The 52019-nt window shown below is 49.1% G+C and overlaps 2 protein-coding genes across 3 annotated transcripts; one reads left to right on the top strand and one right to left on the bottom strand.

The window, feature by feature from the left end:
* Nucleotides 1-3836: 3836 nt before the first annotated feature.
* LOC105471197 (transient receptor potential cation channel subfamily V member 6) lies at nt 3837-19145 on the top strand. The gene is made up of 15 exons (XM_071094344.1): nt 3837-4286; nt 12262-12359; nt 12515-12637; nt 13010-13147; nt 13453-13551; nt 13707-13882; nt 14388-14534; nt 14920-15132; nt 15434-15520; nt 15620-15696; nt 15944-16109; nt 16456-16522; nt 16878-17146; nt 18248-18354; nt 18734-19145. The coding sequence occupies exons 1-15, from the start codon at nt 3871-3873 to the stop codon at nt 19014-19016; spliced, it is 2466 nt and encodes an 821-aa protein (XP_070950445.1). The 5' UTR covers nt 3837-3870; the 3' UTR covers nt 19017-19145.
* Nucleotides 19146-19635: 490 nt separating this feature from the next.
* Nucleotides 19636-39809, bottom strand: LOC105471199 (EPH receptor B6). Of its 2 annotated transcripts, XM_011723571.3 has the most exons (16): nt 30900-31136; nt 30532-30596; nt 29493-30261; nt 28610-28765; nt 27920-28276; nt 27631-27755; nt 27089-27251; nt 23006-23120; nt 22679-22731; nt 22369-22488; nt 21991-22238; nt 21584-21757; nt 20775-20924; nt 20341-20534; nt 20066-20221; nt 19636-19954 (listed from the first exon to the last, which is right to left on the bottom strand). In XM_011723571.3, the coding sequence occupies exons 1-16, from the start codon at nt 30997-30999 to the stop codon at nt 19846-19848; spliced, it is 3054 nt and encodes a 1017-aa protein (XP_011721873.1). In that variant the 5' UTR covers nt 31000-31136; the 3' UTR covers nt 19636-19845. The 2 variants fall into 2 exon arrangements, with proteins under 2 accessions (XP_011721873.1, XP_070950431.1); XM_071094330.1 differs by lacking the exons at nt 19636-19954; nt 20066-20221; nt 20341-20534 and adding exons at nt 32073-32189; nt 33017-33159; nt 38806-39809 and having other exon boundaries at nt 20793-20924; nt 21584-22238; nt 30900-31460.
* Between the last annotated feature and the right edge of the window lie 12210 nt (nt 39810-52019).

Below are 52019 nucleotides of genomic sequence, written 5' to 3' on the forward strand. Positions count from 1 at the left end.
AGAGAGGAAAAACTGAGCAAAACACAGAAAGATATAGGACAAATAAAAAGAGACAAAGCCAGAAAAAGACTATATATATATATATATACTCTTCTGGCTCTAAATCAGTGGTTCTCAATGGAGAATGATTTTGCCAATGTCAGGAGACACTGGGCAGCGTGTAAAGACACTCCTTGGTGGTCACAATGGAGGGGAGGGACATGCTACTGTCACCCAGTGAGTGGAGGCTCGGATGCTGCTAAACTTCCTACAATGGCTAGGACAGCTCCTGCAGAAAAGAATTATTTGTTCCGAAATATCAATAGTGCCAGGGTCGAGAAATTGTGCCCCAAATGCGGAAACGTCGGGGGCACAGGAGCTTCAAACAGCTCGTATGCCCCCAGCTCAGGGCTGTGTACCTGTAATCTCTCTGCCCCTCTCAGGCGCCCTCAGAGGAGGCTCTGACACTCTGCCCTGGGGCCCCCAGGGAAGCCTGAGGACCTCACTTTCACTTAGCATTTGAGGCTCAGTCCCAGGCAGGACTGGTTTAACCACCTGGTCCACGGGTTGCCTGTTCCAGTTGTGTCCTCCCTCCCTCTTGGCTCCTGACCTCTTGAGTTCTCTCCAGGGCTTGGTCAGAAGCCACCATGAGGGCAGACAAGAGTTCAGTCCATGCACTCATCATTATGGATGAAACCATTGAGAGGGAGAACGACTCACTCGGAGTCACAAAAGTCTTACTATTTTTGGAGTCTGGGCAAGGGAACCGGGAGAGGCCAGCCCTGTGAGTGCTCTCCCAGGAGCTCCAGTCTCCCCCTCACCTCCTTCATCCCAAAATCCACAGCCTCCTGGGCATACCCACTCCTTGACTGTGAGTTACAGAACCGATTCCTCCCATGTCAGGAGGTGCTGCCCTGGGGTGGAGTGGCACAGGGAGGGCTGTGCGAGTCTTAAGGGAGAAGGAGGTCCAGGGTGTCCTTCCTGCCCCTGGAAACCAGCAATGTGGGATGCAGGTTTAAGATGCAAGACTGAGGCTGGGCGTGGTGGCTCACGTCTGTAATCCCAGCACTTTGGGAGGCCGAGACAGGCAGATCAGGAGATCGAGACCATCCTGGCTAACACGGTGAAACCCTGTCTCTACTAAAAAGACAAAAAATTAGCTGGGCATGGTGACGGGCACCTGTAGTCCCAGCTACGTGGGAGGCTGAGGCAGGAGAATGGCGTGAACCCAGTAGGCGTAGCTTGCAGTGAGCCGAGATGGCGCCACTGCATTCCAGCCTGGGCGACAGAGCAAGACTCTGTCTCCAAAAAAAAAAAAAAAAAAAAAAAAAAAAGATGCGAGACTGAAAGTGATTGGTGGGGGTGCTTTCAGGAGCTTCTGGGGGTAGTGCCACCTACCCTAGGGCCACCTTCCCTTACTGATACGATGTTAGGTCCAAAGACCAAGAGAATATTGCAGCCAGAAGCTTATATCCTGCAAATTCGTCCTCCCCTCCCATCCGGACACCCCTATTTTGAGTCTGTTGGCTGATTCATGCACAGCACCAGGTGGAGGAGGCTGAGGAAGAGGAAGAGCATTGGAAAACGACTTTGTCCTCCTCCTATCCTCCTCCCTTCCCAAGCCTCCCTCTCCCAACCTCCCTCCCCAGCATAACGAAGGCCTCATTGCTTTATCCCCTTCCCCACCAGACACTAAACTGGGGTCTTTGAAGCTAAGTAGGTCTTTGAAGCTAAATGGATGAACAAGTGACAAACCACTGGCTTAATGGGCACAAAGGTCTTGGGTTCAAGGTTTGGGTTCTAGCACCTTCCCCCAACCCGGCCCGAACCCACTGACCTGGGTGGGTGGGGATGAAGATAATCCAAATGAACTGTTTGCTCAGGACTGTGTGGCCTGGCCTCTGCCCAGCGGCAGGAACACAAATAGTTTTCCACTTGAAGGGGTCCTTCTCTCCCCTGCCCTACTTCAGCATCCACCTCCCTCCACACACAGACTCCCCCAACACACAGCACATATGACACGTGCCCAATGACATACATACACACAAAACACACCACACACACCATACATACACACATACCAAACCCACCATACACTACACAAACCATGCATACTATACACCAACACACACACACACACACACACATATAGCACGTACATGCACACACACCTTATATGTTACCATATACATCACCTACTACACACCATACACACAACACACATGCAACAATATTTCCACGATACACATATACACAACACACACGTCACACATACCATCACAGATACCACATCCACACACTCTACAGGCCATACCTACACATACCACATATGTCATACACACACAGACACATACCAAACGCACCACAGGCACATCATATACATACAGCATACCACACACAAAACACACCACCAATGCACCTCATGAACACACGCACACACACCACACACAAATGCACATGGGCACACACGCCATACGCACGCCACACACACACTCCCCTTGCTGGGTCTTCCAACTCTGAGTCAGAGAAAGTGAGGACAAAACAGACTCTGAAGCTGGGAAGTGATCCACACACCTGTGACTCTGAACACCCAGGCACCTGCCCCTAGGCTATTGGCACCTGGCTGGCACCAGGAGGTTGGATAAGCCGGGGTTTCTGCCTCTTTCCAGTGGAAAAGTTGAACTAAATGACCTTTCCGACAGCTTCCAGCAAGCTCATGATGGAGCTCTTTGTTGTGGGAAGACGATGGGCCGTGCTTAATGCCATCATTCTTCTGTATGACTGTGCGAGTCACTTGACATCTCTGAAGCTGTGTCGGCCAGTTAGAATGAGGGGGTGTGCTAGGGAGAAAGAAGTGGGCTTGGAATGAGGGATGGGTGTGAATCTTGCCTCTGCCACCTCTATGGCCTTGGGAGACTTCCTTCGCCACGGTGAGCTTTGGTTTCTCCCATCAGTACCATGTGGATAATAATACCTGCCTTGCAGGTTTGTTACGCGTTTACCTGGGAACGCTCAGTTAAAAGGCCTAGCACACGGTAGCAGCTGAATAAATGTCACCTCCATGGGAAGGCTGCCAGATAGAATACTTGCAAAACGTGGGGTATATTTATACTAAAAAATTCTTTGTTGTTTATCTAAAATTGAAATTTGACCACATATCCTGTATTTTACTGGGCACCCACCCCATGCATGGGCACTGTGGACAGTCTGTGGAGCTCCCGAGCAGGGGGTCTACCCAGAGCTAGATTTTGTGCCCTGGCTGGTGAGTGAAGAATGCATTTAAATCTTTGGGGGTTGTTAGAAAACAACCACCATAGCAAAACCAAAGAATAATGTACATTAAAGAGTGTACATAGCTTGCAAAACCTAACATCTTTACATTTCCTATCAGCCCTTCCAGAAAAAGTTTGCTGACCCAAAGGTGATGGGGACTGAGAGGAAAGTCTGGGAGAACTGAGAATCTTCACAATTTATATACCTATTTTGGGCCTGGCAAGAATGAAACGGGAAGAGTCCAGAAAATGGAATTCTCCAGGACATAAGTAGGGGGAGGCAGAGAGTGAGGCAGGTGGCCGGCAGAAGAGGCACTGTGGGAAAGTGGGGCACTCCCTCCTGGGAGCCCTCAACCCTGGGAATGGGCCTGCCCTGACTCCTCCCCTCCTTTCTCACTGCCTAGAGTCTCTCAGGGTAGGCCACTGGGTATTCTGACGTCCAAGGGAGGCCTCACCAGCCTCTCTGAAGGCCTCCCCGGTTGTGACTGGCCTGGGGGCAGGGAGAGAGCCCTGGGTGGAGAAAGAATTGGAGTTCGCACAAGGCCCCCTTGGTAGGTAGGTCTGTGGCTGGCCTGTCTCTTTAAATCTCAGGTAATTTGGGAGGAGGGAGGGAGTGTCCATGCAGCTTTGGCTCCTCCTGCTCACTCCCAGTAGGAGCTCCCGACAGGCCAGCCCTGCAGAGTCCTGGCTGGCTCTGCCAAGTGTAACAAACTCACAGCCCTCTGCAGACTGGCTGGGGCAGCTGGGAGACTCCCAAGGAACTCATCAGGAAGGCAGGAGACAGGAGACGGGACCTCTACAGGGAGAGGGCGGGCCGGCCCTTGGGGGGGCTGATGTGGCCCCAAGGCTGAGTCCCGTCAGGGTCTGGCCTCGGCCTCAGGCCCCCAAGGAGCCGGCCCTACACCCCATGGGGTTGTCCCTGCCCAAGGAGAAAGGGCTAATTCTCTGCCTGTGGAGCAAGTTCTGCAGATGGTTCCAGAGACGGGAGTCCTGGGCCCAGAGCCGAGATGAGCAGAACCTGCTGCAGCAGAAGAGGTAAAGCCCCCTTGGTCTGCTTCCCTTCCAACCTCCCCGGGCCTGCACCTCTACCCCTCACCCCTCCCTCACCTCCCATCTTTGTTTGGCACCTCTGGCTGGACAGGTGGTGCTCCCAGGCCCGGACTGGCTTCTTGGGAGCATTCTGTCTCAAGAGCCTCAGCCCGTAGGGCTGGTGAAAGAGGATGGGGCTGAGATGGGCACAGGTGTTTACTATCTTAAGATCTAATTCAATTCTGCACGCCTTTTGTGAGTACTTCCCTAAGGGCCAGGCGCCTTGCTGGGGCTTGTAAGGATAGAACATCATAGCCCCTCCACCCAAGAGGGGACAAGAGAGGACGGCAGATGAGGACAATGCCTTCCGTATCTCGACTGCTTGCCTCTAGAACAGTCTCTCTGGCAGGAACACATAGTATACATATGTTCGCATGGAGGAATGAGTGAACGATTGAATGAATGAAGCAGAGAGAACCACAGACACCAGGAACCAGAAAATAAGACAAAATGTGAAAAAAAAAGTTACCATTCCTATGCATTTGTCTCATCAGACATTGACCAAGGCCTTACTATTTGCCAAGCACTGCGGGGATATGAAGACCCACAAAGCTCAAACCCAACCTTGAGGTTTATTTCTCTCTCTTAGTGTGGGTGGAGATGTGGGGGAAGCGGGTCAAAATAACAGATGTTCTGAGGACCTGTGCTCTCCTGCATTCAGGTGATGGAAATCGAGACTCTAGAGTTTAAGCCCTAAGGAAATTCACTGGCTGCTTCCAGCTTCTGAAAACTTCCTAAACCCATGTGCTGCTTTCTTCACCATGACAGCTTAGAGTACAGAGCCGGAGAGGAGAAGGGAACTGGAACTCGGGGCTATCCCTGCATGTGGTCTCTTCTTCAAGGTCTCTAATAGAGTTCCCTGCCCAGTTGGTGGCATGCTAGAGAGAAGTCCTGCCTGTTGGGGCTTTCCCTGGGTCACAAAGGAGGCAGATACTATGTCTGTTCATAGACGAAAGCCTGAAGTCTTTGTGTCTTTGGGTTTTTTTCTGTCCCCAGGAGTAGGAGCCTGCTTTAGCCTGACCAGGGAGGCTTCCTGGAGGCCCGTGTGTTTTCTTTTGCTGAAGGATTCTGGGCTGGGGATGGTCTCCTTCTGTGAATTGTGCCTTCCCGTCTCTCACTCCAGCCGCCCACCTCTACCCCAAAGGCCTGGGAGAGTGGGGACTGGAGCACATGTTTGGCTGATGACATCTTGGGGCAACAGAATGGCTTTGTTGTTAGAGAGTAGGTCGTCCTCACTGGCTTCACTCATCCTCTTCCCACTCTTAGGACCCCAGGGTCGGGGGATCCAGGCACAGCGTACAGAAAGGCCTGGGGGATTAGAAGGGGTGGTGGAGATTCCCTGTGTGGGATATCAGGGGAGAGCAGAGTGGAGGCCCTGAGCTGAGTCTGGCTGAGAATAGGCTGCTTCCACATGTCCTGTCTGCCCCCACTTTTCCTCAGATCATATGGGGGCTGCCTCTGCAGCCTTTGGCTAGAAAGCCTTGATGTCACCCTTGGCAGGGATTCCCCCCTCCCTGCTCTGATCTCCCCACTGGCCTCTGCACTTTCTTGGTCTTCTTCTTCCTGGATATCAGGTGTCCAGAGCAATGACTCTCCTTTGGGTGGGCACTTCCCAGAAGGATGCTGAAATTGCCTGCAAGGGGAGTTTCCTAATCTGTGCCGTCAACTAAAGAGAAGGCATGGGGGCACTGAGATAAACATGGGATGACTAAGTAAATAGGAACAATATGGACAAGTGAGGGGTGAGCTAATGGAAGAAAGGAGCACACAATGATTGAGAACCCAGTGCTGTACTAGGTGCTACCACCTGCCTTATCTCTGTCATCCCTGTAACAATAATGGAAGGTGGGTCCTGTTATCCCCCTATGAATGGGGCAGGCTCAGAACCCCAGAGCAAGTAAACGGTGAAGTTGAATTTGTTCCAAAGGGGACTCAAAGGGAGAACTGCGGGGTGGGATTGGGTGAGATTCCATGGTGTACAGGATGGTCTAGTGGGAAAGGAAGGCTTTGAGTCTTTCCAGGATGATTGGTAACCCAAAACTCCTCTTTCTACAGTGGACGTTTCTGGGGGCTTATGGGGCTTAGCATGCAGCCCCCTCTGCTTAAATCTACGTTGTTGAGATCCAAGTCAAGCTCTCAACTTTCTCCCATGTCTTCCAGGTCATCTCTCCCTTGGGCTTGGATTTTCTCACTTCCTGATATTTAACGCATTACACATGTATCGAACATAAGGCACTCCACCTTTCTGCAGAAAATGAATATGACACAGTCCCTGCTCTCAGGAAGTTCTCATGCCTAGGAGCAAAGTTTACTGACAGGCACATACTTGGGCTAAAGGTGAGCTTAGTGGACATCACTAGAAGGGTATAAATGAGTGTTCTGGAAGCATAGAGGAGGAAGTGTGAGATCTGATTTCGGCTGCTGTGGGGTGTCCTGGGCAGCTTCATAGTGGCTGCTTAACCTGAACATACTCCCGCCCATATTCTGACACTTCGTCATCTAAGGAGCAATTTGGAGGGAATGCCATGCTTGTTGGAGCTTTTCTTAGGGTTAAATGCCTGCATGAAATACGTGAATCAAGGGTCTGAAAAGTCAGCCCTGGGCTTCTCTGGTATATTGTGCTCGCCTGCCACGGTAAATACTTACATACATGCCTACTTGCAAATGCGCAGATAGACATGTGCACAAAGGAGCTGTGGCACTTAGGATGGCACCTGATTCCAAATCTCTAAACAACCACTTTGGCTTCCTCATCCCGACTGCCAGGAACATGAGCTGGAGGGAGGTGGCTCACAAGTGCCCAATGTATGCCTCCACCCCACACATTACCGCTCTTTCCTTCATCTGTGGTCACTGCGCAGGCCTGCCCCCCCAACCTCCAAGAAAAATCAGGAGGAGCCATAAAACTAGAAGAACCACATAATTTAGTGGTCAGAGCCTGGGGCTGGATTCTTGGCCAGGCATCCTGCCTTTAACTCCATGTGATCTTCTGGCAATGATTTGATTATGCCGCTTCAGTTTCCTTTTCTGAAGCATGGGAGAACTATTCAGCTGGTGTTAGAGGGCTGTGAAGAGCAAAAGTGATAATGAATGAGATGCTGCAGGAATGAGAGGGGCCATGAACTTCCCCCGCATAGCATTGTATCCACCCAGGAATGCAAGGAGCCATGCACTCCGAGCAGCCCTGTTGTGTACCAGCACCAGCCCTGCCCAGAGGGCACACTCGCTGGTGGGAAAGGTATTTGTGGTGAGACCAGTGGGACCCATGCCTGTCTTCTCTAACTCCTCTTCCAGCCCTGATTAACACTGAGAATCGCAACCAAGAAATGACCAGTGGGGTACGCATTGTGGCTTTGTCTCTGACTTGCTTCCTCCAGCTGTTACATGAGCAAATTTGACTCAATTTCTGGGGGCCTTTCTAGCTCTAAAAATCTTATTTGAACTTTTCTCAAGAGTCTTGTGATCCTGCCTTTTTTTCCAGCAACTAAAACCCAATCTGGACCCATGCACAGAGTGCACATATCTACAAGGATGGAGGAGCAGATGAGGGCATGGGGTGGAGGAGATGGAGAGAGGAAGTCAGGAATTTTTCCCTGGTGGCCCAGAGGCAACCCTGAGAGGGAAGTCATTGATCTGTTTGCTCAAGAAATAACGTGCTAGATTTTGTGCCAGGAAACCCTTAGTTGGGTTTTCACCACTCTAATGTTCAACTAGACCATTCAATTTTATTATAATTAATTGCCTAGTAAAAGAAAACATTCTAGAACCTGAAAATACCTTTCATATTGTTACAATTTCAGATTTGCTCTATAATCTCTTTTGACTACTTCATCAGTGGGAGCTTAAAAGGCTTCATCTTTCTTTCTTTCTTTCTTTCTTTTTTTTTTTCGTTTCTCCCTTAGTTGAGTATTTAATGATCCATAAGAAAACACTTCTCTTTGGGAGGCCGAGGCGGGCGGATCACGAGGTCAGGAGATCGAGACCATCCTGGCTAACACGGTGAAACCCCGTCTCTACTAAAAATGCAAAAAATTAGCCGGGCGAGGCGGCGGGCGCCTGTAGTCCCAGCTACTCGGGAGGCTGAGGCAGGAGAATGGCGTGAACCCGGGAGGCGGAGCTTGCAGTGAGCCGAGATCGCGCCATTGCACTCCAGCCTGGGCGACTAAGCAAGACTCTGTCTCAAAAAAAAAAATAAATAAATAAAATAAAATAAATAAATAAAAATAAAAGAAAACATTTCTATGTATAGGATATTTCTGATTCCTTTCACAGTGAAGACTCCTCATTCTAAAACGGATTATGAATAATTGTACCTCTGAATCAGAGTTTCTTCACCTTGGCACTATTGACATTTTGGACAGGATAATTCTTTGCAGTCAGGGCTGTCCTGTGCAGGGTGCTTAGCCATGTCCCTGCCCTTGACCCCCGTGTTGTGATCTAAACTCCCGTGATGAGTTGCTACTGAAAAATCTATTTGTCCCCCAAGCGCAGGAATCTTTGGATAGATCCGCTCTGTGCACCTCCTTCAGGCACCCAAGGAGAGTCAGGTGTTTTGAGTTCAGCCTTACTCCCAAGCAGGTGAGCTAGGGCTTTCTGTGCTGTCCCCTTGTGGGCATATGAGGTTATTGCAAGTAATGGCTGGGCCGGACACCTTCAAAACCCATCCCCATGCAGGGCCCCCCTTTTTGCTGAATTCTGGAGTTTGCAGTCAGAGGAGGCTAGTTCTCTACAAACCTTGCTGGGTTGGGTCATAAGCTGGTTCTTCACGGAGGGTGTGGTCTGGCTAGGTTGCCAGATAAAATACAGGACACTCAGTTCAATTTAAATTTGAGATAACAAATAAGCTGCTAGTATAAGTGTATCCCAATATTGCATGTGATATTACTTATACTAAAAAAAAATTGTGCATCTAACATTCAAATCTAACTGAGCATCTTGTATTTTTATTCGGTAATGCTAGCAACTCTGGGTCTGACAGTAGCTTTTTGTTTTCCCCAGGCCACTAGAGTGTCAGCAGAGGCTGAAAAATGAATTCATAGGAAATGGAGGTTTATGGGGGACACTTTCAGCTTCAGAGATGCGTAGGGACCAAAGGGGAATCTTTGAGCCTGCCACTGACTATACCACCACTAACATCTAGGATACAGCAAGTAGAACTCTGGACTTGGAAAACGTGCTCTATTGGACCCATTTCTAGATTTGCCATCAATCTTTCACACATTTGGTCAAAATGGGACACAAATGTGGAAGCATATTGGAGGAGGGCAGGGAAGGAATATAAAGATGAGTTAGTGGCTGGTCTCTGCCCTCGAGTACCCTTAGCATAGAGGAAGAGACACAGATACATAGCAATTACAGCACCCAGTGAAAGATGCTGAAATAAAAGTAAGGCCACAGGAGAGAGTGAAGACCTTCCGTGCATCTGTATGTGTGTGTGTGTGTGTGTGTGTGTGTGTGTGTGTGTGTGTGTGTGTGTATGTGTGTGTGTGTGTGTGTATGTGTGTGTGTGTGTGTGTGTGTGTATGTGTGTATGTGTGTGTGTGTGTGTGTGTGTGTGGTGCTAGCGATTGCTTTTCCCCCAGTCTAGGGTATCTAGAGAGGAGAGCTTTGTGCAAATGGTTGATGTGGTGGTGGTGATGAAGGGAATGTAGAAAACTTGTTTTGAAGCTATGTTTGCATACCAAGTGTTCTATTTTTCACTTATACATGCTTGCTGAAGGTTGGCTTAGGGGGCAGCTGATGAAAATAATAAGGAGGAACAGTTAAGTCAAACCACCTTTTGGCATTGCTGCTGATTCATTCACTCTACAGATGGTGTCAGTGAGCATCTACACCATTCTAGGCGTATTTCTAAGCATAGGCGGTGCAGAAGACACAATGAACTGGGGGCTGGGGGAGTTGGATTCTAGAAGGAAAGAGCCATAGGGATATAGGGAGAAGGGTGTGCTCTGCAGTGCTGAGACAGGATGAGACCAAAATGCCAGGTCTAAGGAGTGGGTGGGACATGCAGAGGGTGGAAAAGTAGTTGCACAAAGACCTTAAAGAGCTTCTGTGTTCCTTATCCTTAGCATTTAAGGACCCATTGGACTTTTGCATTTGCCATTTGGAAAGATTATCTCAACAGCATCAAGAAGGATAGATGGGGATAGAGTGCAGGGAAACTGGTTAAAAGAATATTTTGCTAATCTTGGGCTAGAGAATGAGGACTTGAATTAATGAAGGTTAGCAGGAGCAAGAAGGTAGGGACTGAATGAAGAGAGAGCTTTCCATGTTGAACTGACAGGACGTGGTGGCTGCTGCTGTGCATGGGGGCCGGGCAGAGGAGATGAGTGAGCTGATGTCTCCTCTCTGATTGCCCTCCCACCTCCAGCTCTGGAGTCAATTTCTTGCCACTGCCAGCATTTTAGAATGTGAGCTCCTGTCTATGTCTTTTTATATGTCACATAATTGTCAAATTATGGATAAATAGAGTTATTTCATTTACTCCCATAGAAAGACCAAATGGCTCCAGGCCAAGAGAGAAAATTGAATCAAAGGGACCCATGTGTCTTAGTTGGGGTAAGTTCTAATTTTAAAAGAGACTTTTTAGCACACAGTAGGAATAAGAATAAAGAGATGATCTGGGGAGTCAGAGAAGACAATTTTGCCTAAAACAAGCGAGAAGTGGATAATAAGGAGAGACTAATCTGACTCAGGGAAAGAAACTGATCCATGAATCCCAAATTGGGTAAATCCAAGAAGGGTCAGAAGAGGGCAGAATGGGAACATTCAGATTGACATGAAATTCAATGAATGAATCCTCTAGATTGGATTCTCTTTTTTCTCTGCACCTATCATTGTTGCCCATAGTTTATGTCTTAGGGGCCAATAGCCAAAACAAACTAGCACCTAAAGTCCTCTAGACAGCTGGTCTGAAAATGATGGAGAACACTGCTTCGCCAACTTTAATGTGAGCTGTTTGGAAACTCAGCCCCCTGAGCTTGTGTCTGATTTATTGCCACTGGTTTTTGCATGCAAGGATCACTTGAGCAATGCTTCTCAAACTTTCATATGCCCAGGAATCAGCTGGAAATCTCAAACTGCAGATTTGGATTCGCTAGGTGGAAGGGTCAGTCTGAGCATTTCCATTTCTTGTAAGGGCTCATGTGCTGCTGCTGATCCAGGGGTCCACTTTAAGAAGGAAGGCTGTTGAGATGATATGAGAAGAAAGACGAGAGACAGAAAGGAAGAGACAGAAAATGAATGAATGAATGAATGAATGAATGAACACCTAGGAGGAAGGGAAGCTGGGAGCCAGGCTTGTTCTTATGGTCCACTGTTCTTTTGTGTTAAGCCCTGAAGATGCTATTGTTGGGAGGGAAGTACCAGTATTGAAGGGTTCTGCTGAGAAGGTTGAGTAGGCAGAGGATGGTGCACCAGGAGAAATCCTGCTAGCCTCTGCATATGACTTCCTCCACAAAGATGAGACAGGAATTCCTTGCACTCCTCGGTCCATGCAAAACAAGGCTTATCCTGGAGGGCAATCTCAGGGCACCTGGTGAGGGTAAAACAGGACCACTCCAGGGGTAAACTGGTTAGCAGGTAAGCCACATGTCTAAATAGAACTCCTCCCCTCTGTACCTGAAATGCACTAATAATACATTCACACATGATATGTTCTGGTCCCAGGACCCCAGGAGGGAGGGGGAAGGAAACCAGGCATGGACAATCTCAAACGCGCGCAAAATGGGCAACAACTTGATGTGTATTTACTGACTGTAAAGAGAAAAGACATCAATGGCCCCACCTGCCTTGATTGAAGACCCTGAGGTTCCTGCTGCTGAGGCACATACCTCTGTGTATAATGGAGTCAAGCCAGGGTGTTTCCCTCCACAGCTAGGTATGCTTACTGTCTCCAGCTTTCCTATCCATTCCTTTGTAGGATCTGGGAGTCTCCTCTCCTTCTAGCTGCCAAAGAGAATGATATTCAGGCCCTGAACAAGTTGCTCAAGTATGAGGACTGCGAGGTGCACCAGAGAGGTAAGAAGCAGACACGCAGCATGATCTCCTAGGTGAGCCCCACACATGGGGCCTCCCAGGAGTGCCCAGGACCTTGTGCTATTGGCCTCTGAATCTATTGTCCCCAATCCCCTGTCCCATGGAAGCCATATAACCCACCTCTCTGTAAATGCCAGGAGCCATGGGGGAAACGGCGCTACACATAGCAGCCCTCTATGACAACCTGGAGGCCGCCATGGTGCTGATGGAGGCTGCCCCGGAGCTGGTCTTTGAGCCCATGACATCTGAGCTCTATGAGGGTGAGGGGCCCACGGGCCTGGGGTGAAGAGCAGGAGTGGCTGATGGGGTATTTCAAGTCAGTCTCTGGTGGATAATTTGGGAAAGACAAAGGGGATCTGAGCCTCCTACTCTTTTTTTCTCTTCTCTGCCTCCCTTCTGTGTCAGTCCTGACTGCCCATCACTAGCATGCCTGCCCCCTGAAATGCCAGGGGGCCTAGAGAAGAGGAAGAGATGGGCAGCAGCTGGATCCTCTGGGAATCCTGAACACCCGAGGGCTCCCTGTTCTCCATCCCAGGCTGCCCCCGAGGGAAAGAGACCAGGGGTGCATAAGGGAGGGACCCCCTGCAGGATCCTGGGGACAGACCCCTGACTGACAGCTGTCTCTGGGCCAGGTCAGACTGCACTGCACATCGCTGTTGTGAACCAGAACGTGAACCTGGTGCGAGCCCTGCTTGCCCGCAGGGCCAGTGTCTCTGCCAGAGCCACAGGCACTGCCTTCCGCCGTAGTCCCCACAACCTCATCTATTTTGGTGAGAGCAGGTCTGGGCTTGGAGGACGGGCAGGTTGGAAAGGTGGGCAAGGCAGAGCAGGGCCAGGCAGAGGAGGATCCTGCCTTCAGCTGTATCTGTTGGGCAGCTGGAAGGAACAATCCTTTGAGGGCTTAATTAGGTTAGAGGCCAATTTACCCCACGACCCTTCCTCTGGTTCTGCATGAAAACTGTCCCCAGGCCCTGAGCTGAGATGTGGGGGAAGAGAAGGTTGTCACTTGGGGGAGACTGCCCACCCCATCCTGCCATCCTGTGCTCTCCTGCCATGGATCTCTCTGTGTCCACAGGGGAGCACCCTTTGTCCTTTGCTGCCTGTGTGAACAGCGAGGAGATCGTGCGGCTCCTCATTGAGCATGGAGCTGACATCCGGGCCCAGGACTCCCTGGGTAAGAGCTGGGATGGGGAGGGGAGCTGAGATGCTGCAGGGAGCGAGGGGCTGGGTGAAGAGAGGGACTGGGACCTTCAGGAAGACCCCAGGGTGGGGATGGGGACATCAGGGACTTTAGGCCAGTGGCCACATGATACCCTGTGTCCTCCCCAGGAAACACAGTGTTACACATCCTCATCCTCCAGCCCAACAAAACCTTTGCCTGCCAGATGTACAACCTGCTGCTGTCCTACGACAGACATGGGGACCACCTGCAGCCCCTGGACCTCGTGCCCAATCACCAGGGTCTCACCCCCTTCAAGCTGGCTGGAGTGGAGGGTAACACTGTGGTGAGAAACACTCCCCATCCCTGAGGTGTCTTTCTAATGACCCTCAAACTATCCTGTTGGCCCTGGGAGAAACAGAGGTGAACACGATCCCTGATGCTTAGGTCCCACTCTCAACTCATAAAAAATTTTCAACCCCTCTTACTCTTGTTACCTGTTCTCTTTCTTGCCCACTCTTTTTCCCCTGAGGCATTGGGGGTTACAGAGTCTAGATCCCAAGCTGGGATTATCTGTAATGCCCCAGCCCACCTTTCCCTTTCAGCCCCCAGAGCAGGGCCCTCCAGCCTCTCGTCTCTCCTTTCCAAGCTCTGGAGGGAGTCATGGGAGAGGATGAGGAACCTAGGGCATCACTGTGAATGTGGGTTCTTCTGCCCTCTAAAGGCTGTCATCAAAATGAAAGGGCAGCCACCCTCTCCAGGGGTGCTATCCTCCTGCACATGCATCCTATCCACATTCTGTGACTGTCCCCTTTGCTTACTGCTCCTGAGTCATCTTCACTTTCCCTTAGATGTTCCAGCACCTGATGCAGAAGCGGAAGCACACCCAGTGGACATATGGACCACTGACCTCGACTCTATATGACCTCACAGAGATCGACTCCTCAGGGGATGAGCAGTCCCTGCTGGAACTTATCATCACCACCAAGAAGCGGGAGGTACGGTTCATCACAGCAGGCTGTGTCTGGGGAGGGGTGTCAGGGTCTCTGAGCTGCCTGTTCTCCTTTTTTTTTTTTTTTTGAGATGGAGTCTTGCTCTGTCACCCAGGCTGGAATGCAATGGCGCGATCTTGCTCACTGCAAGCTCTGCTCCCAGCTTCAGGCCATTCTCCTGCCTCAGCCTCCCAAGTAGCTAGTACTACAGGCGCCCGCCACCAGGCCCAGCTAATTTTTTGTATTTTTAGTAGAGACAGGGTTTCACCGTGTTAGCCAGGATGGTCTCGATCTCCTGACCTTGTGATCTGCCTGCCTCTGCTTCCCAAAGTGCTGGGATTACAGGCGTGAGCCACCTCGCCCAGCCCTGCCTGTTCTCTTTCTGTTGCAGGCTCGCCAGATCTTGGACCAGACACCAGTGAAGGAGCTGGTGAGCCTCAAGTGGAAGCGGTACGGGCGGCCATACTTCTGCATGCTGGGTGCCATATACTTGCTGTACATCATCTGCTTCACCATCTGCTGCATCTACCGCCCCCTCAAGCCCAGGACCAATAACCGCACGAGCCCCCGGGACAACACACTCTTACAGCAGAAGCTACTTCAGGTGATATCCTTGTAGGAGCAGATCAGCAGGGCAGGACTTGACTCTCTGTTCTCAGACTGGTGTCCCTTCCCTTCCTCACACCATTTCTCCCCTTGCTCTAATCTCAAATATTTGGGTACAAACTCCAAATGCATGCCCACAGAAACACACATATGCTCTTACTCTGAGAGCAGAGTTTGAGAAGAGCCAAACCTAACAGATTAAAAAGAATCTGCTGAGGCTGGTGACCCTGGGCACCATGGAAACGCAGGGCAGATGCCTGAAAGCCCTGAGCGTTTTGACCATTCTTCTCCCCCATCAGGAAGCCTATGTGACCCCTAAGGATGACATCCGGCTGGTGGGGGAGCTGGTGACTGTCATTGGGGCTATCATCATCCTGCTGGTAGAGGTGAGATGTGGATGGAATCTGGGCGAGGCTGTCTGCCCCAGGAATCCAGACTGAGTTCCGGTATCTGAGTGCCTTTGTGTCTCCCTGACTTCTCTTCAGATTCCAGACATCTTCAGAATGGGGGTCACTCGCTTCTTTGGACAGACCATCCTTGGGGGCCCATTCCATGTCCTCATGTGAGTTTCCTTCCTGTTACTCCCATCCCTTCCCTCAACAGGGCTCCAGTTCCACTCCCTGGATTCCTGACCTCTCAAGAACCTTAGCTCCAGAGTCCCCTCTCTAGTGCTATGTGCATGACCCTGTGCATTGAGTGTGGAGAGGCTGAATCTGCATGTGTGGGTACTTTCCCAGCTATATTCTTGCTGTCAGGTCCCTAGGATCATCCCAGCCCTCCCCTCATCACCCTCCTCCCTGCTTCCCCAGCATCACCTATGCCTTCATGGTGCTGGTGACCATGGTGATGCGGCTCATCAGTGCCAGCGGGGAGGTGGTACCCATGTCCTTTGCACTCGTGCTGGGCTGGTGCAACGTCATGTACTTCGCCCGAGGATTCCAGATGCTAGGCCCCTTCACCATCATGATCCAGAAGGTCAGTCCTCCCCACAAGCTCCCTAGAGAAAGGCCCCAGAGCCGCAGTCAGCAGACAGTCCCACAAAGGGCCGAACAGTAGACATTCCAGGCTCTGCAAGCCACGCATGGCCTCACTGCATGTTTTTCTTCTTTTTTAACGATCCTTTAAAAATGTAGAAACCCTTTTCAGTTCAAAGGCCACACCAAAACAGGTCAGGTAGATCTGGTCCACAGGCCATAGATAGCCAACCCCTGTCCTGGAGGGTGAAGCTGTGAGATTTGTCGGGGTTAGACCTATTAGAGGTTGGATGGGGCAACTGCTTGGGGAATGTGTGCAGATGTTCTCTGCCTCCTGCTCCCTCTAGATGATTTTTGGCGATCTGATGCGATTCTGCTGGCTGATGGCTGTGGTCATCCTGGGCTTTGCTTCAGGTAATCATCTGTCCAGGACCAGGGGCCAAGGCAGGGAGGAGATGAGAAAGTCTAGGGGTCACTGGTTCTGGCTAAACTTGGGGAGGAGGAGTAATGCAGAGATCAGAGGAGACCATATGATGTCAGAGGATGTCCAGAGGTCAGAAAAATTGGGAGTGTTAGGGAGAGGTGGCTCTTAGGATCAAGAAGATGAGGCTCATAGAAAACTAGGGACCATAAAAACCCAAAGTTTGGAGCACTGCAGAGCTGATGATATTGAGATGAAGGGACCAGGATGGACATGGATGCAGAGCCCAGGGTGGACTGGTCGTCTGCATGGTTGCCATGGTAACCCTCACCCCCTTGGGTGGAGCAGCCTTCTATATCATCTTCCAGACAGAGGACCCCGAAGAGCTGGGCCACTTTTACGACTACCCCATGGCCCTGTTCAGCACCTTCGAGCTATTCCTTACCATCATTGATGGCCCAGCCAACTACAACGTGGACCTGCCCTTCATGTACAGCATCACCTACGCTGCCTTCGCCATCATCGCCACGCTGCTCATGCTCAACCTCCTCATTGCCATGATGGGCGACACTCACTGGCGAGTGGCCCATGAGCGCGATGAGCTGTGGAGGGCCCAGGTGAGCCCCCTGGTGGCTGGGAGGGTTAGGGCAAGTCATCACCTTCCTACCAAGGAACCTGCCAAGCTGAGAGAGAGGCAGGATATCTCCACCCCACTTATGTTTGGACAGTTGTGGCAAAGCAAGCAAAATCATGCAAAATGTACAGAAGCACTGATTAGCAATTCAACCAGGCAATACTGGAATCGCTGAGAAGAATGCCTCACAGTTCTCTCAACAGTTAAAAGCTCAGTGTTTTCTAGAGGAATCAACAAGAGATAAAAGAAAATTAACAGTGGCTAAAACTGCACTCTGTACATTTTGTTCCCAAATAAAAACTGGAGTATCAAGTCTTCTTGATGATATTTAAGTCTGCAACATTTGATATGGAAAGCTGGATGTGTTAAAAAAAATAATGCCACCCAAACTACCTATAGTAGCAGAAGCTATCTTCAGCCAGATCTTCAAATAGGGAGAGAAGACCATGAGATGAATCAAATCCTCATTTAAAAAACACCTAGAAAATAATTTATCTAAAAAAAATTATTTCAGCAAAATAATGGAAATTTCCCAAACTGGAAGGCATTTAATTATGCTGTGTAGAAAACGGAGTGGAAAAACTAAGCTGGGAAATAAGGTTCGCTGAGAAAAATATTTTCTCCAGGAATATATATTGATATTCTAAGTGGGATGTTTATATTTATAAGTGGCCTTTATGTCTGTAGGGTCAAAATATCTGGGAGCCCTTAAGAGCCCTTTCTATTTGCTTTGTCTGGTGCCTGTGCTCCTGGGAATGGGGCTTCCGCCTCCTGTCTTTCTCCTGCCTCTGGCCTGGCTGCATCACGGATGTCAGGCCATTGGGTAAAGAACTGTTGGTCTCAAGCTCTATCAACTCTCTCCCACTGAAGATGGTCAACAAAGGCTGCCCCACCTCCCAGATCCAGGGGTGTAGTTCATCACCCCTGGGGAAACCACGAGCTCCCAAGTTTCCTTGGCATTGCTAGACTGTTTTCCTTTGCCCTGCATCCTCTCCTCCTCCCGCCTTCTTCTCCATCTGCAGCTCTCTTTCCTCTGTCTGCACCCAGCCTCATCTCTGACTTCCCCTTTTGTCCCCTTACACAGATTGTGGCCACCACGGTGATGCTGGAGCGGAAGCTGCCTCGCTGCCTGTGGCCTCGCTCTGGGATCTGCGGACGGGAGTATGGCCTGGGGGACCGCTGGTTCCTGCGGTGAGTGACATGCGGGGGTAGGTGTCCCCTGAGAAGCCTCATCGGCAGGGTATCCCTCTGCTCAGACAGCTTCCTGCTCCTGGGGTCCCTGTGGAGGCCTGTATGCTCCCTAGGCTCTATGCTTGTTGACTGAGCTGGTGAGGAAGGGGTCCCGTCTGGAGCCTGGATTTCTCCAAGCATCCAGGGAGCCTGTGGCAGAGTCTGCTGCTTCCTGAGGCCTAGCTGCCAAGGGGCCAGTGACCCAGGCATCCACCATGGCTGCACAGAAGGGAAAAGGCCAGCAATGGCAGGGATGGGGGGACCGGGGATAAGAGACAAGCATCCTTCTTGTATCTGCTCTTCAAGTCCTGGCTGTGTCTCAAGTCCCTGCATTCCACAGGGTGGAAGACAGGCAGGATCTCAACCGGCAGCGGATCCAACGCTACGCACAGGCCTTCCACACCCGGGGCTCTGAGGATTTGGACAAAGACTCGGTGGAAAAACTAGAGCTGGGCTGTCCCTTCAGCCCCCACCTGTCCCTTCCTACCCCCTCAGTGTCTCGAAGTACCTCCCGCAGCAGTGCCAATTGGGAAAGGCTTCGGCAGGGGACCCTGAGGAGAGACCTGCGTGGGATAATCAACAGGGGTCTGGAGGACGGGGAGGGCTGGGAATACCAGATTTGACTGCGTGCTCTCACTTGACTTCCCGGAACTTGCTCTCATTTTCCTGGGAGCATCAAACAAAACAAAAACCAAACACCCAGAGGTCTCATCTCCCAGGCCCCAGGGAAGAAAGAGGAGTAGCATGAATGCCAAGGAATGTACATGGAGAATCACTGCTCCAGGCCTGCGTTACTCCTTCCGTTCTGGGGCAGATGGAGCCCAGCCCAAGCACGGGGCTGGGAGGGCGTGAGGAGCTCTCCTGCGGCCTGCTCCTCACCCATTCCGACAGGAGCACGGCACATCTGAACACTGTAAAAACAGGCCAGCCGCTCAGGCACTTGGTCTCCACCTCAGGGTCATAAGCGGGGAGAGAGAGTGCCCTTCCCAGGGCATCCAGGCAGGTGCAGGGAGGTGCAGAGCTTGTGGAAAGCATGTGAGTGAGGGAGACAGGAAAGGCTCCGGGGGTGGGGTGAAGTGGAGCTAGGTCTTGCCAACTCCATCTTCAATAAAGTCATTTTCGGATCCCTGCCCAGCTCCCCTTCTGCATCTCTGCGGTGCCACCTGCCCGCCCCACCCCTCTGTTCCTTGTTCGAGGCCTCCCTCACCCTTCCTTGCAGACTGAGGCCTCACCACACCGAACTTGCAAATTCCCTTCTTTCCCTTTAATGAGGAGGGGGCTGGTGGAGAGGCGGAGGACCAGGGAATGCAGCCATCGGGAGGGTTGGGTTTGCTGTGGGGCATCTCTCACAGAGGCTGTTGGAGCCCGGCTCACATCCCACATGTCCCTTCTCGGACCAGTGTCCAGGCCTGAGTCACGGGCATCATCATTTCCCGGCACGCTGCCGCGGCCTCAGACCTCCACTGAGCCCTGCTGCCTCAGGTGTTGCTGAAGGAGCTGGATGTGGTGCAGCAGCTTCTTCTGGTGGCCAGCCAGGGTGATGCCCAGGGCAGGCAGGTCTCTGGTTGGGAGGGAGGGGATCAATTCTGGGCCAGCTTCTCCGAGATCCCCAGTACGACCCCCAGCCAGCGGCCCAGAGCATTCACCCCCTACCCCACCACTCCCTGCTTACTCCAGGCTGAGCTGAGCCACATCACTGAAGGTACAGAGGCCAAACTTGGAGAAGTTGTCCTGGTAGCACTCCAGTCCAATGGCTGAAAGCCAGGCCTGGGGTGAGTCCAGACAAGGAAAGTCCAGGGCCACAGGGGTCAGAAGGGCCTGGGAAGGCCTAAGAGGGGAGGGGCAAGCAGGGTCAAGGTCTCTTCATCTTAGACCCTCTCCTCAGTTTTCTTTAGGTTTGCATCTACCCTCCCTGGCTTTCCCAGACTCTAGCCCCAAGCTCCAGACCTTTCCCCTGGGTCTCTGCCAGCCTGCAGGGTATCCGGCTTGCGGATCATCTTGTCAAATGCAGCCACCAGCTGGTCAAAATGAGGCCGCCGGGCACGGTCCTTCTGCCAAGTGTCCAACATAAGTAGATGTAATCCAGGAGGACAGCCTGGAGGTGGGGGCAGCCGGAACTCCTGCTCTATTGCATTTAGTACCTGGGGGTCAGAGGAAGACTATGATGATGGGAAGTTTTGTTAGTAGAGGGAAGTACTTTGTTGGGTAGGAGGGTGGGCTGGAATCTGGTGGAACATGAGGAGAAGGAACTCAAATATATGGAATCCAAGAGCCATGAGATCTTAGAATACAAATGGAGTAGAGAATGGAGGTCCTACTAGAATGTTCCAACCAGGGAGGGATCGGGGTGGGAAATCAGCAGTGTCTAGGTCGGTGCTTACCTCCTGTTCACTCATGTCCCAGTAAGGCCGTTCTCCATAACTCATCACTTCCCACATGAGTATCCCAAAGCTCCAGACGTCACTGGATGCTGTATGCTTTCCATGTGCAATGACCTCTGGGGCTGCCCAGCGAAGCAAACAACTTGGGCCCTGAGGGGTAGAGTCAAAAGCAAATAGTAATAATCATAGCAATAGTCACGTTTATTGAGCAACTACTTTGTGCTCAGATATGTCAAGGGTTTTACATCAAGCATCTCATTTAATCATCATAACAACCCTCTAAGGTGGATGATATCATCTCCATTTCACAGAAGCAGAAGCAATAGTCACGTGTATTGAGCAACTACTATGTGCTCAGATATGTTAAGGGTTTTACATCAAGCATTTCATTTAATCCTCATAACAACCCTTCAAGGTGGATGATATTATCTCCATTTCACAGAAGCAGAAGGTGAGGCTTAGAGAAAGTGAACTTGTCCAAGGTCACAGAGCCGGAGAGGAGAGTGTTCAGAATTTGTACCCAGCTGTGCTGACTCTGGAGTCTCTGTAATCTCCACAGTGGGGGAAGGACAGGGGGTAGTTCTAGATTGTTGCAGGTCTCCCCTCCCTCATCCCCTTTCTTTGTCTCGGTCCCTGAGGTCACCTAGGCTTTCATGTCCCCCATCACACAGGAGAGCCTCCCTCCTTTCGGGGACTATGACATCCCAGCTGAGGTGCCCACCCCGGATTCCGGCTCACCACCCCTCCACCCAGCACCTGCTGGGGCATGCCACAGGCCCCAGGCTGTGCCCCCAAGGCTGTGCTCTCACCTGAGGACTGTGGCCAAGACGGGCCACCTTGCACACCAAGTGGCTATTTACCAGCACGCTGTGGGCAGAGAGCGAGCGATGGACGAAGGCAAAGCTGGACAGGTACTGCATGGCAGCAGCCACTCCCCGTTGCATGGCCACCAGCTGCAGGCTGCTGAACTGGCCCTCCCGCTGCTGAGGGGCAGGGGCAGGGGGCAGAGGTCAGTGACTGGAGACAGGGAGACCTCGTCATACTGCACAGCAGACAACAGCATGAGAGGGGGAGGGTGTGGAATCAGAAAATGGCCTGGGAAGGAAGGACAGAGACCATGGAAGGTGGGGTGGTAAGAAGCAAAGATATAGGACCTTGTCTCCTGGAAGCTTTCCTGGACCCCAGGACCCTCCTCCTTCACCCAGGCTGGACTGACCCTGAGGAAGCTGTCCAGGGGGCCAAGCTCCATGAACTCCGTCAACACCATGAGGGGTCGGCTCTTGGTGACCACACCCTCCAGCCGCAGGATGTTGGGGTGCTGGAACTGACCCAGCACCGCAGCCCGGCCCAGGAAGGTCATCTGCAGGCTTTCGGCGCCCCCGGCCCACAGGGCCTGGATGGCCACAGTCTGCTCCCTCCGTCCCCGTGGCTGTAGGCGGCCCCGGCGCACTTCGCCAAAAGAGCCTGGGAGAATAGGTGTAGGTCGGGGTGGGGATCAAGGCTCACAGTGTCCTGGCTGTGTTTGGATGGGACTGGCCAGGGGAGGCCACAAGGGAGCCCCGTCGCTCTGATCCCTGCCTTGCCCCTGCTGTACCTGTCCCAATGACCTCCTCAATCTTGATATAGGCAGGATCGATCTCCCGGGCAAGTTCTCGGATGGCCTGGCAGGGGTCCTCGTAGGTGGAGGGGTCGATGTAATACTTCACCCCAGGTCCTGGAGGAGTGTGGAGTATGTTCTGAGTGGGTTGTGCAAGCAGGGCTGGCCACACACCCCAGACATGCCCACTTACCTCCAGAAGATTGTGCCAACGAGCTCCCCCAATCTTGGGGGGATCCAGCCTTCCCTGCCATGTGCCCCACCCGTGTGTTCCCCAGCCCCACCCATTTCTTCTCCTCATCCCCACCTGGGCTGCTGTATTGCTGCAGCTGCTCCATATAGCCAGTCCCACGCCGCTTCCTGAGGGACAAAACGGTGACCGGGGATGATGCTCCCATTTCCACCCCCTTGCTGCCCCCTTGTTACCCTCAGAGATTGCTCTTTAGTTGGTCTGTGGAGGGGGACACCAGTCTGGCCCTCCTGTCCACCTCCACGTGGGGCCCCGTGCAGGGGCTGGCTGATGGGAGGAGCACCCGTGTGGGGTTTCTGCTGGGGGCTCCGGACTTGGCAGGACTTGAGGTTTGGCTGTGGAGTTAATGGCGCTGGGCAGAGTTGGGCAGGGGTGGGGACTCACCGCTGGAAGACGACCGCCAGCACGGTGATGGCTGCCAGCAGGAGGAAGGCCAAGGCCCCCAGGATGGAGCCAATCACCAAGGAGAGTCTCTCCGGAAGCTGGGAGGACAGCTCCCCTGGGGGACCAGCCGACAGGGTCACAGGTGGGCCAGGTGGCTCATAGGTGCTTGTTCATGTGCCCAGGCACGCACACACACCACAGGCACACACAACACGCGTGCATATGCCGCAAACCTTCCACATCCACACACAGGCACACACAACACACACACACACCCCCCCACAGCTCTCCCACATCCACACACAGGCACACACAACACACACACGCCCACAGCCCTCCCACATCCACACACAGGCACACACACAACACACACACGCCCACAGCCCTCCTACATCCACACACAGGCACACACAACACACACACGCCCACAGCCCTCCTACATCCACACACAGGCACACACAACACACACACGCCCACAGCCCTCCTACATCCACACACAGGCACACACACACAACACACACGCCCACAGCCCTCCTACATCCACACACAGGCACACACACACAACACACACACACACACGCCCACAGCCCTCCTACATTCACACACAGGCACACACACACAACACACATACACACCCACAGTCCTCCCACATCCACACACACGGACACACACAACACACACACACACACACGCTCACAGTCCTCCCACATCCACACACAGGCACACACAACACACACACACACACACGCTCACAGTCCTCCCACATCCACACACAGGGACACACAACACACACACACACACGCCCACAGCCCTCCCACATCCACACACAGGGACACACAACACACACATGCCCACACACATGCTCACAGCCCTCGCACATCCACACACAGGGACACACATACACACGCGCGCTCACAGCCCTCCCACATCCACACACGGACACACACAACACACACACGCCCACAGCCCTCCTACATCCACACACAGGCACACACACAACACACACACACCCACAGCCCTCCCACATCCACACACAGGCACACACAACACACACACACCCACAGCCCTCCACATCCACACACAGGGACACACACAACACACACACGCCCACAGCCCTCCCACATCCACACACAGGGACACACAACACACACACACACACACGCCCACAGCCCTCCCACATCCACACACAGGGACACACACACACACACACGCCCACAGCCCTCTCACATCCACACACAGGGACACACACACACACACACGCTCACAGTCCTCCCACATCCACACACAGGCACACACAACACACACACACACACACGCTCACAGTCCTCCCACATCCACACACAGGGACACACAACACACACACACACACGCCCACAGCCCTCCCACATCCACACACAGGGACACACAACACACACATGCCCACACACATGCTCACAGCCCTCGCACATCCACACACAGGGACACACATACACACGCGCGCTCACAGCCCTCCCACATCCACACACGGACACACACAACACACACACGCCCACAGCCCTCCTACATCCACACACAGGCACACACACAACACACACACACCCACAGCCCTCCCACATCCACACACAGGCACACACAACACACACACACCCACAGCCCTCCACATCCACACACAGGGACACACACAACACACACACGCCCACAGCCCTCCCACATCCACACACAGGGACACACAACACACACACACACACACGCCCACAGCCCTCCCACATCCACACACAGGGACACACACACACACACACGCTCACAGCCCTCCCACATCCACACACAGGGACACACACACACACACACGCCCACAGCCCTCCCACATCCACACACAGGGACACACACAACACACACACGCCCACAGCCCTCCCACATCCACACACAGGGACACACAACACACACACGCCCACACACACACACGCTCACAGCCCTCCCACATCCACACACAGGGACACACACACACACGCGCTCATAGCCCTCCCACATCCACACACGGACACACACAACACACACACGCCCACAGCCCTCCTACATCCACATAGAGGGACACACACAACACACACACACACGCCCCCAGCCCTCCCACATCCACACACAGGGACACACACAACACACACACACACAGCCCTCCCACATCCACACACAGGCACACACACACACACACACAGCCCTCCCACATCCACACACAGGTGCATACACAACACACACACACCCACAGCCCTCCCACATCCACACACAGGGACACACACAACACACACACACCCACAGCCCTCCCACATCCACACACAGGGACACACAACACACACACACCCACAGCCCTCCCACATCCACACACAGGGACACACACACACACACACGCCCACAGCCCTCCCACATCCACACACAGGGACACACACAACACACACACGCCCACAGCCCTCCCACATCCACACACAGGGACACACAACACACACACGCCCACACACACACACGCTCACAGCCCTCCCACATCCACACACAGGGACACACACACACACGCGCTCATAGCCCTCCCACATCCACACACGGACACACACAACACACACACGCCCACAGCCCTCCTACATCCACATAGAGGGACACACACAACACACACACACACGCCCCCAGCCCTCCCACATCCACACACAGGGACACACACAACACACACACACACAGCCCTCCCACATCCACACACAGGCACACACACACAGCCCTCCCACATCCACACACAGGTGCATACACAACACACACACACCCACAGCCCTCCCACATCCACACACAGGGACACACACAACACACACACACCCACAGCCCTCCCACATCCACACACAGGGACACACAACACACACACACCCACAGCCCTCCCACATCCACACACAGGGACACACACACACACACACGCCCACAGCCCTCCCACATCCACACACAGGGACACACACAACACACACACGCCCACAGCCCTCCCACATCCACACACAGGGACACACAACACACACACGCCCACACACACACACGCTCACAGCCCTCCCACATCCACACACAGGGACACACACACACACGCGCTCATAGCCCTCCCACATCCACACACGGACACACACAACACACACACGCCCACAGCCCTCCTACATCCACATAGAGGGACACACACAACACACACACACACGCCCCCAGCCCTCCCACATCCACACACAGGGACACACACAACACACACACACACAGCCCTCCCACATCCACACACAGGCACACACACACAGCCCTCCCACATCCACACACAGGTGCATACACAACACACACACACCCACAGCCCTCCCACATCCACACACAGGGACACACACAACACACACACACCCACAGCCCTCCCACATCCACACACAGGGACACACAACACACACGCGCTCACAGCCCTCCCACATCCACACACGGACACACACAACACACACACACACATGCCCCCAGCCCTCCCACATCCACACACAGGCACACACAACACACACACACCCACAGCCCTCCCACATCCACACACAGGCACACACAACACACACACACACGCCCCCAGCCCTCCCACATCCACACACAGGCACACACACAACACACACACGCCCCCAGCCCTCCCACATCCACACACAGGGACACACACAACACACACCCATAGCCCTCCTACATCCACACACAGGCACACACAACACACCCCCACAGCCCTCCCACATCCACACACAGGGACACACACACACACACACACGCCCACAGCCCTCCCACATCCACACACAGGGACACACACAACACACACACGCCCACAGCCCTCCCACATCCACACACAGGGACACACACACACACACCCACAGCCCTCCCACATCCACACACAGCATGCATACATACCCCTACAACTCCCCACCTCCCCGAGGAGCCCCTAGGTCAGCTGCTGAGCAAAAGGCACTCTCCTTCCCCACAGAACTTCTGGTTGGAGAGCACTGGGCCAGGGTTCAAGGCCAGACAGTCCCTGGGCCTCTCCTCACTACCCACTTGGGCCTTTACCTGCCCATCCGGCCCCCTACCCCCACTCACCTTGAGGAAGCGTCTGGAAATAGACTTTGCCCCCGTAGGGGCCGTGGCCGGCAGCAGTCCGGGCTCGCACCTGGAAACCATAGATGTGGCCAGGGCTCAGCTGTGTCACGGTGGCAGTGTTGGTCTCGCTGGTCAGGGTGAAGGAGTGGGATTCGTCTTCTGCCTGGGGGTAACAGCCATTCACTCCCTGCCTGGCCCCCTCTTGCCCCTGCTTCTGCCCCTAAGGCCCCCAGCCACCCTCCCTGGTTGACAGGGCTCTCAGACACATGCCCAGTGCTGCAGGCTTCTGGGCACCTCTCCTTGCCCATTCAGCCTCTGGCCCCCACTGTGGGGACTGTGAGCTCCTGCCGGCCCTGCTGCGGACCCCCTACTCCTCCTGTGCACCTGGTCACCTCTGGCCCCCACTGTGGGGACTGTGAGCTCCTGCGGGCCCTGCTGCGGACCCCCTACTCCTCCTGTGCACCTGGTCACCTCTGGCCCCCACCGTGAGGACTGTGAGCTCCTGCCGGCCCTGCTGCGGACTCCCCACTCCTCCTGCGCACCTGGTCATAGTAGCGGAGCTGATAGTCCAAGATGTTCCCATTGGTCTGGTCGGGCTGCGGCCAGGACACTGTGATGCTGTTGGATGCCCGGCTCACCTGGTGCACCACAGGGACTGCAGAGGGCACTAGAGTGCAAAAGGAAAATTATTAGGGGGATAGGAGTCACTGGGAGCAGGGTCAGCCTTGAGGGGAGGGCGGCAGGGGTGGACCAGGCTGGAGATCAGGAGTAGGGAAGGGGGCTCAAAGGAGCAGAGGCAGGGGATCCCAGAGGCCAAGGAAAAGGGCTCACCTTCATGGCTGGTGCTGACATTGATAGCTGCAGCCTGAGGAGGGTCAGGGCTGAGCTCAGACACCCCATTGACAGCCTGCACCTCTAAGATGTAGGGTACATGTGCTCGGAGCCCCCCCACTAACACTCGGCTCTCAGTCAGGCCTCTCTGGCGAGGGTCAAAGTGGACCTCATCCCTGCAGCGGCGACAAGTGCCCCCACCACCGCTGGCAGGCTCCTGGCGGCCTTCACACTCCTTGCACACGACGTTGAAGAGCAGGTCCCCTCGACCCCCCAGCTCCCGAGGCAGGCGCCAGTGTAGCATGAGTGCTGAGCCTTGCACCTCAAACCAAAGCTCCTGGGGAGCCGATGGAGGACCTGGGGGGCCGGAAGATGTGGTAGTCCAAGGGCCAAGAGGGCAGGAGTCATGGGGGGTGATTGAGGAAGGAAGGAGCCAGGGGAGGGTGGGTGGCCCAGAGGGGAGGAGACAGAAGAGCATGGGGTGGTGGTAGCCCAGAAAGGCAGGATGTGGGCCCAGGGGAGAATGGGTCAGGGAGAGAAAAGAGGGGGGACAGGGAGGGGAGGAAGCCAAGAAAACAGGGGAAAAACAAGTCACTCCAAATGCAAAGATCCCCCAGTGTTGCCTGCTCCCCGAACTTCTGGCCCCTCTCCCAGTCTCTTTCCCATTGCAGGGCTGGGTGAGGAACTCACCAGTGCAGGGGGCCTCTGGTGGGTCGGAACTGGCCCGGTAGAAGCCCTCCAGGCAGGGGCAAACTGGGGCTGCTGGATTGGGAGCGTGGCTGCGGGCAGGGCATGGTGAGCAGGGAACATTCCCAGCAGAAGCCTTATAGAGCCCCCGTGGGCAGGCTGAGGAGGCAGAGAAGAGAGTAGGGGCGTCACACTCGCTCTGTCCACCCACCCTGAGCTTCCAACACACAGCAGGCAGTTATCCTCGCAGCCTTCTCTTCCCCAGAGCTGGTTCTCCTTTTCTTCCAAGACTGAACCCCACCCTGTCTTCCCTCAGGCAGAGATTTCCTCTGCCATTTGCTGGGACAGAATTGCATTTCCATGGATGGAGAAAGTGAGGTGCCGTGGGGGCTACAGACAGGCCCAGTGCCAGATGTGGGTGTTCCCGGCTTATAGCATAAGCTCCCTCTGCGGAGGCCTGCTGCTGCAGTCATTCTCCCTAGCTGCCATCCACTGCCTTCCTCTACCTGCGTCCCTGTCACCTGGCCCTGCGAGGCAGGGACCCTCCCAACAGAAGGGCGAATGGGAACTAAAGGATTCCATTCCATAGTAACCCTGGAGCTGGAGCTAAACTCCTTTTGGTCTCCATCACTTCTCAGGCCTGGAGACTTAGGAGAAGGCAATTGCCGTGAAAGGCTCCAGAAGATTCCAGAAATTTCAGATGAGTGGGTGATAGCAAGTTTGAGTGCTTTAAGAAATAAAATTAGGGAAAATAGGGGTCCTTTCCTAAGATGGCTTATTCCTGACTTTTGCAGATGAAATGAATTTTGGGGTGTTCAGAAGAGGAGCCCAAAGGCTGCGGGTGGGTGGGAGGTGTCAGGCAAGTGCAAGAGGAGTAGGGTCTCACCTTGGCAGGCCTTGTCTCCTCGTGCTGGTTGGTGTCCAGGCTGGCACAGGCAGCCCCCGACAGCTACCATCCACTTGCCCTCCCCGTTGCAGTGCAGCCTCGGGGGGCTGCCTCCTGCCTGGCCCCCTACTCCATCCTCCTCTGGCTCTGCATGAGCCACACAGGTGCCCACAGCTGCCACCAGGGAGGCCCCCCCAGCCCCACTGGCCTGCGTCTCTGGAAAGGAGGCAAAGGATCGGAGCACGGCAGGGCAGGTGTAGGAGAAGAGCCTGACAGCTACCAGGGCCAGGCAGGCCCCCGTGTCCTGGAAGGCCACGTAGAAGCCACGTTGGGTGAGAGGCCCAAAGCTCCGCTCTTTGACGTTCAGCTGCAGTCCAGCCCGCTGCCCAGCCCCGTGGGGTCCCACAGCCCACGCTGCAGAGGAAGAAGAGGAGGAGGAGGGAAAGCTCTCGTCTGCTGCAATTGTGTCCACCTTGGTCCAGCGTTTGAGGTGCCAGGAGGAAACGCTCTCGGGGCTGTCGGGCTCCTCAGCCTGGCGGTAGTAAAGGGTGAAGGTCTCCCGGCAGGTGCCGCCGCTCACGCCCAGGCTGGAGCACGCCCGCACAGAGAAGTGGAGTCGAATGTGTGCCCTCTGGGCCCCGCGCCGCTCCACAAAGTGTGTCTGCAACCAATTGTCCTGCCCGGTGCCTGGAGGGGCCCCTGCCACATGACATGCCTCAAAGGTCCGAGTCAGGCGTCGCTGGTCGTCCAGAACACTCACCTCGTCCCACTGCAGGAAGGGGCAGGAGAAGCTTTAGAGGCTCCCGGCTTAAGCAAGGCTAGGCAGAGGGTATAGGGAAGGTGACATACCTATTCCAATGGGACTTAAAATTAATGACAAGTAAAGCAGATAGGGGATATCTTGAAATCTTGGTGCTCTAGAGGGAGGGATCCTTTTCCCATAATCCTCACCCAGGGTTTCCTTCATGAATTCCACTCTTCAGGGAACAGGGAGGGGCAGGGACAAGGGATTCAGGTTCAGAATGAGAGTGGCACTCACCCCCCCTGGTGGGTAGGTGAGCCAGCCAATCTCAGATGTCTCTCCGGTGGTGTCCAGCAATACCTCTGCCCAGAAATAAGAGGGGCACACAGTGGCCAAGCCTCCAGCCAGCACTGCCAGCCCGTACTCTATTCCCACCGGGAACAAAAGAATGCCCCGCCCGGGCCCATGTCTTTGCCAGCAGGAGCACCGCTGTCCGTCAGGGTCCTTTCTCTGACAAATCTGATGTGGGTCTTCATTATCCTCACCATGCCTTTCCGTTTATTGATGTCTTCGCTCTTATCTACCTTTTCTGAATCTTTCCCACTTCCCCCTTGCACTGGGTCTCTAGGGCAGGTCGGGTTTCTCCTGTCTCCCCTCCCTCTTACCTTCCAGAGCCAGAACTGAAGACACCAGGAGCAGCACCCATAGGCTACAAACCATGCCCGCCACTCTGTTCACTAACTGAGCAGCCCCTTCAGTAGCCATGGGGCATCTTCAGGGCGTCCACCATCGCCCCAGCCACCACCCTGCTCCTGGGTGGGGCTGCAGCTTTTGCAAGACTCTCAGCGCATACAGCTAAGCTTGCTCCTGAGGAGACACACAAGACCACAAGAGGCAGATGGGAGGAAAGCGTTTCTTCATATACAGCCCAGGCTCCAAAAGTTGTGTCTCCTCCTACAGCTCTCAAATCGCCCCAGCACCCACCATGGGACAGAAGCCAGGTTGCGTACTGCCTCTCCTGAGCCTGTGCCAATTTGGCCATCTTGGAGTGTTCATGCCTACTCCCTGTGCGACCCCGTCTGTGTTCATTTCTCACAGCTCTCCCTCCTAGAAGTGGAGCAGAGGGTGTTTCTGGGTCAATTTTACCTTTTTTTTTTTTCTTCCTGTAAGGGGTTATTCCAGTTCTTTCTCTTCATTTACTCTCCTCCCTTCCTCCAAGAGCCACCCTGTATTGGAAGTTAGAAGATTTTCATTAAAGGCAGCTGGTTAAGAAGCTGCTCCATCCTATGGACACATGAATTGAATCCTCACAACATTGCCCCACCCCCGATGGACCTGGATACTCTAGAAATTTCAGTGAAGCAGTGAAGCGGGAGGGACACAGGAAGATGGCTGTGGGGTATGATGGGAGGGAAGGGACCAGAATAAATGCAGAAAGAACACAGGCATGAAGATTCACTCTGATAAATGAGACAGTGCAGGGAGGGGCAGAGCTAAGGAGGTCTGGCATACACTTTGTGAACAAAGATCCTCGTGCCCCAAGGGGTGCATGTTTTCCTAGAGCTTACAGAAGAATAACCCTATGGCTTTAACATATGAAAAGATGCTTCTTGTTTGCTCACATTTAAAGGAAATCATGTTAAAACCACAGCAACAGGCCATTTGTTATAGAAGGAATATTTGTGCCCCCACCCCCATTCATATGTTGAAATCCTAACTCCCAAGGTGATGGTATTAGGAGGTGGGGCCTTTGGGAGGTAATTAGGTCGTGAGGGTGGAGCCCTCACTAATCATGAGATTAGTGCCCAGATGAAAGAGACCCCAAAGGGCTTTCTCACCCTTTTTCTGCCATTCGAGGACACAACAAAGAAGAGCGCAGTCTGAAACCTAGAAGAGAGGCTTCGCCAGGAACTGACCATGCTGGCACCCTGATCTTGGACTTCCCAGCATCCAGACTGTGAGAAAGATATTTCTATTGTGTATAAGCTACTTGGATATTACACTTTTATGGCAGCCACAGTTGCCTAAGACACCATTTTTACCATGTTGGAGAAGGTGCGGGAAATAGGTTCTCTTGTACATACTCTGCTTGAGTCCAAATTGGAATATTCTCTTGGGAGGACAATTGGGTAATATCTTCCTAGCAGCTACACTGTAAGAATGTGTCCTTCAGGTACTGTACACATGTATGGGTTTGCGCAGATGTTTGAACAAAGACATTAATTGTAAATTGTTTATAAGAGAAAAGGCTGTAAACTAAGTGTCCATCAGTTGGAAGATGGTTAAAAATTATGGTACATCCTTAGAAAGAAATGTGGGCAACTGCTTATGCACTGATATGAAAATTGTTTCCAAGTGAAAGTGGGACGGTGGAGAACAGTGCAAAGTAAGCTCTCCTTTGTTAAGAAGGATATATACACATACATATGTATGGAAGGATATCTATGGAAGAGCATCCAAAACCTGTGAAAAAGGCAAAGGAAGTGGACTGAGACCCAGCGCAAGAGAGGCTTACTTTCATTGTATTCTCTTTAATTGCATCCGTTTAAATTTTTGCATTCTTAAACTCTTGCCTGTGTATTATTATTTCAACTAAATCATTAAAATTTTATTTAAAACTATAGGATAATAACTGTTTAGTAAAGTTAATCAAAATAGTGCTCATACCTTCATAATGCCTTCTCAGAACTGTGTTGTAAGCTACCTCTTCTATAAAACCCTCCTGTGCCTTCAGAAGGCACACCACTAAGCTCACGAGCAAATGAACGGAAGGAATAGCTACCTCCAGTGTCACAATGAAGACAAACAGCCTTGGCACCTCCTTTGCTTGTTGATCTAGAGATTGGTGGTTCTCTATCTCTCCTCGTGTCTGAGTCTCAGAAGTCTGTGAATTGGGTGGACTAGAGCACTATAATCCCTTTATTTCTGTGAAGAAAAAAAAGAGACATGTTGCCCAGATTGCTCAAAAGACATAGAACTGAGAGGAAAAAAAAAAAGTCAATTAGAAGAGAAGTTGTGATTTGTTTTTCCTGGATATATATGGCCTTGGGATTGTTGAAAACTATCATAAAACTAAAATCAAACTATGAAACTTTAATTGTGACGAATATGAAAATTGTAATTTGATTCCTACTAATTTTTTTCTGGTACTGTGGGCTGTGCTCTCCATGAAGTTATCATGGAGAGACACCATTTCTACATATGTGTGGGCTGATGTAGAGTAGGCACCTGCCAACTAGCCCCTGAAACTCACCTTTTATACATCTTCAACCGTATTTGTGAAATAGAGAGTTCAATTTACAGCCTATGGAGACAAGGAGGATTTCCATATGGCAAACTGCTCTTAAGTAATGTTCTTTGCAAAAATGTCTGAAATGCTACTAGGGTCCTTCACAGATGAAATAAATGCTTTGGAGAGGAACGGGGAGATCATGAAGTAAAAAGTATGCATAGCTATTAAATTCTGTAGCCTTGGCACCATCACCAATGGCTGTTTAATAAATATCCTAAAGTAATTTATGTTTTAAGTGCATCCCCCCAAACTCTCAATGGCTTAATTTGGAGACGTGCTTGACACACTGAAGCAAACCAGAGTCACGGAGTCCTAAGAAATACTGTTAACAGGGAAAGAAAACGCCAGCAGCAGGTTTTTAAACAATGAAGGCTATTTTACCATTTGCCCAGAAGTTATTCTTTAAAATAGTCTCTTTCTTTCACTCAGAACATGGATGGATTCTGTAATCTGTACAAAGAAGAAATAGTAAGCCCTGTGTCTTCTCAAGCTTACAACTAGACAAATAATCATGAAGAAAGAACAATAAATATTTTGGAAATATGTCAATGAATTATTTTGAAAGACAGCCAAGCACGATAGAAAAGATGCGCTGCAGATAATATCAGCTGTCCAATATGGAACACTTTGGAAGATGAATAGCAAGATACTTGCTTTGATGACCCGAACTACAAGGAACACAGTCACTTGTGGTTGCAATAGGGCGTGCTTGCATAGCCTTTGCATGCCTCGTAATGACAACACGAAGCTGGCCTCCCTCCCGAAGATCCAAAAAAGAGCAAAAGCAATTATGAAACATGCATGTTAAGGCCGCTCAGCTTCTGCCATCAAGAAACAGCATAAAGCAAAGAAGAAAAATGGAGACACTGCCTGTGGATTGCCACTTCAGCAGTTTTTTGAAATTTTACTAAGAACAAAGATAGTCACCAAAAAGAAATGGTTGAGGATCTTAAAGTACCCAGTAGGATACTTCTCATGTTTGATGAGGACCTCTTTTAGATTCAGATCCAGAAGACTGAAGGTTATAAATACATTTTTTCAGGAAAAAAAAAAATTGTTGCTGAGTCAGACTAGGAAGTTAGGTGAGTTCTTGCTTATCGAACAAACCAGATACATTCAAGACTTTTAATTTTAATATATAAAAAGAATATGGGTGTGTCCCTGTCGCAGGAATCCAAATAAAGAAAAAGGAAGCTTTATTAAGATATGGAATAAATTGCTGTCAGCAAAATTCATACCACTGCAGATTCTTTTGAAGCCAATTTCAAAGGCAGAAACATAAGTGACAAGAACACGGCTGCTCCACATGCCTGGAATGCTAAGTAAGCAGGACTCAGAACTTGATTTTTCAAAGTGTCTTCAATGGTTGTGGGCATGGAGCATCTTCTGCATTTGGTCCAGGAGAGCATCCCAGGAACAGGCCAGTACATCTCTCCTGCCACAGAGATGGGAAGCAGCCTCTGCAAGTAGAGGCCCCTTGCTCCTATCTCACAGCCTGCTTGAGAATCCTCTCCTCCAACTTACAAAAGGAACTGGTCAGTATTTAGAAACTCTCTAACACAAGAATGTGCAAAAGAACCTATCTCCTTTAGAAAAACATTCACATTTCAGATGTGTATAAGGTTTTAAAAATATAAAACCAGAAACAGCAGAAATGTGAATATAAAATAATGGTGGAGAAAATGAGACTGATGAGACAAAGTTTCAGGTAACAAAAATTTCAGTCTATGACTTAATAATATTTTCTCAGCTTCTTTTATAGATATATCACTTAATATCTTTTTGATACAGTGGAGACAATAGATCCACAAACCTGCTACATCTCTTTGGTTTACAAAAATAAGACCATTTCTTAGGTATCAAGGTTGGGTTTTGTTTTCAGAAACTGGCAAAAATTAAAGATTTGTGGAATCATAGCTTACAAAGCATAGTTTATGAGTTATGTTGCTATAAAAATGAAGGATTTCACTTTGGGAGGCCGAGGCGGGTGGATCACAAGGTGAGGAGATCGAAACCATCCTGGCTAACATGGTGAAACTCCGTCTCTACTAAAAATACAAAAAAAAAAAAAAAAAATTAGCCGGGCATGGTGGCGTGCACCTGTAGTCCCAGTTGCTGGGGAGGCTGAGGCAGGAGAATGGCGTGAACCCGGGAGGCGGAGGTTGCAGTGAGCTGAGATGGCGCCACTGCACTCCCGCCTGGGCGACAGAGTGAGACTCTGTCTCAAAGAAAAGAAAAGAAAGATTTAAAAGTAAATTACATTGGTAAATCGGTAAGACTTTTAAAAATTAACCATGCTCCAATTAAATGCTAAATATGATACTTTCATGAGCAAATCAAGCTTACTTAATATAGTTTGTGTACCTCAATCCACAAAGTGAATTTTTAAAGATTAAATAATGTAAGCCAAATAAGCTTGGAGGAAGGTAGGCAGAAGACATATTAGGCCATTAAAATGGGTTACTGTGGGAGGTAGAAATGAAGGATTGTAGGTGGGGGCAATAATTTTGTCTTATACATAATTCAATTATTTTTCTTGTTACAGTAAGCATACCTTATTTTTATAATTAAAGTAAAATCTCATAATTAAAATCTAAACAAAAAAGAAAAATATTTGTAAAACCTAGACAAATAAGCATATGTTTACATTTTATTCACTCCCCACACCTTTTTCCTTCTATGTTTCAAAATATTCAGAAATGTTCATCTATAAGAAGAAGGTAGAGGTGGAGATACAGTAGGAGCTGAGAATGAATGAGTGAAATAATACCAACAAGAAAAGCAAAATAATTGTTATCTCTGGCTAGTCTTTAAGCTTCTCTCCCAAGAAGTTCAAAGTGTCCCACTGCTGACATCACGCATGCTTCTCTTCGACGATGTCAAGCAAAGGGATGAGGCTATGAAGGGACAGAGGGGAACCCAGGGGACTTTCCGCTGGGAACACATAGTAAAGGGCATGGCCCCAAAGCGAGCCCAGACAGGAACAATTTAGTGAGACAAAGCAGGCTGCAGAGTCCAGTAGGGGCAGAACAGTCTCGAGGGCAAAGGGGCTCGAGGTTTTATGTCTGGTGTGGTTGCTGGGCTGGTCCTTACACCTGTGAGCCACCAAGTCTGTGTGGGAGGGGTCAGTACCACAGGCCCTGTCCCCCATCCTGTTTCACAGCTGTTAAACGCCCAGGAAATTCCAGTATAATCCTTGCTCAGTTTAATGCTGAAGCCTCTATCCTTTAATCTCCACCTTGGAGATCTCTTCGTGCTCTGGCCTCCTGCCTTGAGAAGGATCCCATCATCAGGCTTTATGGAGGCATCCAGGACAGACAGTGAGGAGGTGGCTGTCCTCCGGCCCTTCTACCCCCTGCTTCCCTGGCTGCAGAAGCCAATTTGGAGATTACCTAGCAGAGGACAGTCCTGTGTCCCTGGAGGCCTCCAGCCCCTCAGAATGTACCCCAGAGCACTGTGACTCAGACAAACGTGCCTCCCACTCCCAGGCTGTGGAGCTGGGGGAGGCTTTTAAGATGCAGGCAGTGTCTAGGTCTAGCCAGACAGCCACTTAGAATGAGCCACTCTGTGCACTGACGGGGACATGCGTGGCTCTGGAAAAGAGCATAAGGGAGGGTGTTGGGGCAGGAGGCAAATGTGCCTGAGAGATGAGTAAGTGGAAGGTTGTGGAAGAAAGCCCCTGAGTGCCAGGAGTAGCACCTGCGTCAGCAGTGCCTGAAGATGTGTCTACCTGGCGGAGTGTGTAAGGAAATGTGTATGAGGTGAGGTGGGCGGGAGCAGATGCCGTCTGTGTAGAGGAGGGTTGTTGCTTTCCTGTGGCAGAAGATGCACATCGGTGCTGGTTCCGGAGTGGTTCTATGGGCTCTTGTTCCTCACCTTGGGCCCTGCTCTACCCTCAGTCTGGCTGTGAGTTGCTCTTGGCCCCAGGAGGTGCTTCTGCAGAAACACCTGGGGATGGGCGGGGCGGGGGGGGGACTGGGTGGGGGGTGGGTAAAGAAAGGGAAACCTGAGGCTTCCCAAACCCTCCAGAACCTGCCACCCTCCTTCACCTAGAGTGGGGAGTGGGGTGGGAACTCAGGGTCAAAGGCCCAGGCTCAGGACAGGGTGATAGCAGAACAGCCCTCCCGGAAGGAGGATCCTGCCTTTCCCACGCTCAGCCCATCCCAGCCTGTTGCTGCCCAGCATTCTGGTAACTCAGCGTCATTGCCAGCCATCTTCTTGCACCCTGAATGGAGTAACAGACTCCGAACAAGTCCTCCTTCTGAGGCCACCAGGTAAGTACGTAGGCACCCCCACCCTAATCTTCCTTTGAGAAAAAAGGCCCATTGCCCTGAAAAAGCCAAGTGGCCCCACTGAGCAGCACTCAGAAGCCTCAATGCTCCAATGCTCCATTACTTGGGCAGCTTCTGTGGTCTACTAACAGCCCCACACAGCTCCCTCCCACTAGTCTCTCAGCTCAGGACCAGCATCTTCACTCCTAGAGCCTCAGTCAAGTTCCCCCCGCGGGTGGAGGACCTGGGTTAACTGATTGGGAACAGGCCCAGCCGCTCCGATCCATGGGCACTGCCAGGGACATTACAACATTGCTATGCTGGGTCCATGCCAGCTCCCCCAGGGATGGGAGGAGAGAGAGTGCCAGACGGCCAAGATCGGTGGGTGGGGGTGTGGGGCAAGCAGGGCCAAGCACCCAGATGGAGGGAGCAGAGCGAGGGTGGAGCTGGGGCAGGAGCACGCAATAGACTTTGGTTGCACTTTGGGGGTGATGGCTGGGCAGCAGGAACCAAGCATTCCTTCCACCTCCAAGGCTTAATTAACTGTGGTCATGGGGCTGGGAGTGGGGAGCAGGGGACAGGTGTGTGGTCAGCCTCCTGACTCCTCCCAGCTCCAAGGGGATTGTAGTGATGCCACTGGAGTCAGAGGGGTAGCAATCCTGTTTCAAGCTTGGAGCTTAGTCTCTGCGAGGACCCTCCCAGATTAGGACTCCCAAGCCAGAGCCAGAGGACAATGTCTGGGAACGCAACTGGGGGGTCCTAACAGCAAGGGTAATGGGGTGTCAATGATGCCTGGTCAGAGTGGAGTGAGAGGGGAGCAGTCAGGCTGACCATTTCCTCACCCTTCATGAACCCCACACTGGCCTTGAGGAAGGATCCTCAGTACTCCCCCAGGAAGCCACCTAGGGGCTGGGGAGCCCCTCTACTCTTGCAAATCTTAATTCATCTGTCCCCAAGCATACTGTCCCCGAATCCCACAACCCCGTCTGCTAACCCCCGCGGGCTCACCTTCCCGTTGGCCGCAGTCTCTGCAGGTCTGCGCCCCCCGAGGCCTCGCAGTGCAGCGGGGCTCCTCGAGCTCGCACGGTGCCACCCGCGTCTTCTCCAGTCCGGGGACCCCGCTGCACCCGGCCCGAGTCTGTTCGGCTCCGCGAGTCCCTGGGATTCCGGGGTGGACCTGAGGCCGGCGGCAGGGGCTACTCCAGAGGTGGGGCACCGGGAGACCCTGGGGGCCCGCGTCGCGATCGCCGTCGCCAAGCTGGGTCCCGGGTCCCGCGCCGCCCGCTGCTCTAGAGCCGCGGCTGGAGCGAGCGCAGCCCGGCCCGCCCCCTCCTCGTCGCCTCCCAGGCCGGCCCGGCCCGCCCCTTCAGCTCCTTTGGCCGCCTTCCCACTCCCCTCTTCCGGGGAGCCGAGCCCGCCCTCCCGGCCTAGGCGATGAGTGCGCGGCGCCCGCTCCTCCGCCCAGGCGCGCGGGGGAGACGCGGGGCGCGCCCGGGGCCCCGCCTGTGCGCCGGGAAGGGGGCGGACTCCTCCCGCGGGTCTGGGCCAGGAGGATCGCACGCGTGGGGCGCCTGCAGGAAGTGGGAAGGGAAGAGGCTGTCTGTAAAGCCCCCGGGCTCAGGCTCGGGCTCGGGTCGGATACCCGCGGAGCGAAGCGCAACTGCCGGACCGTAACAGTTCAGGGCAGGGCAGAGCCCCGCACACACCCCCTCGCGCCTCCCTCCTCTTCGGCTTTAACTCTAGGAACTAAAACAGTGGGGCTCCTACTCAGCTTTGAACTAAGGTGGGCGTGAGCTGAGCAAGAGAGAAGGAAGGAAAAGCAGGGGGTGGAGGGAAAGACAAACTGAGAAATCTGGGAGAGTACTGGCGGTGGTGGGGGGAGCTCAGGCAGCGGGAGAGGGGGGCGTCTGGGTATGAACGCGTCGCTGTGCTAGCCTGGAACTCTTCTCTCTTTTCGTGTCTGAATCTTGGTCAACGTTGGGGCTTCTGAGTCGAACCTCCCTCCATCCACCCTCCCCAAGGGGCCCGGCAGTCGGGTTGAAAAGGGGAAGTGCTGCTGTGTGCCTGGCTCTGACATGGCTTGGGCAAGTCGCTGCACCTCTGGGTGCCTCCTCCCTCGCCCGCGCTCCGGAGAGAACCTCCCTGCGGTGAGGAGGGGCGGTGCAAGGTGCTCTCAGCTGGCGCCTGGAGGCAGGGTTGAGGAACCGTGGGGGCGCCACGAGGAAAAATGTTTCCGCCCACCTCTAACCCCTTCTCTAGCCGAGGACGGGAATTTGGGGTCTATTGTTTGGGTCCTACAGAGCTGGGCTGGGGCTTTCCCACGAAGTGTTGCTACCACCTGCTGGTTTTTCCAGGGAACACAAGCACCCGGTGCAATTCCCTTTGCCCCCTTTTCTCCCCGTATCGCCCTGTCCCATCTTGCTCTCCTGCTTCTTTGATTTATTCAAAGACATGCTTATTAAAGCACTAGCTGCAAATGGGCTGATCAAAAGTGGTACGTAAAGAGCATTCAGAAGCCGAAGAAAATTGTGAAAGGGATCTATGAGCCAACAAACACAATAAACAAAACAATGAAACTCAGTAAGAGTCACCTGGGAGAGACAAACAGGCTTTAATGAATTGACTGAATAAGTGATAGAAAGATAAAGGCTACCGAACAAGTTCCCACTTTGCCAGGGGGTTGTTCACTCTTAGTATCAGGAGTCAATAAATAAGCCTGATAGTATTTAATGCTTCTGCATTTGAACGTCATTAATAATTCCACTTGTACTGACGTTCTGCTTTATCTTGTTTCTTCCCTTTGCCCTGAAACTCAGTGGTGGAGGGCTTCCTTCATTTTCTGATTAGTTATCTCCAAGACTTTCAAAGACTTCTGCAAAGAAACGGAATTTGCATTGTACGTGGAATTATGTGACTCATACATTAACATGCCTGATGGCTAGACATCTATGGTTATATTGAAAACTTAAAAAAAAGACACATAACTAGATTATGTTAAAATAAAAATATGGACAAAACCAAACCGTAGTTGTTACTTTATAAAACCCAGAAATTCCTGTAGTAATTTGCAACATGTCTTGTATTGACATACAGTAAAAATACCTGCATTCTTTTCTATTGCATGATATACCTCATATTAGGTGACTATAATATGAAATGAAGTTTCTGCTGCTCAAGGCTTATGTAATTAGTTATATTTGTCTTGTTAATAAAATTTGAGAGGCATCTAGTTTTCAAAGGAAGTGTCGTTGTACTCAGGAAGCAAAGAGATTTAAATTTGTGATTAGTCAGCTTTGCATCCTAAATACCTATATCTTATCAAAGCAAGTTTTAATGGTAGGTGGACAGCATAGAATGCCTTGTTAAAGTATGCTGCAACCTGCAGCTATTAAAAAGCAAAGTAATGAATTCCTTTTTAAAGTTTAATGTAAGTTTTTTGCTATAATTTGTTTGGTGCCTGGGACACTCCAGGTGCTTGGAAGTGTTATAGAATGAATCAATAAAAAATAATATTTAAACTTTTTCTATGTGGCTGGGCATGGTGGCTGATGCCTGTAATCCCAGCACTTTGGGAGGCTGAGGCGAGAGGATCACTTGAAGTCAGGAGTTTGAGACCAGCCTGGCCAACATGGTGAAACCTCATCTCTACCAAACAATACAAAAATTAGCCAGGCGTGGTGATGCGCGCCTATAGTCCCAGATACTCAGGTGGCCAACGTGGGAGAATCGCTTGAACCTGGGAGGCGGAGGTTGCAGGGAGCCAAGATTGTCCTACTGCACTCCAGCCTGGACAACAGAGTGAGACCCTGTTTCTTTCTCTGTGTGTGTATATATATATATATATACACACACACACATATATGTATATATTTTGACGTTCTGTGCTAATGGGCAGGACCTAAAAAGTGTGTGGCTCATAGAATTCATCATTTCCAGCACACACAATCTATTATGTAAATTTGGAGCCAAAAGGAACTGCTGCGTAGAAAACTCCAGATGAGATAGAAAGGCTCCTAGATTGGTTCTGCCTCATTTTTTTCTGAGTTTTTGCCTCCTTCTTGGGCTTTTCTCGCTCCCCTAGGATGTGCAATTTTCTTCTTCCTTATTTCCCCTTAGAACAGCTAATGTAAGCTGATGTTGTCATAAACAAAGAGCTTTACAAGTAATTTCACTGATAAAAATTCTAGTAAAAAGCCATAAAGGAGTCTCCTGAGTCCCTGATCTCTTATTCCAAAACATTAGTTATAGCTCCCGATGCATGACCTCACAGGGCTCAGGCCCTTCACTGAACTGTCTTGAGGCTTTGTGGCCTCCAGGTGCAGTTGTACTTCCTAAAAGCTGGAGTCTAGTCTGCAAACACTTTACCAATGGAAGTATTAAATGCCCATTTGTACAACTAAAGCTTTTATTGTTTTCTGTTCAGAAACTTCTAGGGTGTTCAAAAATTCTCCTATGTTACTGGTTTGTTTGAAAGTGAAACCTAGATTGCAACTGATTTGTAGACCAAGGGTAATGGATACCCTTCATGGTGGCATTAAAGTTTACCCATCATAGTCTTACACTTTGATATTACTTTAACCATGCAATAATAAAAAGGTATTCAGAGATATGAGTGCCTCCAAGACAAAGAGGATGGCTCTTCTCTCAGTTAGGGGTTGACTTCAGCTATATGTAACAGAAAAGTTGTACAACAGTGGTTTAAACAAATTAGATAACACAGAAATACTACGAAGGCCCCAAGTCAACAAGACTCCAACTTTAGGATGAGGGCTTGTTCTCAGATTGTCAACATTTTAGCCAGAGCTCCAACTACAAGGTCTCCAAATTTCAGGCAAGAAAAAGAAGGGAACAGGATTAAAGTGCTACATCCAGCTGAGTTAGCACTGTTCACAGAACCTTTCTGGAAGATCCATTCAGTGACTTCATATGTCTTACTGGCCAGGACAGTGTCACATGACCACCCCTACCTGCTTGAAACCTGCAAAATACATGCTGCACAAAATAAAATTAAAGCTGTTAAACATAAGAGAGGAAGAAAGAAAGAGTATTAGCCAGGGAACCAGCAGCCTCTGCCACAAATGAGACAAAATGATCACAGTAATCTACATTTTTCCCTGCAATCAACAAAGATTTCCATCTCCTTTTTATAGGATATACTTGCTGGTATTTTCCTCCAGACCATTGTCTTTACATAGGTTTAATGCTCAAAGATGGTTCCCAGGAAGTTAGTGGAGTGAAGGGAAATGCCAGGAGTGTCTTCTTTCTAAAATAACCGTGACACGATCCCAGAAGAAAAATAAATCCTTTGCAGTTACCCATACAGACAATAGGACTTGAAAACATTCTAGATTTTAATAAGATTTTGGGCAGTCCTCAGATGCAGAGCAGAAGTGATCAACACTCCACACCATTCTCTGCTCCTTTCCTGGTTTGTGTCTTTTCCATTCAGGTGCATATAGGAGATGGGATGATCTATGACGTGGAGCAGATGGCCCCCTGGTCGGGTCTTCCAGTAGAATGCAGTCTATTTCCGGAGCTCCGCCTCCAGATAGTGTTCTCTGAAAACATTTGCATTTCCTAAACTGCAAGGGTGGCCTGCATTTCTACAAGATCTGCCTTCTACTTGTAGATGTGGCTGACACATTTCCTGGTTCCCATATTCTCTGGTCTTTGGTATACGTCTCTCTCTACATTCAAATGGATTCTGAGAATCTATCCCATCAGAACTTAAGGCACCACCAACAAAGCGGAATTAGTCAACAACAAGAATCAATAAACAGCAACGACAACACTTGAGATCTTTTAAAAATCTGAAACAAAGTAGAAAAGGAATGAAGATGTAATGAAGATGCCAGGCAATAATCAAATTCCCTGGCATGGCCCTTTCTCCTTTGTCTTGCTTTGAAATAAACATGAACATTGTATTGTTTGTCTATCAATACCAGAAAAAATCTTAGTGGCTGAAAACAACACTTACTTATTATCTTACAGTTCCAAAGGCCAGAAGTCAGAGGTGGACCTCCGTGGGCTAAAATCCATGTGCTGGTAGGGCTGTGTTCCTTTTGGAGTCACTAAGGAGGGTCTGTTTCCTAGCTTTTCCCAGTGTGGTTCTTGGAAGCCACCGTATTCCTTAGTTTGAGGTCTTCTCCTTTATCTTCAAATCCAGCAACATCGGCTAAGTCCTTCTGCTGCTGTTCCTCTCACTCTCTTCTTCCGGTTTTTTTTTTTTTTTTTTTTTTTTGAGACGAAGTCTCACTGTGTCGCCCAGGCTGGAGTGCAGTGGCGCGATCTCGGCTCACAGCAAGCTCTGCCTCCTGGGTTCACGCCATTCTCCTGCTTCAGCCTCCCGAATAGCTGGGACTACAGGCGCCCGCCACCACACCCGGCTAATTTTTGGTATTTTTAGTGGAGACGGGGTTTCACCGTGTTAGCCAGGATGGTCTCGATCTCCTGACCTCGTGATCCGCCCGCCTTGGCCTCCCAAAGTGCTGGGATTACAGGTGTGAGCCATTGTGCCCGGCCTCTTCTTCCGCTTTTAAGAACTTCTGTGATTATGTCCGGCTGGCCGGGATAATCCAGGGTAATCTCCCCATCTCAAGGTTAACTGATTAGCAACCTTCATTTTCCTTTGCTATGTAAATGAGCGTTATTAACAGGTCCCAGTGATTAGGATGTGGACATCTTTGGGACCAATATTCTGCCTACCACAGACATTAGGACTGGAGCTCCAGCACCGTTTTGGCATCTGAGCCAAGGCTAGCGACAATATACCTCTAGACTTCTTGTTGTATGAGGAAAATAAACACCTGTGATTGCAATTTGTGTTACTTGCAACTTCACACATCTCTAATAGATACAGACTCAAACATTAGATCTTTAGCCAAAGGCTAATTATTTTCAAAAGGCAAGATGAGGCCATTTTCAAATCTGCAATTCTTAGAAAATTTGCCACTCAAGTCTGTTTTCCAGCAAGATGCATTACAAAATGTGCTCTGAACAATTAAGAGATGAATAAGCAATTGCATTCTTCATTAGGGAAGTTGTGATTGAGAAAAAGTGGTTATAATCACTTAAACTATCTAAAATTGTAGGATAAATAAAACACAAAACAAAATACAAACTTGCAAATCATGAATCAATAGTAAGAGGAAAATTAAGTAATTGAGCGTAATTATGACGACGAAAGTAAAATATCATATTTAAGTGTAGTAAGAAAGTCTGCTTTTAAAAGAATATTTTAAATATCCAGGTTGACATAATGCAAAATATAAAAGAGAAATAGCAAAGACAGGGATGTCATCAGTGAAAAATTCCTTGACATCCATCAGAGGAAGTCAATAGTTATTGCAGACATAATTAGGTAAAAGAATTTTAATGTTCCAAGATAATCATGAAATATTATCTTTAAAATAGGGTGTTGACCTCACAAGTCATGGATAAAAGATAAAAGCAAATGGACATGGTTCCTTCATCCAAAAGCAAAATAGATAAAAGATAACAAGAAAGCTTTAAAATATAGAAAACATAATTAAAGTGACAGATGTCAAACCAAGTACAAGGTCTTAATAAGCATAATATTCCAGAATAATTTCTATGGTAAGTCATTGGAATAAGTACATCATGGAATTTCTTCATGTGGCAAAAAATCTCTCTCCCATTTCATAATATACATAAATAAACTGTTGTCTATTGCATTTCTAGAAACATTTATGTAAAAGAAAACACAATTTTTTTGTGTCTTATATAAAAAGACACAATATTTTGGGGACACTGGACCATTTCACTTTTCAAATAGCAATGCAACCATCAGCGACAGTACAAATGAATGCTGTTAAAATTAAATGTATAATCTTGAAATATTTAAATCATGGAGTTTAAATAAACATACGTACACATGTAATTGGAGGGAGGGAATTGCCATCCCTACACTGTTTCCCACCTTTTCTCTTCTCCTCTTACCTGCACCTTCACAACCCAAGGAGAGACAGGAAGATGATGTTGACTTGTCTATAAAATTGATTAGCCTCTTACAAGCAATAATTTCTATCTTCATCTGAGTCTTTGTGTAGCTAAAGCAGCAATCACGAAAAGGTATATAACCTGGAAATGAGCCCACTTTTTATTTATTATAAATCTAAGAAGATGCAGTTTGAAAGTGGGACACGATTTTTAAAATCATGGTATACTCATATTCAAATTCAACAAAAAATAGGCATAAAATTTTAATCACTTTAAGTGAAGACATGAAATTATTTATTTTCATGTTAGAAAATACAGTAAGTTCCTTAACTGGATATATTCCTTCCTTCAAAGTAAATTAATGAAGAAGAGATATTTGATAGATAATAAAAATCTAAAATATAATTAGTGTAAATTACAGAAATTTCCCCTGTTAATTGTCATTAAATCCCCACTGACGACTCCAACTCCCCTTCCCTTCTCCTGCCACAAATCTTTTAATTGCCTGGAAGAAGTTATACTGCTCTTGATTATAGCCTAAATTACTAATCTTATTGTGGGTGAGGTGGGCTTCACTAATTGTTAGATAATTAGGTTCTTCTTCCTTGCAACTTTGTTCTGTACTATTTATGAGAATTAATGGGTTGGCCTTGGGAGTTGTGCTTTTCTGAATCATCATGACCAGTTGGATACCAGAAAAAAAAAAAAAAACTGGCATATTTACGACTCACACTGGTTGCACGACAAGAAAGAAGAATGGATTTAGTGTCACCCTATATCATATTCTGCTGGAAAACCAGAGTAAATTGAATAACTCAGAATTACCCCAAAGAGACTTTAAATGCCAGACTAATTTAACTCTGGTCCATCCTTAAAACATCAGCTATCAGCCCAGAAGTAAACCTTCACATACACGGTCAATTGATTTTCTACAAGTGTGCCAAGACTTCAGTGGCAAAGGACAATCTTTTCAACAAATCTTTTCCAGGGAAAACTGGATATCCACATGCAAAAGATCAAAGTTTGACCCTTACTTTATAGCATATACAAAAATGAACTCAAAATGGATCAAAAAACCTGAACTTTAGAGCTAAAACTATAACTCTTAGAAGAAAGCATTAGGAAAAATCCTCAATAGATTGGATTTAGCAACAATTTAATGAATATCATACCAAAAGCAAATGCCACAAAACAAAAAGTAGATATATTGAATATCATCAAAATTTAAAAAACTTTTGTGCATCAAAGGATATTATTAAGAAAGCAGAAACACGATCTAACAAATAGGAGAAAATAATTTCAAATTATATATCTGCTAAGGAACTAATATCCAGACTATACAATGAATTCCTAAAACTCAACAACAAAACACAAAGTAATTCAAAAGTGGTCAAAAACTTTAATAGACATTTTTGCAAAGCAGATATACAGTCCAATAAGTATGTAAAAAGATGCTCAGTATCATTAATGAAATGAAAATTAAAATCATGGGGTACTACTCTATGCCTCCTAGGATATAATAGCCACTATATTTAAAAAATATATGACTATTATATAATATATATAATATATAATATTATACTTTGTATTATATGTATTATTATATTGTATATAATAATATATATAATAACTTATATAATATATAATAAAATAAAATATATTTTTCAAAATATAAAAATATTATTAAATACAAAACTTCAGGGGACCCAAACATTCAGGCTGTAGTGATGAGGTAGCAAGAGCAGGCAAATCTGTAGTGATAGAAAATAGATAGAAGATACCAGGGGCAGAAGGAGGAGTTATTTTTGTTAAGGATGCTGAAAAAATTTTGGGTGTAGACGGTGGCAATGGTTGTAGAACACTGTGAATATATTTAATGTCAGTGAATGGTGGTTAAAATGATAAATATTAAGTCATGTATATTTTACCACAATAAAAAAATCTTTTAGTTCACAGGTTGCTGTTTCAGGGAAAACTTTGGAAATCACGCTCATTCACAGAAGACTGTTTTTTCTCTCATCATGTTTCTAATTGTAAATCTGTATTTATTTGTGTGGTTTCTGACAATTGTCTTTCTCCTCTCCAGGACTGATGTTCCATAATGATTTCCAAGTCAGATTTGCTTACTTATCTACTAATAGTATCTAACCCATTGAAATAATTCAGTATAAAACATTTTTATTGAATTAATATTTTTAGTAATAAGAAAGGAAAATAAAATACAACCTTGAGTAACACATCCATTGCAATTATCTAAATCTTTTCCAGCTCTTACGTTTATAGAGTTGAATAATTTTAATAGGTCATTTAAAAATATAATTTGGCAAATGTGGCATAACTAGGCCACACAAAAACACAGATAGAGAAATAAGTCTCATTATTCTATTGTTACATAATTATTCACGATCAAATTATGGATTGTAAAAAGGTTAATTATTCCTAATGGTCTCCAAAAGCCATTATTTTCTTTAATTTGAATTTGGTAGGAATCGAGCGAGGCAGCTGATTACAAAGGGGCATAGCTATGCATTCTGATTTTACGTAATTCATTCTGAAGACTAATAGCGACGGTAAGTTAACAAAGTTTCCTACGAGAATCAATACATATCTTGTAATAGACTTCAAATAAGCCAAGTGAGTGGGAAATATTATGAACTTTTATATCTTATAATTAGAAATAACTTTGTATGCAACTGACTGTTCTAAGAGGTCAACAAGAAAAAGAGGATGAGGTCTGCTCCTATTTTTGTTTTCTTATTTAAAACTAGACAATTTAAGATTTTAGAATAGCTTCCTTGGTGAATGCTTTAAACTCTGAACACTCAGAAGAGTACTGACAAAATTTTAGTCTGTAAGCATTTTTTATAAAACAATTCTGCTTCCAGTTAAACATCTTTTATTTTTTTTAGTGGTAGTGGTAATGGTGGTGGTGGCGGTGGTAGTGATGGTGGATTCAACACTCCTAAAAATGGGAACTTTCTGTAGTTTACATTAATTATATTGAAGTTGTTTTATTACGTGTCAAATGTCTACTTGTGCTTCACCGCTTTATTAGTAATAAGTGTGTTCTCCAGTTATGTCACTCAGTCTATTTTTCCAAATGGAAACAAGTAATTTCATATGTTTATAAATAAGTGACTAGGGCCTTTAAAACTTTTTATTGGAACTCATATAAGTTTGTGTATGATTATAATTTGAGCCTTTCTCTGTGATCTAGAGTTTCTCCATCTGCTAAATGCCATTGAATAATTAAAAAAAAAAAAAGACTGCTAAGAGACTAGTTGGCAGAGAGATAAGCTGGTTTGTGAGACATTCAAGCAGTAGAAGTTGGTGTAAAGTGATAACGAATGTTGTTGGTTTTTTCCTCTTAGCAGCTGGTTTGAAAGTTCTCCTTGGGGAGCGTTGTTTTATTTCATTTTGTTTTATTTGGAGGAAATGTGTTGGTAAAACATTTGGGGCAAGGGAGATTCCAATGTGCATGCTTAAGTACTGCAAAATGCTCTCAAATTGCCCTTTAAATCCAGGGACTACATCAGGTTGACTCACCTTTGCTTGCATGTGTGTGTGTGTGGGCTGCACATGTAAACGTGGGTATAATTGCTTAGGCAGAACTCAATTGCTTTACGTAATGGTGGGGTGAGTCTGTAAGGTTTTGTGTTTAAGTATTTTTTAAATAGCAATTAGTGTGTATTTCATTATGTCAAAAAAGCAAAGGCAGTCAAAGGGGATCACTCTTTTTTTCTCAATAAAATTTACTGATCAAAGGAGATCCAGCTATCAGCTATGCTACTTCAGGTCTCCATGCTTCATCAGCAATTCTGGTAGGGACAGAGTGAGTGCTGACAATAGGAGAGTGGTTGGTGGCCTTAAGCTGGGTTTCCGCAGCCTCTTCTTCTACCAGCCAAGAGGGTGTACTATGGTCATTAATGTCACTCTTCCTGAAGTAGAACCCTGATGTGTGCTTCCTCGGGTGTCTTGTAGGAAAATCCATTAGCAATTATTTTTGCCTTGAGATATTAAAAGGCAACTTTCTTTGTAATCAATTAAGGAAGCAAAAGTGTAAGCAAACAAGATTCCTGAACAAAGCATTGGTGGGTAAGGCTCACTTCTTTTTTCAGTACAGACAGGCATGCATTTTTAAGGAAAGGGTTCAGATAACCCTCAGTTATCTTTGTTTAGATAACGGTCATAATCTGTCATAATTAGTCATAATCATGTACCTCTGTTCACTTTTTCTAAGATAGCAAAATCACAATATGGCTTTGCCTGGAGGGTCACTTGGAAGTTTTCATATGGGCTCTGAGACAGAGGGAGGAGGATCTGGGGCAATACAAAAGACACAGTAAAGCTGGAGGACGTGGGAGGAGAAAGAGAGAGACAGAGCGAGAGAGAGAGAGAGAGAGAGAGAGAGCGAGCGAGAGAGCGAGCGATCTCCAGGGGTTCAGGTGACTAGTTCTCCTGGTGTTTGCAGTCACAGATAACCTGTGTCACTTCCAGACCAAACAGCTCAATAGACAAGTGTGCTTTATCTTTGTTTTGTTTTCTTTTTACTCACTTGATATAGATGAGCAGAAGGATCTCAGAAGTTACATTTTTAAAATGACAGATGGAAACAATCATCACAAAAACTCCTTAGTCTATGAATTACTCCTTGGAAAGGCAACTCCCGTCAACCAGGAACAATCATTTAGGACCCTTCATGAGCAAGAAATAAACTTCCATCATGATTGTACCACTATGTAGCTTGGAGTTTGCTTATTACAGCAGCTAATGCTACCCTAACGAATATACCCTGTGTGCAAACTGATGTATGGAGGAAACAGAAATTTTAAACGTGGATTCAGGAGTATAGGGATCACGGAAAGCAGCTGTCTGAGTTGCATTAAGAAGCCAGGAGATTGAACAGAGGCTTGAGTTGGATCCTCCTGAAACCCCCAAGCGTTAGCCACTATTCCAGGGATCATCTCATAATGTGTGCCTTGTAGGGAGGGGAGGAAAAGAAAGCATTCAATGACACAAAACATGGCTGCCCCAGTCCTTGCTTCTGTAGCTGATCATGAGGTCTAAATTAATAATCAAAACGACCTTATTCCACCTCCTATTCCCTGTCTCCTCTACCAGCACCTTAGCAGGCCAGAGTTCTTTTCTGGTAGGGTGAATCATATCTTCATTCTCAGAGGATCTGAGTCCTTAGTCCTTGGGATCCTGGCTTCACTGAGTTGCTGCTGTGTTTATTATCTAGATATATTGGACAAAGGATGCTAAGAGGCACTCCAGGGAATTCTCTGGGTTCCAGGCATTGTTCTGCTTGTCCCTATTACGGAACAGCCACTGAATTTCCCATGAATGGTCATGGGGATCATTCATTCAAGCCAGTGACCACCTTTGCTACCTGTTATTTTAGTAGCATGAAGAGCTGCAAATGCCAGAAGGCAATCTCAGCTTCCTGTTTAATAGAACAATGACTTTATTTCTTGGTGGAAAAAATTCTCCCTTGGGCAGAAATTAGTACAAGGTATGGGAAAGGAAGCAAAATTCCTTAAGTGGTTCAGTTAAGGTGTGATAGGAAAAATCTATCCCTATCTCCACTCTTTGTTTCCTGGGCCCGAGTATTCTGGCAATGAGAGATAAAGCAATACGTTGTCCACTAGGTTAGGGCATATACCACTACTATAGAACAATGCCCCAGCCTCTCAGAGGGTGGTCTTCTCACTGGCCCATTGGCAGGCCATCCTATCTTTCTACCAATCAAGCTGCTTCTAGGTGGTGTGGCACATGATAAAACCAGACAATTCTATGGGTATAAGTCTATGTCTGTACTTACAACATGATAAAATATGTTCTTTGGTCAGAGATGATATCAAAATGATGAATAAGTCATTCAATAAGTCCAAGAATGTTGGTGCTGACAGAAACATTGTGGGTAAGGAAGGAAAATTCTTCTTTGAGTATATGTACATACTCCTGTGAAATTAAATTATGTCTCCCTAATGATAGAAGGCATTCAAAGTAATCAGCCTTCTGGGTGATCTCCTTAAACACCTGAGGAATGGTGCTGTGATGGGGACTAAACTCTAGTATCTCCTTTTGCCAGTGCTGATCACTTCTGATTAGCCTTGCAAAGGAAGCCCATGTCACTGAGCCCATGTATCACTTCCATTGATGTCTTTGGAGCGGCCATGCACATGAGCTCATGGAGAAAGCTCCGGGATGGAGCATCCATTCACTTTCTCACTAAGATCACTTGTCTTCCTCAGCATGCT

Source organism: Macaca nemestrina, chromosome 4 (genome assembly GCF_043159975.1).
Source record: "Macaca nemestrina isolate mMacNem1 chromosome 4, mMacNem.hap1, whole genome shotgun sequence".
NCBI lineage: Eukaryota > Metazoa > Chordata > Mammalia > Primates > Cercopithecidae > Macaca > Macaca nemestrina.

Excerpts from the sequence above, each read along its gene's own strand:
- LOC105471197 (XM_071094344.1), top strand. The coding sequence starts at position 3,871 with ATGCAGCTTTGGCTCCTCCTGCTCACTCCCAGTAGGAGCTCCCGACAG. Across the intron at positions 13,148-13,452 it reads CCACAACCTCATCTATTTTG|GGGAGCACCCTTTGTCCTTT; the intron begins GTGAGAGCAGGT and ends CTGTGTCCACAG. Across the intron at positions 13,552-13,706 it reads CCGGGCCCAGGACTCCCTGG|GAAACACAGTGTTACACATC; the intron begins GTAAGAGCTGGG and ends TGTCCTCCCCAG.
- LOC105471199 (XM_011723571.3), bottom strand. The coding sequence starts at position 30,999 with ATGGCTACTGAAGGGGCTGCTCAGTTAGTGAACAGAGTGGCGGGCATG. Across the intron at positions 27,252-27,630 it reads AGCTCCGCTACTATGACCAG|GCAGAAGACGAATCCCACTC; the intron begins GTGCGCAGGAGG and ends TGTTACCCCCAG. Across the intron at positions 22,239-22,368 it reads TGAGGAGGTCATTGGGACAG|GCTCTTTTGGCGAAGTGCGC; the intron begins GTACAGCAGGGG and ends CTATTCTCCCAG.